General features: G+C 40.2%; 5 protein-coding genes across 7 annotated transcripts; all 5 read right to left on the reverse strand.

Annotated features, from left to right (window-relative positions):
- Nucleotide 1: 1 nt before the first annotated feature.
- c1ql3b (complement component 1, q subcomponent-like 3b) lies at nt 2–1,892 on the reverse strand. The gene is made up of 2 exons (XM_059344995.1): nt 726–1,892; nt 2–414 (listed from the first exon to the last, which is right to left on the reverse strand). The coding sequence occupies exons 1-2, from the start codon at nt 1,335–1,337 to the stop codon at nt 235–237; spliced, it is 792 nt and encodes a 263-aa protein (XP_059200978.1). The 5' UTR covers nt 1,338–1,892; the 3' UTR covers nt 2–234.
- Nucleotides 1,893–15,126: 13,234 nt separating this feature from the next.
- On the reverse strand, nt 15,127–33,851 carry gpt (glutamic--pyruvic transaminase). Of its 2 annotated transcripts, XM_059344240.1 has the most exons (12): nt 33,736–33,851; nt 29,363–29,546; nt 23,823–23,912; nt 23,487–23,595; nt 22,026–22,159; nt 21,033–21,276; nt 20,212–20,291; nt 19,987–20,123; nt 19,734–19,908; nt 18,773–18,928; nt 16,708–16,820; nt 15,127–15,754 (listed from the first exon to the last, which is right to left on the reverse strand). In XM_059344240.1, the coding sequence occupies exons 1-12, from the start codon at nt 33,768–33,770 to the stop codon at nt 15,664–15,666; spliced, it is 1,548 nt and encodes a 515-aa protein (XP_059200223.1). In that variant the 5' UTR covers nt 33,771–33,851; the 3' UTR covers nt 15,127–15,663. The 2 variants fall into 2 exon arrangements, with proteins under 2 accessions (XP_059200223.1, XP_059200222.1); XM_059344239.1 differs by lacking the exon at nt 33,736–33,851 and having other exon boundaries at nt 29,363–29,964.
- On the reverse strand, nt 30,928–33,692 carry fuz (fuzzy planar cell polarity protein). The gene has a single exon (XM_059344241.1). The coding sequence runs from the start codon at nt 33,407–33,409 to the stop codon at nt 32,102–32,104; it is 1,308 nt and encodes a 435-aa protein (XP_059200224.1). The 5' UTR covers nt 33,410–33,692; the 3' UTR covers nt 30,928–32,101.
- Nucleotides 33,852–36,409: 2,558 nt separating the features above from the next.
- Nucleotides 36,410–38,962, reverse strand: LOC131980714 (guanine nucleotide-binding protein G(I)/G(S)/G(O) subunit gamma-5-like). Its single transcript, XM_059345001.1, has 3 exons — nt 38,800–38,962; nt 36,790–36,932; nt 36,410–36,687 (listed from the first exon to the last, which is right to left on the reverse strand). The coding sequence occupies exons 1-2, from the start codon at nt 38,878–38,880 to the stop codon at nt 36,807–36,809; spliced, it is 207 nt and encodes a 68-aa protein (XP_059200984.1). The 5' UTR covers nt 38,881–38,962; the 3' UTR covers nt 36,410–36,687; nt 36,790–36,806.
- An 88-nt stretch (nt 38,963–39,050) lies between these two features.
- ssx2ipa (synovial sarcoma, X breakpoint 2 interacting protein a) lies at nt 39,051–45,905 on the reverse strand. Of its 2 annotated transcripts, none has more exons than XM_059344999.1 (14): nt 45,595–45,905; nt 44,419–44,565; nt 44,051–44,205; nt 43,732–43,941; nt 43,155–43,265; nt 42,909–43,044; nt 42,726–42,828; nt 42,461–42,641; nt 42,221–42,368; nt 41,143–41,279; nt 40,803–40,976; nt 40,592–40,709; nt 40,196–40,349; nt 39,051–39,648 (listed from the first exon to the last, which is right to left on the reverse strand). In XM_059344999.1, exons 2-14 carry the CDS (start codon nt 44,459–44,461, stop codon nt 39,504–39,506), a joined length of 1,815 nt encoding a protein of 604 aa, XP_059200982.1. In that variant the 5' UTR covers nt 44,462–44,565; nt 45,595–45,905; the 3' UTR covers nt 39,051–39,503. The 2 variants fall into 2 exon arrangements, with proteins under 2 accessions (XP_059200982.1, XP_059200983.1); XM_059345000.1 differs by having other exon boundaries at nt 42,726–42,801; nt 45,595–45,903.
- Nucleotides 45,906–71,709: the final 25,804 nt, after the last annotated feature.

Raw genomic sequence — 71,709 nt, forward strand, 5'->3', positions numbered from 1 at the left:
ATTATCATTATTCTGTAATTACACTGTAAGCTCTTCTCCTGTTGCAGTTCTGTTCTCTTTTTTTCGCATGACGTCCTCATCTCTCTGGACTCTTTTTGAAAAATGGAAATGTTGAGCTCTGCCTCTAATAATCCAACTGACATTGAATTGAGCATGAGCAGTGAAGCAAGCTATGTGCAGAGCAGATGTTGTCCACCTTTTAATAAGCGGATCTTTTTTCTTCTTCTCCTTGTTTCAATCAGCGTACAGCATGAAGCCGGTAAAGGTGCTGTACTTGTTATTGTTGCCCCCGTGCGCCTTTCCGCCGTCAAGCTTGATGTAGATCTCGTCCCCGGGCTCGAGGTGCAGGACGACACTGTTGCTGGCGTAGTCGTAGTTCTGATCGGCGTCTTGGGCGATGGCACTGGCTCTCACCTGGAAGGGAAAAGTGACATTTCTGCTGATGAAATGTGCATTTTATTTTGAAATCAGCACCACGGACAGCTCCATCATTGATGGCACATTTGCCCTTTTCACTTCAAAGTTAACAACCTTGTTATTTTGTTTTTAAATGTTGGTGTTGGAGTGTTTCCATGTGCAAGCGTGCAAGTTCAAGCTTGTGCGTAAAATGCAAACATGCATTAAAATATGTCTTTAAATGTGTATTAGAAACAAGAAACTAAAGAGTAAAGCTAAACTTAAAAAAAGGTTAAAGCATTATTACATAATATCATGAAGCGCCCTACCTGGTTGTTTTTACAGAGGTCAGCCCACATGCTGGTTCCATCTCCGCCTCGCATCAGCACATGGTAAACAAAGAAGTAAATCCCCGGTATTGAGCAGGTGAATTTCCCTGAAGCGGGGTCATAGTGATTCCCCAGATTTGTGACCACGTCGTCAAATTTCAGCACTTCATATCCCTCGTGCTGCTTCTTCAGTCCTGCATAAAACGCAATTTTTGGGATTGTGTTGTATGTGGCAGCGCTGATGGCACCGTTAGGCCCATTTGCACCGGGTGGTCCGGGGGGACCCGGTGGCCCTCTCTCTCCGGGCGGACCGGTAGGTCCAGGTGGCCCGGGCTCGCCCACCGGACCCCTCGGACCCATCCTCCCGACGCGTCCCGGCTCTCCCTGAGGACCCTGGATGAACGTGGGAAGCGACTGAACCAGGCGGTTGTCTTTGATCGGGCTGGTTGCCTTGGCTGTGGCCGTGGCTGCAGTCCCGTGGGAGTCGCACACCATCTGACAGGACCCCAGCATCTCGTACCGGGCTGGAGACCCGGCGGTGTTGACCACGACCGGGATCAGGACCACCAACACCAGCACCAGCGCGACACCACAAACACCAGTTGCGATCATCTGCGCTCTGCGGATTCGCGGTGATCTCCGGAGTGGATGGTCTTCCAGCCTGCTTGTGGGTGATATTTTTGCAAAGGGAAGAATTTGACTTGCTCTTCTTTTATGCCGCAACTTTTGGAGACAATATAGTCCTTTAAATGTTTATGCGCAAAAGTAACCATCCACAACTTTTTACGCGCTGCAGTCTCCGTCCAACTGATTCATCTCCCCCTCCTCACTACAAGAAAAACATCAAGAAAATACTTTCTGAGAGGAAAAACTACACAATCACAAGCGTTGTGCTGCAACAAGTTTGTGCCCAGCACGCTGCCACAGGAGAGAATGGGCTCGGAATGAACCGTTCCCCCGCTTCTGTGTTTGTAGAGTGAGGGGAGGGGAGGAGGTGATGGATGAGATTGAATCCATGCATTTCTTCAATCAAAAGAGAGAAAGGGAAAAATATACAAACCCTGATGCAACTTTGAAGCTCTGAAACGTGACTGCTTTATTGTATGTATTTATATGTGGAGTCAGGGAGCTCCTTCATGTCATTTCAACAGGCTTTTACCATATTGCTTTTTCTATTCATGAGTGTAAAGTTACATCCCACAATGCTCATCCACACAGCTCTAAAGGTCTTAAGCATAATTAGGCGCATTAAAGACCAAAAAGCTATACTCCTTTGGCACCTGGTCACACCTCAGTGGCTCCCCGTGTCCAATTTATCACTTGGAGAAAATCTATAGGGCCACTGAGAGGAAGGGGGGAGTCACTAGGAGCTGGCAGTGAAGGATGACTTTACACAAATATGCTGATGAAATGACTGAATGCTGAGGCTTTTAGAGGGAAAATAGGCTGAGATCACTTAATTAATTACCAATCGGAAACTACCAGTAACTTAAAATCGAAATTGCTAGTTCTAATATTGTAATATAAGCCCTAAAAAGTCAAAATTTTAGCCAAATTTACAGCTGAATTTTATATGTATAACATGACACAAACAGTCCATATTGACTTTTTTTAAGATTTAAAACAAAATGTCCTGTCCGAATAAAACTCCAGCACTGTGGCTTTTGTACGGTTTGAGTGATGAAGGGCTAATTCCTGCTGAGGAGGGCAGATGATGATGTGCTCATGAATGCAGGGGCTGTCACTCTGTGTCGATGGCACCTCACAGCCAGCTGCAGAGATAGATGAAGAGGAAGGGAAAACGCAGATAGCCTTGTTTGTTTGTTTGGGGAGGAGTGAGGCTCTGATTGCACCGCTGAATGAGATTCTGTAAGAGTCTGAAATTCAGCAGTGTGTTTGTTGAATTGTGATTTCTAAAAAGTGCCATACAGAACTTTTGACAGTCTGAAAAAAAGATAAAGGCTGGTAAATCAATACATTATGAGCTGAAATATTGAAGATCTTATTCTGTCCAAGAAGTAATACAACAAATAACTTCAAATGTGTTTATGCCATATGTTAATATGTTTTCTTTGCCTCAGTTGAGCTCAAATAAAAAGTTTTTATTTAGAGCCACAAACTTCTTGCTAATACTTTAGTTATTCTTTCAATTGCTTTATGAATGTATCCTTTTTCACAAAGACAGTATTAACCCTGGACGACAACAATGACAGGAAGAATGTTATACAATAATATTTATACATGCCAATGACAAATTATAATACCATATTACAGTGGGCTGAAAATACACGGATGTAGATGTTGCTAAAGATATATTGAAAAAATCAAAGCAAGAACGCTGGTGGAAAAGGAGAAGAAGACGAGAAGAAATCACATTTTAAAGTAAATTGTAGTATTTGAAGCAACATGGTCTCACAGAAATCCGTGGAATAGCCACGGAATCGCTCAAATTTCCGTGAAACTGACACGGATTTCGCTACAATGTAAGTTAATGACAGTCATATCCCGTGGCTATTCCAACATACAAAGTGATTATGTACATTCACTGAGTGAAGATTTAGAAAATAAAACATATATTTCTCGCTAGAAATGTGATCAAAATCCATTTTTATGCAGAAACTAAGTCAAAATATTGATTTTTCACTAAAAATGAGAGAACTGTCCGCCATGTTTTTTGTTCTGACCGCTGGGACCTTGAAAGTCACTTGACTTGGAACAAACCAATAGCCACGGGATATGACTGTTATTAACTTGCATTGTAGCAAAATCCGTGTCAGTTTCACGGAAATTTGAGCGATTCCGTGGCTATTCCACAGATTTTGAGTTAAGCGAAATCCGTGGCTATTTCACGGATTTCTGTGAGACCAGGTTGATTTGAAGACATATGGTGTTCTTGATACATTGTATAAAAGATGGAGGACAGGCAGCCTTCCAAGCTAACATTTTATTAACACCAGTACTGCCATAAAAGTTATTTGCATCTGTTGTTTTGCTTTTATATGACATATCCAATAGTGAAGTGCAGAAAATATTTGAAGAGATGCATGACCAGAACATATGGCCCATTCACTGCTGCTTCTTTCTCACTACAGACACTTTCGAACACAGCAAGCATTTTGTTTTTCTACAAAAATCCTAATTCAACCCACTTACTCTACCTGCCAAGCACCAAACAGCAGACCGACGAAGTTAGCAACGTCATTTAGTGGCTGTGGATCTGGATACTTCCCGCACCAGTCGGTGGAGACCAAAACAGAGCTTAAAGCAGAGTGAATATTGGACATAACATTTGGCAGGTGGCTAGAAACACAATTTCAAAAGGGTACTGATGATGCTCTGTATCTGACTGTTTGCCAACATGTTTGCTATATCAACTCTATCAGGTTATGAATAAATAGTCTACATTAATAATGATATAACGCCTATTTTTGTATACTTTATAGCCCATGTTAGCAAAACTGCGCCTCTATGTCCACAGTGCAAGGACCAGAGTCTAAACCAGGGGTCAGCAACCTTTTCCATGAAAAGAGCCATTTTTGTCCAAAAAACAGAAAGAAAAATCCCTCTGGAGCCACATCTTTGATCCTGATAATGAAAGTGATTTGCCAATTTCTCGCTGCAAATCAAGCAAATCACTCAGCATGAAGCACTGGCAGTGAATGTAAACAATCTGTCTTTTCTGTTGTAGCTAGTTTTGGCAAGAAATTAGACGATAGGGCAAAGAGCCAGATGGTCATAGGCTGTAATGCACATTTAAGTCGACTAAAATATATATATTTTTTCCTGTCTATAGGGTACATATTTCTACAATTGGAGAATGAAAGAATCACTACAACAATGCCCACCCCAGGTCTAAACTGCCCTTGAATTACACAAATATTACTGTAATGCAGTTTGGCTGCTGGTTGTTACAATGGAGCAATATAGAAAAACGTATACAATAGACATTCTTTTGTTTTTTTCATATCGCCCCTCCCCCCAAAAACGACACCATAGTTGTTTGTACAAGCAGCCTATTACATCCCATATTGTGTTTATTTTAGGTGGCGACCTCTTGTGGCTGGAGCAAACGAGCAAAACAGGAAGTGAGGTGATGCAGTATAAAGACGGACAAAGTCCATTTGGGGTGTCTCCTGGGTCAAAACTAACTTACTCGAAAATAACATAGCTACGTTACATGCATAGTTACATCATGTATGTATGTACAGAAGTAAACCAATTCGAAATTACTTTATATATCCCCAAGGGGAAATTCAGTTAGTTTGTTACCTCTGGAAGATTTAGACAGCCTGATGGCTGTAGGGAACAAATCCATTTATTTTAACCCAAACCGGGATCTTTTCCTAAACCTAACCGAGTAGTTTTGATAACTAAACTTAACCAAACAATGACCATTTCATAACCACTTGAAGACGTTTCGATCTCCTGCCGCCAATTTAGGAATCACTCCTGTGGGCCGTATTAAAGGGCAGGAACGTACCATCTATTTGCTCATACGGGTTGGACGACTTGTTGGAAATTTCAGTGTCAAAATCCTCTACTGATTTCCCCTAAAGATAAATATATATGTATATATAAGATACACACTAAAAAATTGTGTGTGTATATATACAGTTGAAACCAGAAGTTTACATACACTATATAAAAAGACACATATGCTTTTTTTCTCACTGTCTGACATGAAATCAGACAATCACTTTTCCTGTTTTAGGTCCGTTAGGATTACCAAAATTATTTATATTTGCTAAATGCCAAAATAATGAGAGAAGGATTTTTTTAGACAATTTTTTATTACTTTCTTCAAAGTCAGAAGTTTACATACACTAACATTATTATGCCTTGAAACAATTTGGGAAAGCACAGATGATGCTGTCATGTCTTTGGAAGCTTCTGATAGGTTTATTGACAACATTAGAGTTAATTCGAGACACACCTGTGGATGTATTTTAAGGCACACCTGAAACACGCTGCTTCTTTGTGTAACATCATGGGAAAGTCAAAAGAAATCAATCAAGATACCAGGAAGAGAATTGTGGACTTGCACAAGTCTGGTTCATCCTTGGGTGCAATTTCCAGATGCCTGAAGATGCCACATTCATCTGTTCAAATAATTATACCCAAGTATGAACACCATGGGAATGTCCAGCCATCATAGCGCTCAGGAAGGAGACGGGCTCTGTGTCCCAGAGATGAACGTGCTTTGGTCCAAAATGTGCATATCAACCCAAGAACAAAAGCAACAGACCTTGTGAAGATGCTGGCTGAAGCTGGTAAGAGTGTGTCATTATCCAGAGTGAAACGAGTACTGTACCAACATGGGCTGAAAGGCCACTCTGCCAGGAAGAAGCCATTACTCCAAAAGAAACATAAAAATGACAGATTACAGTTTGCAAATGCACACAGAGACAAAGACCTTAATTTTTGGTCTGACAAAACTGTAATCTGTCTTTTTTTATGTTTCTTTTGGAGTAATGGCTTCTTATATACTACCTTGTCATTTGCAAGTGCCTTCATCATTTCAAGTGTTAATTGTATATATATATATATATATATATATATATATATATATATATATATTAAGGCCAAAAAATATTGTAAGATACACACTAAATATATATATATATATATATATATATATATATATTTATTATATATATTTACTTTTATTGTTAAATCATTGTTATAGCTGACAGTAGTTTGTGGGGGCGCTGCATGTGATTTAAAATACATGCTAATTTGGAAAAGACCACACATTTTTAGTGGGATGGGTGCAAAGTGGGAAATAGAATAGTATATAATAGAACCGAATAGTATATAAAGACACATGCACACACTGACACACACAAACACAGTGGGACATACTGTGGCGGCTATGAGTCACTGAGCACTTGTTAGTGGTCAGGCTCTTTCCCTCCAGTTGGCACGAGCCTCCAGTGACTCAGGGAGACTTGTCGACCAGGAGCCAAAGTGAACAGCAGTGTCAAAATCCACCAAAATCTGTGGGAAGAAGACACAACTTGTATCAGAAATATTTTCACAGTATCACAGCAAATGAATCATATTGCACATTTTTTTTACTTCTGTTTTAAAATGTGTCCAAAGTTGACTTTTATCACTCTTTCCCGGCAAAAGATATTAGTCACTCAGCTCACCTCGGCTGCCGTACTGAAGGATTCCTCTGGCGGCGGAGTGCTCTGACAGGTTGTTTTGAGTCTCGACTTTGGAGTTCATTTACAACCAGTCAGGCAGGAGTCCTGGGGGAGCCTGATGATTTTTGACATCCGGACAAGCAGATGTTCAGAGGACATGAATAAAACATACAGCCCATCTGACCAGAGACTGAAGACTTTCAGAGTGTCTAATGAAATATGAGGCGTGATTTCAATTCACAAAAAAAAAAAAGAAAAAGAAAAAATCCCTCTGTCAGATAAGTGTGATGCCGCATGAAATATGTATGACGTTTATGTAGCCTGACCTGAGTGGCTAAGCAGGGTTCAATTGTGTTTATGACAATCAAAGTGGAGACAGGTTTGTCAAAGAATGTATGAGTTGAATGGGAACGGAAACTGAATGGACCTCTCATTACAGCCAGGAATATAAACAGAAATATTATGTGACCCAAGTGTTTATCAGCTGATAAAACAGCATGTGTGCCGGGCGGGCAGTGATAAGATGCACGTCCCTCAGTCCTTTCACACCTTCTGCTCTTTCAGAATATTTTTCTTTTTTGCAACAGTGAATAGACCGGGCTCAACAGTTCAGCTCAGCGGGGGGGGTAACAGAATGCGTTACCACACCACCCACTCAAAGCTGGTCCTGTACAGTATTTAAGACGGAGAAGCAATCACAATCATCCAGGGTGGGATTTTAGTTTCATACTGGGGGAGCTGAGTTTTTCCATTCAACTGAAAATCAAAGTGATTGTGTTGTTTGATTTCATTATTTTTACTTTAAAAACTTTTTTTTCATGTCCTTGTGTTAGTGTGCTGCTGTACCTGTCATTCTTCTTTAGCAGTGTGGGAGGAAGTATTCATCATCTGCATACTCTGTTCCAGTTTTGGCATTATGAAAGAATATTCCTGCATTTGAAAATGAATAAAAAGCAGTTCTTAAATGTACATTTATAGTAAATGCTTTCCTCTGTGACTTTCAATAAGACGAATACGGAGTCAGTTGGAGCCCAGACATGATTTAGAGCTTCTTGTACTTCGGCACATTCTCCCTGAAAGAAGAAAAATCACAGAGTTCCCATTTGAGATATTAATAAACCAACCTGAACAGAAATGCAGGCCTTCAGAGTAAAAATGTATTTGGCTGTGAATAATCTAGCGCCTCCTAGAGGTTAATGAATTAACTTCTTTCCAACAGGGAACAAAAAAAATTGCAATATTCTCTTAATTTTACCTGTTTTCATTACATGTTGTCCTTAATTTAACCAGGTCAAAATATAATTAAGATTAAATCTCTTTATCTTAACAAGCATTAACAGGTGTGCTCTTTGCTGTTATCGCTACCAAATTCCCTTTGAAAAAAACATTTTTATTGAGACAATTGTTTAGCAAGTTTACAATATCTTGTGTATACAACTACAAACACGCCAGGTGGACAAAAAGGAGATAAAAAATAATAGAAAGTTAAATAAATATATTTTAAAGCAAACAGTGGTTGTGTGTTCTAGTAGCTTTTTTGTAAGCACATTCAAATGTAGGGGAGATGCTTGTTTGATATGGATGGTCAGCTCTGACAAGTTTGTTTTTGCCTAAAAGTTTTGGTTTGTGAATTAAAATTTAGTCAAACATAAAAAGCAAACTAATCAAACAGAACTGTGAACAGAGTTTCAGATTGAGTGAATCCAAACAATCCATTATTTCAGTTTTGTTTGTGGGGGAGACAAAAATAAACGTAGCTCTCCACAAAAAGTTATCATAATGTCCTCCCATGAGGTCATTTTTGAAGTCTGAAATTTGAGTCACCAAATTTAAAAACCTAAAACAAGGTATGTCATGTATGTTTCAGGGTTTTTTCCTCTCAATTCTTATGCAGCACAAGATATATAACTTGAAGCCTGTATTGCACTTGTCCTTCGAAACACACAAAAAAACAAACATCAAAATTCATCATTTCTATTAGCTGTCCCTTCATTTTTACATACTGATCGGGTTTGAACAATGCTGAACAATTGCTACATGTTTGCACGCTTAACCACATCCTTATTTCATCTTACTAATTCAATTACGTAAATTGTGTTTTCCTCTCTGCGGCATCCTCCTGTCCTCCAGCAGGAGCTCAAAGCCGAACACGTCAACACTCAGATGCAGTCTGTGAATAAGACGTTGAATCATGTCTTGCATTCTGTGAGAGGCGCATTAACAATATGGAAAGAAATGTGAGAAGATGCAAATGATGAGAAGTAGAATACCTGCAGATGTTAATAAGTGATAACCAAATATGTCAACATTTAAAACATTTTTGAAATCCCCTGCTGCATATTAGAAGTGGCAATAACATTCTTCTTAATACCAATTAATAAAAGGGGAAACCAACACTATGAATGATGAATACTTTGGATAACTTTTTGGTACAATGGTGAGCTGTAACTGAGTACATTTACTGAAGTATTTGCCTAAGGTTTGAGGCACTTGTTTACATGACTATTTCCATTATATTCTACTGTATACCTTTTCTCAAGTATATTTAAAAAAACTATTTTAATCTAGTGCATTATTTGACAGCTGTGGTTGCTGAATGTTTTGCAGTTTAGGATTTTATATACAAAATACATAATTGTCTTATGAAATATGATCTTTTTTTTAATTGAACTATCAAACACCATATAAAGTAGTTAAAATGAGCTCCACCTCAACCAACTACTATATTGAAAAGCAGCCTCAGAAAGGGTTAATTCAGTTAAATGAGACCTTTTATATTCATTATTAAAATAAGTTTTGCTGCTGTCCCCATTTGCAGAAACATTGCTCAATTTTGATACCGGTACTAGCATGCCAACCACCAACTACTGTAGTTAATACACAGACTATGGAAAAGTACCTCATACAAGCACATTTCAAACAATCTGTAGTATCCCTTTAATTCTTCTTCGGCTGCCTTTAGGAAGCAATCTGAGGACCGGCTGATAAACCATGAAATACTTATTAAAGGGTCAGTGTCATTGGTTATATTGCAAATTATAGAAATACCTCAAATGGTTTCTTTATGGGGCTTTTTATTTAGAAACATATAAATTAAATAAGAAAATATTGTAGATGTTTGGGAGTGTGTGTAACTGTCTCTGAGGAAATGCTCACCCCCGTTTTGATTGCTCACAGTAAAAATTTTATGTATTGCAACCTGGAATACAGGATTACAACAAAGGATTATAACAAAACCAAATCCCCCGTGTAACAAAAAAAATAAGTAGATTGATTTTCATCGAGATGTCAATCGATGCACCGTTTCGCTCACGGCGTCAGCAGGCCGAGTGTCACATTTTCTGCCGATGAGATTGAGCGGCAGCGAGGGGCTTAGTGGCAAATACAATCGAGGAGTGTAAACATACCGAGGGCCGCAAGAGGCCGATCAATGCCTCCAGTCTGGGATTGATTAATTACCCCAAGAAAGAGACTGAGGTGTGAGGGCACCAGAGAAACCTGATCAGAACAAGATTTATCACCCAATCTCTGTATCATCACTCCCTCCCTCTCAATGTTTTCTCTTTTCTTACCCTTTTTGTTTGTTTTTTTAAAGCTGCCCTTCTCCATTGACTGACTAAGTTGACTGTGTCATGTTAAAGTGTGAATGACTTTTAAAATGTTGAAAAAAACTTAACCTTCACTTACATTTTAGAAGGATAAAGGCTACAAATATGACCCATTGAATTATCCACTTGTGTACGAATGAATTGATATTAACAACACATTATGAGGCCTTCTGATAATATTCAAAGGAATAATAACAGAGGGAAAGCTCAAGGCTGCCGGGAATTTCAACATGTTCCTCAGACGTCTTATAGAATTATGAAGGTCAACTCTATGGCCTTCATAAATGTATTTTTATTAAAGAAAGTTTAATCTAATCTATCTATCTCGATAATTCCCTTGGCATTTGCCATTTGTGAAAGGAATATACATATATGAAATAAATATAAGTGTCATATTTGCGATAATAATCTTGCACAGCGCTATGAATGGCAGTAAATCATAATGTCAAATATGCACACTGTTTACAATAGCGCTGTGAGGGATCATAATCTTTAATGTAAACCTATATATGCTCTGACACATCTGCACAGAGAATCTCCAGACCTGCAGATTTTTTAATTTGTGAAGTTTTGTATAATCATACTGATGGGTATAATTCATCATTTTAAAAAAAAACCAGCAAAAATAACAATTATGGCTATTCATGGTAAAAAAAAAAAACACTGTCGTGGCAGAAATTGTATATTCTTTCGTTAACAAAACAACTGAAGGTGAGTAAAAAGATTCAAAGGTTTTATTTGCAAAGTATTTTCAGTTAAAAAGGACAGTGGTAGTAGACAGAGCATCTGTAAAGAAGAAGTGAAGACAAATGTATTAATAGCATAAGTGTATGTGGTAAACATGACCAGACAGAGAAAGTTATCAGATTTTAAAAAATGAACTGCGGCACAGCCTAGTGAGAGGTGTGTGAGGGGTCATGAGCAGAACTGGAAAATGGTCAGCTCTGTGGTTAGGTGTCAGGGTGCGGCTGTCACTCAAGTAGCAGAGTCTTCAGTTCAGCCATAATACATAGATACACAGAATACAAAGTTTGCCATCACAAACATTACCTAAGATTGCATGTCACTTAGCTCTTTAATGTCAAATGAATAGCATTTAATTAAGTGACATCCAAATTCACGGTAAAAAACTGCCTTATTACTGCAAGTCTCTACAAAATCTAGTATTGCAAATTACCCAATTATATTTTCAAAAACACGTTGAACCTTGTGTGTTTAAAGTTTTAGGGTAATGACCTTGAGTAACGCAGTTTAAGCGTAGCATGTAGCCTAGTTAGCCCTGTTAGCCTCCACTAGCTTGGTAGCTTTGAGCTAGGTGGCGGTGTTTGGGTGAGCAGGCTTCATTTGGCCCTCAACCTCAGCCTGAATTTGTGGCCTCAAATAACGTACATGAGCATATTTAGAAAATAGTTGACTCTGGTGCTAACATTACACAGCTGCAAAACGTATATTGTCACACTGTTAAAATAATCGCCTAAGTCATTTATTTTGTCAAAATAGTTTTTTTTTGCCTAAATCATCTCCTCATGACGCCGGCCACCTATGGTAAAATCCCCTACATCCTCAGTTGATCAGATCATGTGATTTTACCCCTTTAAGATAATGGCCTATGTCAAGTGTGTGACTTAAGCGGATTTATTATGCCTAAGTCAAAATAAAATGTGAATTTTTTTAACATGCCTTTGTGACTTAAGCAAGATATGGTAACACTTTATTTTGAAAGGTGTCTACATAATGATATGACTACATGTCATGAACATTAATGACACTTTGAAGTAACATTAATGCTCATGATTCTGTTTCTGACAGGCAATGTAAAGCTGTGAAAATATTCTAAATATAGGTACACTTAATCTGATGTCTGATAATCATATTGATTTCATTAGCTGTTCATTTTTTAGGTGTCTGAAAAACGTTTAGCTGCTCCCGCTGTCCAAAGTAGTACATTGCTGAGCTTCTGTGTTGATAACTATTTTGTACAGTCTATGGTTAATAACAGGTTACTCCTGCCTGCTTCTCCAGTAGCTAATACACTGACCATGGATAATAGATACTTCACACAATCACACTTCAAAAAACCCTTGACAACAAAGCAGTATTTGCTCAACTGAAGGCGAATTACTTTCTCTGTTAGCAGTTAGCCACCATGGCTTGCCACTGAGTCTAACTACCTTATAATCATTTGTACAGTAAAGCCCCTAAAATAGGGTGGATACAGTCTACGGTAAAAAATGTTTTTATAACTTTATTTTAGTGATTTTTAGTTACACAGAAATGAGCATACACACACACACACACACACACACACACACACACACAGACACACACACATACATGCATGCTCAAAATATAGTCCCATATTAGTGCCCTCCCTTTCTCCCTCCCCATATACCCTCCCATGGGACCAACAGTACAAGTTTCAACTTCTTCAAATCCACTTCTGAGGTTGTGAATATTCCAGGAAGTGAATGTTCATATGCACTCTTCATGCTTAGTTTTTGTACACATTAAACTTACAAGATGAAATGTTAATCAGTGAGGTTTTTCAGTTTTGATAGGTGGATTTTGTTTGCTTTTTGGCAGAGCCAGGTTAACTGATTCTTCCTGTGTACAGTCTTTATGCCAAGCTAAGCTAGCTTCTGGCAGGTTTTGACCTATATTTAATGGACTGACAGGAGAGTGGTATCAATCTTTTATCTAAGGAAAGCTAGGAAAAGCCAAAAATATTCACCAGGCAGGTGTTTCTCGGCAGCAATTACCAACTAGTAACTGGTTTAGATTGTATGTCCAACTGAAACTAAAAGTGATGTGATAAAAAGAACAGCTCTTACATGAACACAAATCAGGCTTATATTCATAAAAATTAAAAAAAGAGAGCTGCAATTACATGACAACTAACTGCAAATCATTGTGTTCAACATAGTGATTGCAACAACAGGTAAGCTCAACATTCGGTAGTAACCGCACTTCACACCTTCAAGAAAACAATGCAGCTGCTGATTGGAGATGCTGATGTGTCCCCGTACTCCTTTAAACTTTGCACAAGGCCTCCTTTTTTTGCAGCATATTTATAACATGCAAGACAAATATAGAAAGACCTGGATTAGTATTTATGGGTACTTGCCTTGTTGCCAAATATATTAACACATTTTAGATATCACAGACATATCTTACCTGACATTGCTCTGTATAAATCCTCCTGATGTGATAAACTCTCAGATTCATTCAAGCAAAAAAAATAAACATAACAAAAAATGCAATCATGGCAGAAAAATGAATCCTGTAGCTTCCAGATTCAAAACTCTACCTTTAACATTTTAACCAGATATGTGCTTTAAAGTAATAAAACAAATCTACCTGTCAGCTATTTTTCCTTGTGAATTTGAGAGTTTTAGCTGCTCCATTATTTGTAGACTTTTCTTTATGAGGGACAAATGTGTTGAGTTTTAGTTCATCCATTTAATGATAAATTCCTGTTGAGCAGTTTGAGAGAAAGGAATTAATTAAAAGTTAAGATAATGAATACCTTTGGTGTGAGTCTTTTGTGACATTTTCTGTGGAATCACCTTTCATTTTCAAATGTCAGCCAAAATTTAAGGTTGAATCCGCGAAAACAGATGGTCATCGCTGTCCACACGTACACAATAATGAACATTATATAATTGTCAACTCATAGATGTAACTGAGTCTCAATAAGCAGTGCAGGTCTGTCATATAAGAGAGTACACAGTGAATAAAGACCAGGACAGCCACATGACAGCGCTGCTGCCTGATGCATGACTGTCTCTCTGTCACCCTACATCCTCACCCGAAATAATGGCGACCTTTGATTCCCAAAAGATGTCAGGAAATGAGAGGGGGAAAAAAACGAAATGCACCCAATTAATTTAGGGTGAAGAGGACTGGAACGTGTGAGCGTGTCATGCTGCTGGAGTCAATGGTGAGGAGCTCCAGGAAAAGACAAGGCTCTGTATAATTAGGATTCAGGAGGCCCATTGTCAGAGATAATTAAAGCTGACAGCCACTGTGGAGGAGAGAGGAAGAGAGCGGAAAACACCTTCAGACTACATGCTTCACTTTAACACACTTTCTACATAGTCTTTCAGTCTCTAAAGCTCTCTCTCACACACACACTTGCGTTACCATCCATCATCCCAGCTTGCTGCAGAAACTGCATGCTAGGCAATAAAGTAGATGACGGATTAATAGAGACAATAAAGGCAGGGTTGTATCTACACGAACAGCATTTTGAGCCTGAAATCGAGCTGAATAACATTATTAGAGGTGACAGTTTCAGCAGACGGTTGGCCATTTTACAGATGTGTTTTGACATCTGAGGAGCAACCTCTCGTTATTGCTGCAGTGGAAATTATTCACATTACTTGGCTAATTATGAGTTCAGCTCTTTTCAAATATCAGACAAACTCTTTTTGCCTCCTTTGATTAAAGTCTGAAGATCTGTAGAAATGTTAAATAATGCATTTGTAACATCTCTACATATCTACACCTTCAATAAAAGCGTGTTATTAAGTACAGCACTGCTATAATAGTTTTCCATTAACGGTCAAAGGAAAATGACCTATTGGTCTTAGTATAAACTCTTAACACATCTGACAGCTCTTTCCAAAATAACGAGACATAGTGTCGACTGTTACATTTATTTTGATTCTACAAAATCATCTGAATCATCATGCAAATGAGTACTTTTCTGCATATTCTCCCTGTCAAGTTCTGCCTGCAGGAATGTAATATTTTAACCAGTTGTACATGTTCTCAAGGTTTTACCCAGCATCAATTTTTCCTTGAATTGTACCTTTTTATTATAGCCTGGTATCCACATAGACAATCTATCTCTTATATTCACAAACACACAGACCTACAAGTACATATATCCTTCAAAGGTGAAACCATATTTTTTCATATCAAGCTTGACACACGTCTCTGAATTAATTTCTTCATTTCCGGGTTTTTGTTTTGTCTTCTAACACAAAACAGTGCCTCGTACGCCGTCTGTGAATGTCCAAATAAGATAGTTGTAGAGGCCGCAGTGTGTCATCACAGAGACCACCAGAGCCGTAGAAAAGGCACTTAGTAGTGACAGAAAAGTTGTGATTGGCTGAGTTCTTTTTCTTATGGTGGTTGGGTTCCTCCGTTTGTACACAGAGGAGAAGATATGGCAATTTAAGAATACTGCTGTGTGAATTTCTGGTGGAACTCTTTGACGTTGTTGAGCAGGATCGTCAGCTTGTCTGACGGTGGCAAGATGGTCATTCTGGGAGGGAGGGGGGTAGAAAAGAGAGAGAAACATTAACTGAGTGAATCAATGACAGCAGATGCCTGGGTTAAGAGTTAGAAATTAGTTAGGATTTTGAAGAATCATTTCAGAAAGCAGCAAGAGTGCAATAGGTACATTTAAGAGGAGACATTACAGGTGAATAGGGCACATTTAGAGAGATATCACCATGAAACTTCACCAGTTTGTTACATTAAGACAATATTTTTTTGCAGTTTTCTGAAAAGTTATTTTTAGAAATGCAAATGAGGTGTGAAATACGCACACTTTTCCAGCACCTAAATCTGAACATTGGATTAAGCAAATTTTAAAGTTGTTTTTTTGTATTGATATATTGGATTCAAAGTTTTTCACAAATGTAAATTGGGGTATCTGCTTTTATCATTTCAAAAATCAGAAAATGCTCTCAAAAGCCATTGGTGTCTGTAAGTGTAGCTGAAGTTGAGATTTATGACTCAGAGCATGAGAAAAAACTCATTTCAAGAAAACAGCCTTTCAAGATTTCATACATTCTTAATGGAAATGACAATTTGAAGACAAAATATTGAATCTTATGCATATCAACAACAATATAGAACATGTACAACACATAACATTTAGCAGGAAAGTGGGAGCTTTCTAAAGACGCCGGTGATGACATGGTTTACATTACGTTTGCAGAACTACACACTGCAATAGAACACAGACTTTTAGTGAATTTAGGAGAAATCTACAGACACAAATGGATCAAATATAGTAAAATATACACCTAAATGTTTGATTTGGATGTTTTCTTTCCACTATTCTGTAAGAAGGCATTTTATGGGGAAAAATTGCCCAAAACCTCAAAATTGACCAGTGCATGAAAAAAAACACTCTTTTCAGACCTGGAATATGTAACACTGATGGCTCAAGAAGTGACATTTATATTATACATCAGAAATGTTCTGTACCTGAAGTGGTAGGTTCCATCCTTCTGACCGAAGCCGCTTCCAGGTACGAGGCAGATCCCCGTCTCCTCCAGCATCTTCATGCAGTAAAACATATCCGGCTGCTGACCATTTTCCTAAAAGTGAAGAAAAGGCATTACAGCACCATGTGAGGCTTCATATTCTGGTAGCAATAGTTTATTTCAAGTGGGAAGTACAACCCTAATTCCAAAACAGTTTGGTCGCTGTGTAGATTAAAACAGAAAATATCAAATTGAAAATCAGTGTGTAATTTATTTAAATAGAAAGCTTAGCAGTTTTGACCAATACATTTTTGTCTTGCTGCTGTATCCAACTGATATATATTATATTTGCAAATCAGTTTTTTTAACGTACATTTTACAACAACTTGGAATTAGGGTGGTATTTGATCAGGAATTTAGCTTCTTTTTTCTTTAAGTCTAGTTTTCCCTGTGACTAGCTATCTATCTATAAAGCAAGAAGTGTGTGCGTGTGTGTGTGTGTGTGTGTGTGTGTGTGTGTGTCTAGGGCATATCTCGCTGACCGTTAGTCAGACTGACCTAAGTTTTCGTATGTGGCTTGCACATGGCACGAAGGTTTTTGGGGCATCCTTGATTTTGAAGATTTTTGAATTCATGTTTTAAAATATCATCATTATTTACGTAGGACGTGTTGCGGCATTGCACTGTTTCCGATCGGATGCCTTTTAATGGAGGTCCGCCCCATTGTGTGATAGGGCTACACCTGCTCGGTAACACAATTCACTCTGGATTTCCACCATGACTCATCTCATCTGTAAGTCTATTTAGCCTACCCATCTTTCGGAGTTTTAAAGTGCGCTTCAAGGTTTGATTTTCCAATAATATTCAAATAATTTCCAGCGAATAGCAATGTTCAATGTGTATGTGCTGGATGGTGTGGTACCTTATGAAAAGTAAGGTATTTATGGAGTTGCAGACGTTGTAGTGGTCTGCATGTAATGTACGAATACATACTTCCTACGGGCACTGCACTAGTATTTATAAGAGAACACTGTGACCCAAAGTTTAACCTTCATGATAAAATGAATCATACGCAAAGCATTTAGCTGCTTTCTCTATTGGTTTCTTCCATTAAGTTGTGTAGTGTACTAAAGTCTTTTTTTATTTGTACAGAACTGAATTACTAGCAAAATCGGACCAAATGAAAGCAGAAAAAGCTCACTTGAGCATCTATTTGAAACCATTAATTATTTTTACTGTGTTGATAATTGTAATCTATAGATTCATGGCAACATTTTCCTTTTCTTTCAGTTACTTAGCACAGGTGTCCTTCAAAGTTCAAGACTTGCTTTTGCAGTACAAAGATAACTGAAGGTTAATATGAAGAATAACAAAAAGAAACAAATTTGAGACACAATAAATCTGAAGTATCTAATGCCCTTTTCTTTGTATTAAAAGCTTTTTAAAGTGCTTCAACCTCAGAAGTAGCAGTATTGAGCTGAAGAACGAGTTCATTGGAGCGCACAGCAGCTCCATTTAAACTGCCAATGGTAATGTCGAGTGTTGCTAAAGAAGCTCTGTCTTTAGGCGTTGTTTTTTGGGGGGGAAAGCAACGTGAGAAACAAAGCTGCAAATGCTACAACGGTGTGATGAAGATGGTGAATCACTGGGATTGATCAGGCGTCAGTAGGTCAGCTGTACTCTGACCTTATCCTCTGTAAGGCTAATCAGATTCTCAGTGGCTCAGCTCGTCGGCCGTCCCCTGAAATTCCTACGGAGCAGTCAACCAGGGGACAGAATTGAAACCACCAGCTATTGGAAATCATTTGTTCCCTTCAGCAAACAGGATGGTGGATGCACAGTGCACTGAAGCTGGCTAAAGAATTATTTAATCAAGCAGTGGAGATAGTAGCCTTGTGGATAAGTGGATCAAGGGCTGCTGAAATAATAATATGTATAAAAGCAAGCATGATGAGTAATTCTTGTATAACTGTCTATTTGTACCTCATCAATGTAATGCCCTCAATGTAAAAACAGAGTGACACTTGAATCTCTGAAACATTAATAAGTGCAGGAGAGGGACAGACCATGGCCTCTTTGACAGCTTTTTCAGGGATGGTTATGCGAGGGAAGGAGTACATCGCTCCCTGCACAGGATTGCAGCTGATGCCTTGAACAGTATTGAGGACCTGCTCTGTAAGCTTGGCCTTCTCTGCTAAGGCACTTAATGTGGCGTTGCGCTCCTGGAGAGGAAGGAGAAAAGAAAGGGAGAAGAAAGTAGAGTTGTAACTATAAAATATCTGCACCAACATTTCTAATACATGGGATTTACTATGCCATTATTTTTTCTCTTTCTTTTTAAAGTTTGTCTTTTAAAACTTAAAAAAACACATAATACTGACAGAAAATAATTGTATTAAAAGTTCCGAAAAAAATAACAGGAGAAGCCATTTCCGATGGAATATTCACAGGAAATAATTGGCGGAAAATTCATCCTAATTGCTAATTTTATACAAACTAACTAGATTAAGTACATTATTTATTTATGTTAATTGTACAGTATATCAATTGCTCTATACTGTTTTGTTATGCATCAAATACCATATCAAATATTCATTAAAAAAGCTACTTAGTAAGAGGCTGTCCGTGTATTAGAAAATGCGTAAATAAAAAGGGTCCCTTATGGGTATATAGTAATATATAAATTTTTTCCAAAGTAGCTCTGTGCAGGTGTAACTCACAATACAACAGTGCTACGTTAATGGAAAAAAATATTTTAAAAAAACAAACACATAAATTACTCATTTTTCAAAAAACAAACAAACAAACCCCAAAACATTAATAATAATAATGATAGGGGGAAAAACTCAAAATATCCCATTAAAGTAACCAAAAACAAATCACAAAGTAAAATCCATAATCAACAGTAGTGTACTGATAGCATATTGTCAGTGTATAATTCATGTAAAACAAGAGACCATGTTGATAAATATTTGTGTATTGATTAAATGTCCCACCCGTTGTAATTATGGGATGTAGGCTGTGTACCTTAATAAAGTTGTCATATGAGGGTTCCCCTGGCTGTGGCGGGTTGACCACCAGGTCCATCAGAGCCTGTCCAGGAACAGGAGGACACAGACGCACGGACACCAGCTTTGTCAGCTGGGCCTTCACCTCATCGTCCATATTGATGATCTCCATGTAGCCTCCACGGAAGCCGCACCTGAGATGGAGAGAAACATTATGTTAGACAGAAAACAAAAGAGACAAAGAAACAGTAAACACAAGCAAAATAACTTACTCTCCCATATAACATTTTGACGTTGAGTGGAAAGACACCAGCTCCACTGTATTTGAGTACTCTGGCCCCATTTCAAACAGAACCTTCTTAAAAGAGTGGAAGTGGCACCCATCAGCGTACACATTATCCTGGTACACCTGGTAGATGAGGACAGAGGGACAGATGTCACCGGGTGCAGAAAGCAATAAAAACACACAAATGTTAAAAGAAATGCAGAGACAGTACCTCATCAGCCAAGAGGAAGAGACCTTCCTTTGCTGCAAATCGGATTACGTCTTCAATGCACTCTCTGCTCTGAACCTGACCTGTGAATGACAGCGAGGCTCATTAAGGGAAAGCGTTGAAGTGGTGGTTAGTCAGATGGTTATGTGCATCTGCTGCCATCTAGTGGCTCCTCTTTCAGTAGGGCATGAAATGTGTGGTTATAAAGATACTTACATAGAGGTGCATTTCAATACATTAGAATATCATAGAAAAGTCCATTTCCAGTAGTTCAAGTCAAAAACCCCTAACCAAGTATTGAGTGCATATAGATGGACAGATTTTAGGTCTTCATTAAATGTAAGCCATAATCATTATAATTAGAAGAAATTAAATAAATTAAGACATGTTTCATTAAAATGTTTCATTCTGTGTTTAATGGTTCTATATAATGTGTTATTTCAACTTTTTGAATTGAATTACTGACATTAATAAACTTTTCTAATATATTCATTGAGATGCACCTGTACTTAATATGTGTAAACCTCCTGCAGAAAGGATCTCATTTTAAGTAAATTATGTGTCTTTGGTTCAGTTTCAGTACACAACATTTGTTTGACTTTTGACTGCAGTACTGAACAAGATTATACAATGTGAAAATACTTAAAGTTCACTAGCACTTATTGATGCTCACTAGCACTTATTGATGCACTAATTATTATTGCACTATACCTTGATTGTTTGTTTTTACTCTTCCTGTAAGTCGCTTTGGATAAAAGCGTCTGCTAAATGACTAAATGTAAATGTAAATGTAAAGTCACACTGAAATTAAAAGGAAATTTTACCCGTGGGGTTTCCGGGGTTGATGATGCACAGGGCTCGGGGGTTGCAGTAGCGCCGGGCCTCGTCCAGAGAGCGCTGCAGCTCGCTGATGTCCATACTCCAGCACTTGTCCTCATTAAGGTAATAGTTGATCTGCTCTGCGCCCAGTTCGGCCAGCGCAGCAGAGTAGAGGGGATACTGAGGTATGGAGATCATGACGCCTGCACGGGCCATACCCTCGCCACACACAAGCAGCTTCAGCATGGTCTGAAAGTGCAGGACAGCGACGGTAGGTCAAGAAAGACATGTCAACCAAACAGTGTTACCTACATTGTAGTGATCACATTAGAATTATACAGAGTAACTGTCTGCAAAATATCAAGGCATACTGTACATTTTGAGTTTGGTGCTCTGCATCTAGAATTGGCCTGAAACCACTTAGTTCTCCTTTTAAAGAACACATCATGATGGTTGGGAGTTCCCTGCAGGGTTATGTCAAGTCTTATAGCACCAAATACCAACAGAAGTAATCTCATGACACTATTAATACAGAGCTGGTCTAGACTTTGCTGCTTTAATTTTTTTTGGCTGTTCTCAAATCTTTGCTCTTTTCTTTGACCAACTGGTCAGGACCAATAAAATTAAACATTATTAACAGGAAACATCATTCTTAAACTTGTAGGCAGATAACTCATAGAAAATATATGAAATGAGATTGTGAGAATGTTATACCTGGCTTTTAAAGGATCACAAGCCAAAGTATCAGTGAAGTCATTTTATCACCTTTCCTTATCTTGTTGAATACGTGTTCCTGCTAATTTCAGTCTGTATGTGTCCTTTATCAAATTAACTACACCAAAATATATCTATTTTTGTTTTTTCAGTTTAATGTTTGAAATAAAATCCCTGAAAATTGATCGTGACATCAGGTGATATCCCGAACTTTTACGCACCTACTTGATTAAAAGTACAATAGAGGCACAAATTCAGTGAAAAAGATGAGAGGTGATTTTTACCACAATCCCGTCGCTGGCCCCTGTAGTGAGGTAAATGTCGTCTGGGTCGCAGGGCACGCCGCCATCTCTTCGCTCAATGTAGCGGGCCACATCCTGGCGCACAGAGTCTATGCCCTGACTGGCACTGTAGGAACCTGAGGGTGATTTATGCAGGGCTTGAAGCAGAAAAAATTCCTGTGCCTGAATTTTTTTTTATGCATGGGGGGGGAGCTCTGATGCCTCATGTATGATCAAATATTAGCATTCACTTAAAAGGAGATCCAGATCAAAGTCATTAATGATATGGTACTGACAATTAAAAGTATCGAACCAAACCATCTAGGGGGGTCCGGGGGCATGCCCCCCCGGGAGAAAATGTGTACATTTTTAAGTAAAATAAATCTATTTTGTGCACTTTGAGAGCTAAATGAGAGCAAACATCTAGAGGGCACCACATAATTTTTTGCAGTTTATCACGGGATCTCGCGGTCTTCCGTATGGTCAGGATTATCGCGTGTTCTCATTATCTCGCGTGTATTAGGGCTGGCTCGCTACGCTGCCGTTACGCGCCCGGTGGGAACTGACGCCGGGCAGAGGACGGAGCAAACCCGCGGCGGAGCCGCTCCGCGCCCGGTGGAAATGTGGGAGAGCGCACGCACGGACCGTATAGCCGTGTTTCTACTACCACCGGGAAAGTCTCATGCCACATCCTCTCTAATGTCCGCTCACTCTGCGTGTCTCCATAACAAGTTAGCCCCCAGAGCGATTTAGAGACTCTGGAGGTGACGTTTGGTTTTCGCCGTCGTTAACTGTGCACAGCAAATGATCATAAACAAAGCAGCATGGCTAATTATTATGCACAGTGTCTCCGCTGATCATAAACATAGTGATCGTGAATTAACGGTACGCGCTAACTGCGCACAGAGTGTCCGGTGCTTGTTGTAAACAAACAGATCGCTGTTTCTCCTGCAGCAGCAGCAGCACATACACACTGTACTGCTACAGAGCTAACTGCCGCTAACGGCGGCTCTTCTTAACGAGCCGGCCTCCGGCTCGTTAGTGGGTCGTTAAAAAGAGAGTAAGAAGGAGTCGCTGGATTTGTCTCCAGTCACTTTCTTGAGAAATAGTCATGACGTGGGTCTAAAGCACGCTCGGCGATGAGCCGCGTTCTTCTTCTCTGGCAGGCTGTACGCTATCCACCGTAATGCCGCCCTCCCCGGTCATACCCAGATCTAACTAACTAAGGGTTTGTTTTTTGTTTTTTTAAACATGATTAAAAAAAAAAAAAAAAAACACCAAAAAAAATCCCGAGCCGGATTTCCGGCACCGTGCCGGAGGTCTTCAAGCCCTGATTTATGTGGAGAAAACACAACTTGAAGCTTTACCAAAGGAAAGCATCATTTAACACAAAAAGACAGGTGGCAATTACCAGCCGGGGTTATATAAAGCTTATTGTGCTTGCAAAAAGAAAAACCAACGCACCCATACTGTTCCCGCCACAGGACTGCAGAATGCGTCTTGCTCTACTTTTAGCATCCTCTGGGAATGTGCTGTCATTCAGCAGTTCAGGGTAGGAGCACAGCGCCAAGACCTTGAAACAAAAGGGAGGTGTGAGGATAAAAAGCAGAGGGGACATTATGCAAAACCCTGCACAGATTACAGCATAAGATAGGAAGAAATGATAGACACCATCTTAGTTAGGGAGGATTTGATCATATACACACTCCTATGCAAACATATACAATCATAGATGTTGACAAGTCAGAAGGGAGATGCTAAATTTAGATGAGAGGTAGGGGGAAAGGATTAGGAGCAGACCTGTCGGAAGAAAGTGATTGGCTGCTGGCCCATAGCATGTGCGTCACCGATGTTGGCCTTGATGACCTCAACGAAGGGCTTCTTCATTCCCTGCAGGGCATAAACACAACACACACAAATTATTATACTGTTCATCTGAAGAATGGAGAGAGTATTTATTCACTTTTTACAAAAGAAACAAATGTATAGTGTATACCCATTAACAAACATGACTGTCAAAGAGAATGGGGTCGGCTGACACCCCCTCACTGCACCTACATAACCTCTTGACACTGTGCCCACACACACATGCTTAAACACATGCATAACTCTTCCATAAACAATCATGCCACTAAGGGCTTAGAGCTGCTGAGCAGCTGCAGAGTTCATAGCAGGTTTGGTGGTTTACTCGTAACCACTTAGATCAGCTTTTGGTTAGACTGAACAAGTTCTTTTCCTGCACTTTAGTGCATAAAGTGATGGTAGAAATAAAATAAAAATCTACCAAGCAGAAATGCTCAATTAACTGTTAGGCATACCAAAGTATAGCGCCTCCAAATAAGCATGTTTATTATTAGTTTATAAACTACATTATTGCATTATTGCATTTTTTTGCATTTTAAATGTTTGAGTTTTAGGTAAATGCTTATTTGACTTAGTTACTCTGTCTGTGATACTTTATTTTTTTCCAGTTCCTGGAGGAGAGCGCAATTTAAATGTACCTTGTTGAGTTTTTGACCTCTATTAGTCCTGTGATTGTTATAGCAATTGTTAAAACTGCCTTTCACTTTTACGCTTGAAGCCACTAAAGCATCCTACTCATTCATGTTACAAAACACTATGGTCTTTTTTTTTTGGGGGCATTTTGTAGCTTTATTGACAGGAGAGATATTGAGAATGAAAGGGGGAGACAGAGGGGAAGACATGCGGGAAAGGGCTCCGAGCCGGATTCGAACCCGGGCCGCCTGCTTCAGAGGACTGGGCCTCTGTTGTATGCGCTCTACCAGGTGTGCCACCGGGAACGCCCCACTATGGTCTTTTAATAGTAAACTGAAAACCAATCTTTTTAATTGCATCGTTCAAAATGAAATGGGACATCATACAAAAAGTGACAAATTGGACAGACACAGGTGTAACAAAACTTATAGACAAAAAATAAGATATAAAAGAACAGAGATTGTCTTTGTTGAACATGGTGCAGATTTTTAGTTGTTTGGTCAATGGGAGCATTGTATGCATGTGTGTTGTATAAGTGTGCCCCAGAAATAACTCACTTTCATAATCATTCAGGAAAGTCGATTTAAGGTGTTAACAGTTCATTCTATAACAACATAAAATGCAACCTTTTATGCAAAAGTACATCTATTCTGCACAGAAAACTTGACTAATAAGGGAGGTTACAGTGCAGCACTGTAGCAAAGACAGAAATAATTTGGTGCAACCAATCTTCAGCAGCCTTGATGCAGATACTGTGAGCAAACATGGGCACAAAGTTTCGACCTGTGCAAACTTTGTTATCATACTGACACCATTAACCTTCTGACACGGAGACATATATTACACAAGTGTCTGACCTCCTTAGTGTAGACTGCGAAAAAACAAGATGTCTGACAGCAAAGCAGCTGTAAACAACGTCAAAAATAATTAGGATAATATATTACCAAAATAAAGCTATCAATTCACAGTCTTCCAGGCCAATAATATCATGTTTCTGAAAGGTAATCTGTCGCCCAGCTGAGACCACTGACAGAGGATAGCCAGTAAAGCAGGCTGCCACGTGCACAAACAAGCACGCACACACACGCTGTTAACACCAGATGTTTGGAACAGCGTGACACTGCAAAAACAGCCACAAGTCGAACCTCAAACTGACACCCTGCGGAAATCTCCACAGCACGTTTGTTTCATTTGTCCATCCAGTTCAGATTTTATGAAACTCGAGTCTGCAGCTCTCTCACTGGTCACAATTTAGAGGCGTCGCTCGGTCTGGGCCAATAACATCACACTGGCAGAATAACACCCCTAGGTCAACAGAACCTCCCATTCATGATGGGGATCTTTTAGAAACACACTGACCTCTGCTCCTGAGAACTGACTCGAAAAGGCCAGTGCTTTTTGTCCTCCATTGCTGATAAAAACAGTCCAGCAAACAAAAGAGAAGGTGAAACTACACCCTTGATATAAAGCTCTGGCAGTGATTCCTTTTAGTCCCAAGGTTTTGCAAAGTAAATTTTCATTAATGAAGTATAACAGTGAAAGCACTTGTAAATAACATTTTGCATTAAGCTGTTAAATGTATAATGCAAGAATAAACTAAGATAAGGAAATTCACTTTGCATTAGAGCTGCAACAATTAGTTGACTAAACGGTTAGTCTAATGACAGAAAAATAATCTCAATTAATCGTTAAAGCATTTTTTAAATGCAAAAATCGCAGAAAATGCTGTTTTTTTCTTTCCCGCATTTCTCGGTTTTATGTCATTTTAAACTGAATATCTTTGGGTTTAGGACTGACAAAAAACATTTAGAGAAACTGGGATGGACTTTTGTTTACTTTTTTCTGATATTTTATAAAATTATTTGTAGACAACTAACAAGACTGCTAAGAACAATGTGACATATGTTCTATGTTCAGATCAATGCATTTAAAATGCTCTTCATGGATTTTTTTTGGGCAGTTTGCATATTGCTTTTTATTCTGTCTGAATGTGTGCAAAGACTTAGACAAAAACTAGCCTTGTGTGTGTACAGTGTGGTCTGTCGCCATAGTGACCGTCTCAAAAAGGTCCCCATTCACTATCAGCTGGCTGCTCATTAGGACAAACAAAGACCACAATGTAATAACTGCTTGTGAAGCGTTTATTTGCGTCCGTGTTAGCTGGTACAGCATATTGGCTCAGAATCTGTCTTTATTCTATTCTCTGTTAGGAAAATCTGACAACAAGCAAAGCTTTAATATTTGGGAAATGAACAAGAACAAGGCTACACTTGTAAGGCAGATAGAGAACAAAGATTTCAGCTCTAAATAAAAAAGTGTGTAGGAAACTGGAGTAGGGTATCACAGTGAGTGGGGCTTAATTCTTTACTGAAAGCAAGAATACCACGGTGACCTGTTTCCCAACGAAATGCAACACCATCAAACCCCCGGGGGAGGAGTTTGTAAAATAAAGAGGAATGTTTTTTTGGATGAAAGAACAAACAGTTAAAGTCTTAAAGATGGCAGGCCTGTAGTTAATTATTTGGGGTACATTTTTGGCTTCTGGCTGAGTGCTGTACTATTGTAGAGACTGGCAGCGGGACAGGCTGCAGTTAGTGAACAAAGAACTTGCAGTGCTTCGCCTGTCCCCGATGGAAATGTGATAAATAAAAGCAGTTGTAAGCGGTAAGTGCATGGGTTTTACCAGACTGCAATTACTTCTGCTTTTTGAACATCTAAATATCAGTTTGATGACGCCTGATCAAACTGCAGTCAGGAAGAAAATATATATCCGATAAAGAGACAGGGGGGATCAGCTGTGGGTGAGCATTGGTCAAAGCAAACAGAACATAAAATCTTTGGGGCCGGTGAACCATCTGGTTAGAAAGGTCGCCACTGTCATTACAGTCCCTGCTGGCCCATTCACCTGTGCAAGAACCTGTTGGCAATACTCTGAGCAAAGCACTCAAGAGAGGACAGTTTTCACACCAGACTGAGCTCAGTACACTAACAGCTGGTTGCCACATCACCATAAGCTGTCTGAGAGGAAGGGATCGGCAGTGACTTTAAAAAAAAAACAAGAGAGAGGGAAAAAATGCACAAATTGTCTGTTTTTATAATGCCAATAAGCTGGAATGCTTCACTACAAACATTACAATCTATTCTTATTTCCCAAAGGTTAAAATTGAAAGGCACAATAGCGGTCAGATCCACCGAGTTGCTCTTGACATTTTGGACACAGAGGCAACAGATATGTGCATCACTCGTAGGTCACAGAGATATAAACAGGACACAAAAAACATCTCTGGTTTGGACTTTCACCTCTCACTGAAGATCTCAACTGTGATTTAAGGACAGGAATTAAAAACAAGTTAGACATTAACATCATACCAGTGTGATCAGCCTCCTCAGGATTTACTGGCTAACTGATGGACTTTGATAAGAGGGTGTGTAAGCGATGCATCAAGTGATAACACGCAAAGTTTCTTTGTGTTCTTTTTGTTTAGGTGGTAATAGTGAGAACATAACCAGGAAGTCCAAACCTGCTGATCTACATTCTGCAACCATGTCTAATGAGGGACACTGACCGACTGGTTCAGAGTACAACCATTCATCAGCAGCAAATAGGCATACAGAGCCCTCTTTCAACTCATAAAGCTCAATCTACCAAGTATCACTGTGATTTTCTTTAAAGAAGACCTATTATGATCCATTTGTAGCTCTATATTATAATTCTGGGATTTGACTAGATCACCTTTACATAATTTACAGCAAAAAAGTTCTTATTTAATTATCAATTAATGTTTAAAGTTCAAAGAGATTCAAATGTCATGTGCCTAGTTAAACTTGTGTTTTCTTGCAATTTATGTTTTATATTATACATTCTTTTAAGCAGAAAACTCTAATAAGGGAAAAGAGTTGCAAATTAGCCTTGGATATATGTGCTTTATGCAATACATCTGCAGCATGTTATTGTAACCATGTGTTTTTGCATTATCCCTGACAAACAAACAAACAAACAAATATATTCTTTTTTTTTAAATTAGGGCAACAACTCACAATTGTTTTCCTTATTGATTCGTCTGACCGACTCACTGATTCATTTTGTGTTCGATAAAATGTTGAAATAGCAAAATAATATCCACCCCTGATTCTCAAAGTCCAAGGTTATGTCTTTAAATTTCTTGTTTTGTCAGTCCACATATAACACAGAGAAAAGAAGGAAATATTTGAGAGAATTTTTATAAACATAATTAAGTACTTTAACAACTATCAAAATACTTGGTGTTTACTTTTTTGTGCATCAAGTAATGACAAATCATTTGGGTGGAGTACTAAACTTTTCTGCAATAAAATATTGTTAAAATACTGTTAGACCGAATGCAATAATTTCAGTCATTTTCTACGTACTTACAATTGAATACAGTTCAAAGCCAAGATATTTAAATACATAATCAAATAATCAAACTGGGGAACTCATTCTGAATTCTATGCATTCTGTTATTCACACTTCTAACAGCGTCCCAACTATTTGGGGAATCGGGATTGGAGATTCACCAATGGGAACATCTTGTGTCACAGTTAGGACATCATTGAATCTGCAATTTATTTGTGTATTTTCATTTTTAAAAAGTGGTTCTATTAAATAAATCTTACGTAGAAACAGCCTGAGTAAAGATTACAAACACTTTGTGTGGAAAAACTTGCATAGCTTTTTTTAAGTAAATGTCACTCCAATTTGTTTCAGTGTGTGATGGGGGACAGACAACAAAAAAATCATGTGTTCAATGAAAGACCAAATACAAACTTTGATCCAAAGATACCACAGGTGGCTTGGACACTGAGATCAGACGGCCTGTACAAACCTCAGAGAGCTCCCTCTCCAGCTCCACAGCGCGCTGCACGATGGGCCCCCGCACGGCGTACTCCACCTTCTTCACTGTGGGGTTCATGGTGTCGATGGTCAGCACCTTGGCCCGGGACACTCCATTCTCGGACATTTTCTCTTTGGGGAGCCCACGTCGCGTCGCACTCAGACTCGATAAAGCTCTGCCGGGAGAAGAGGACGACAGAGTGGGAGAGGTGAGTGAGCGGACCCTGGGACCACCACTGTGCCGCTGCGCTCCACTGCTACCGCCTAGCAACTCGCTTTGCCCCCGGCTTAAAAACCGGGCGTTTCTGGGTGACAGCAACCGTGTGGCTGACATGCTACACCGACTTCTTTTCAACAAGTTAGGAAACTTCTAAAGCCTCAGCGGTGCCCAGCGACTTGCACCACGGCGGTTGCTTCACTCCTGATGATTCACGCACACTTTGCAAAGTTGTGCGTGTAGCGCCGCCGCACTGCTAAAAATGACTAAGCGCTCAGACCTTGGACCTGTCAGAGATTAAAGTACAAGTGGGGCTACGGCCAAATCGTGATAAAAATCCCAGGATGTTACTCAAGACCCTGGCTGACTCCACACACAGACTCCGCTTTTCACTCTGGGACATGCACCCCCTGCACACATGGCAACACTACAGCCAGCGAGCCTCTCCCTCCCCTTTGTGTGGCTTCATGACAACCGTTATCCCACCCCCTCTCCTCCGTTATCTTACGCACCGTGAGGCTGTCAGTCAGGGCCGGTTCTCCGGTTACCGAAACTGCAGACGTGGCTCACAACAGTGGACCGGCTGCAGCTTCCCAAAAACTTAAAACAAAAAGTGAGGTGCAGAGTTGTGAGTGCTCCATGCGGTTTGGGTGGAGACTTTAAGGCTCCTTTGTGAAAAAATAATTATGAAAGCTCCTCCTATTTCGACTGCAGCCCACTTCAAGGTTCATACACTTTTTCAGTGGTCAAATTCAAGCACTTTTCAAGGACTTTCAAGGTCCTTTTTCAAGCTTTTCCAAGACCTTACAACGGTTGTAAATTGCATGTTTTAGATGCTAAAAGGGGTAATTTCACTCAACTATACTAACAGCGATGGTATTACGCTTTTAACAACCAAAAGAACAGTTTGCTAATCTCAATATTCAATTTAGTATTGTGATTATGTATAGTCAGATTGCACGAGAAATACAGTAAGAATTTCAAGCATTTTCAAGCACTTTATCCAAAATCCAAGCACTTTTAAAACCTTGAAAATACAACATTAAAATTTAAGCATTTTCAAGGATTTCAAGCATCCGTATGAACCCTGTCACTTGAGTTTTCTCTATCTGCTGAGAGATGGGTTTAATGCAAATTCTGACTCTGTCAAAATCTGGTTTAATTGTGCAATCAGAATAATTAGAAAGATACTATAACCACGGGGACTTGTATGCACAAAATGAGCATGGTGAGCAGAGCATATGTGATTAAAAATTAGGTATTGGGATATATATATATACTGAAAACGCTACATGCCTTTACACTGAAAAGTTGGATTGCGGTTATAAACAACAAAACACTGTAATTATCATGGCATGAAGTGCTGATTCAATAATGGTGTGTTTGGCAATAGTCACCAGCACCATAATTATGAAATGATGTGGTGCAGACTACAGATAGTTTGGGTAATTCACAGGATGCAATGATTTTTGTGTAGCTCGGAATACATCCATGGTAAGTATGAGTTATTGAGCCAAATTCCTAATAGATGCTTTTCCTTCTTAAAAGCCCCCCAAAAAATCCAATTTTTAATCTTATAGTTCTTAATATATTAAAAAGAAGGCAGATATCGAAATGGCTCGAGGAAAAATTGGTTAAACTGTTCCTTTAAAGTTGAATTCCCTTACAAACTCTCTGTACCTCATAGCTGTTAAGAAAATGTCTCATATTTGAAAAATTAAAAAATATAAAATGTAACTAGTTGTCTTTGCAGAGCAGTTCAATTCAAATTCATATTTAAACCACTGAAAAGACTATAGGTCTGTTTGCAGCCGCACAGCATTCAAGTTTTACTGTGAAACATTTAACCAGCAGAGGCCAAACATTAACATAAACGTAAGGGGAAGATATGAATAAATCACTCAAAGATTCAAAGACCCACAGAAAGTAACCAACTATATTTAGCATTAAAACCACAAAAGATCTGAGGCCAAATGCCTAAGTGTCAAAACAAGAATCAGCAGGCACTTAGGTATCCCAGTGTAACATTTTTACATGATTCTCTAATACATTTTGAAATACAGTGCAGTCCTAGTGATAATGTTCATATTCAGTAGGTCTAACTCCAGCTCCCATTACTTTGACAGGGACAGCCTTGAACCCACTGAAGTTAGACACAACTGTACAACAGTGGCCTACCTCTTGAATGCAAAACAAAGCTAAAACAGTTCACGTTGGCATGCCATTTTCAACTGTTTTCATATTCTTGTCAGTCTTGAGCAGTAGTTTAGTAACAAATACCATGTGAGACCATTAACAGTAATACCCTTTTCTATTGTGCATCTATCTGTAGAAAAACAAACTGATGGAAGCTGATTTTTATGCCTCAAGATCAGTTAGTCGACATGTAAATTAATCTGTTTGAAATAACCAATAAACATTTAAGTAAAGTTTAAAAAGCAGCAGCCAATTCACTTCTTAGTCTAGAGATGGTTAACTCAAAATTCAGATGGTGCAACATAATGAATTGTTAAATTAAAACCCAGTGGCTGCAACTATATCAGAGAGAGTCTGTATGGCCACCGTGCGCAGTGCAAAGGTGGGCACTGACAGTGGGACAAGCAGGAAGAGCTGGTGCTGTGGTGTCTGAAGACCATAACTTTTGCACTCTTCTGTAACAAGATAGCACTGTAATGGCTGGTGGGATAATCCAAGGACAAAGTCCTCAGTGTTGCCTCTCTGAGCTCTCTCCTCTGGGGAGACACACAGAGTCTCTTCCTGTGTGAAGTAGCGTGTCGTGCTGAAGATGTAGAAGAGCTTCAGTAGCTTCCAGCAACGGGACTTGGAGGGTAAAGAAGGGTCCCCAGGTGGATGATTAGCGAGAGTCCGCACACAGGAGACTGAGCGACGTGTTTCACGGTTGATAAGAAGAAGTGCCAGCACATCAGGGCGCAGGGGGACGGATCCTGGTAAGCAGCGTTCCCCAACAGCCAGGCAGTCTCTCAGGGTCTCCACCAGGGGTGTCCAGAAAGACCCCACCACCCCACTCTCGGCTCTGTGCAGGGAAGGGGTTGGGCCACACAGCACGCACACATCTGCACCAGGGAGCAGCTGGAAACGGAGCAGGCGGTGTGCCACGGTGGGGCTACCCTGAGGAAGGAAAACTGGGTAATCACAAGAAGCTGATCCAGAGGCTGAGAGGGACCGGATCAAAGCAGAGAGCAGCACAACTTCCTGCGGTGCTAGGCGCCACCACTTCTCAGTTGCTGCAGCAATGCGCCCATGGACTGTGAGGCAACTAAACTCACTGTCTGCAGCCTGTGCAAAGCCATCCACGGCCTCTTGAAGGAGGGTAGGATTTGGAGGCAGCAGTGAATCAGCACAATGTGTCAGGTTACCCAGGATGCCCTCTTGGTTCTCCTCCAGCAGCTGATCAATAAGGCTGAAGCAGGACCGCAAGTCCCTCTTCAGCCTCTCAACATTCCTGACATTGGTCAGCTCATCCTGCCCCAGCACCAGCACCATGCAGCTCCACACATTCTCCAGGAGGCGTTGTAAACGGACCTCCTCCTCTTTGCCGCCGCCTACATCACATTGTCCACCTCCACCCACAGCGATGAGCATCACGCTGTCCTGGAAAACCCTCCACACCACTTTGCCCCCGCCTTCAGTTTCACAGCAGGACAATACTACACCCTGACCACCTCCAAACATGTGGACACCATTCAGGGAGCCGATGACAGAGAATGGCAGCTGTTTGGAGGCTCCTCTTGTGAAAAGAGGAACCCCGCTGCTGGCTGTGAGGCAGAGGAGCTGTGTGGAGCCATGCTGGAGCATCATCATGCTAGCCGTGCTTCACTCCTGTATTGTTTACTGTTACAGCCGTTAATTGAGCCAGTAAACTAACGGTCTTCAGTTAGCTGAGCGTACAATAACAAGAGCTGACCAGCTTACAATATGGTTCTCGCGTTACGATGAGGATGAGCACCTTGTTGAGCCGTTAGCATCACGTAACGTTAAACCATTTTCATGCAGTTGGCTGAAACCGGTTACAAACAACGGCAAGGCGAGCTAGCATGCAACAAACCTATCCATAAGTTCGGTTCACTACCTACTTTCTTTTGTTAGCTTACCGTATTTTAACATGCTACGTTAACAAAAGGAGTTACCGTCGTTTCCACAGTAACGCTGTCCCATGATTCATTCTTCACACTGAGGAGGACGGTTTCATTCGGCTGGTCGAGCAGCAGTTGTGATTTACGAGCGCTGATGTAACCGCTGAGAGAGCGGGACTAGCGGACTGACCTGGGTTCAGTTCCCGGTGTTCATGGAAGCGTTCATGGATCCGACATCCGTTAGTTTGACATCTCGCGAGAACACCACCAGCCGCTCTCGTGTGATCACAAGTGATTTACATTGGTTGACGCAATATGATAACTTGATTGCTGTAATCTTATCAATTAATGATTGTTCATTAGGTTTGATAACCCTATAACATGTGACATACGCATTATTAAAAAAATATAATTATTTCAATTAATGCATTTTGTGTACTGTGTACTTTAGAATTTTAAGGTACCTGTATATCCATTTTATGCTATTGTATACTTCTACTCTATCGAGCCCCAAGTGTTTAATATAAAATAAATGTGATAGAATGAAATAATCATATGAATCAATAGAATGTACACTGTAACAGAATAAATAAATTCTGAGAGAATTACTCTTGTTCAATCATTTTGAATTTCCATAGTTTTACTGCAGTTAATTAACTAGATATGTTCAGCTATATATGAGCTGGGCTTGTTGCATCTTGGCTTGTTGCATCTGAAGCTATTATAGTGGTATTATAGTAGTTGGACAGATATTTGGGGACCTCATAATGAATATATATATATATATATATATATATATATATATATATATATATATATATATACACACACACACACACATACACTGCTAAACAACACAATGTAACTCCAATTCAATCACAGATCCACTTAAGAAGCAACACGGACTGACAATCAATCAAAGCAAGACACCCCCAATAAAGGAGTGGTTCTGCAGGTGGTGACCACAGTCTCAGTTCCTATGCTTTCTGGCTGATGTTTTGGCCACTTTTTTTTTTTTTTTTAAATGTATTTTTTGGGGCTTTTTCATGTGGACAGGATAGTTGAAGAGAGACAGGAAACAGGGGGCAGAGAGAGGGGAATGACACGCAGTAAAGGGCTGTCCGATGCGGGACTTGAACCGGGGCCAGCTGCAGCGAGGACTGTAGCCTCTACACATGGGGCGCCTGCGTAACCCACTACGCTACCGACCACCCGTTTTGGCCACTTTTGAATGCTGGTGGTGCTTTCACTCTAGTGGTAGCATGATGAGCCTACAACCCACACAAGTGGCTCAGGTAGTGCAGCTCATCCAGGATGGCACATCAATGCGAGCTGTGGCAAGAAGGTTTGCTGTGTCAGTCAGTGTAGTGTCCAGAGCATGGAGGCGCTACCAGGAGACAGGCCAGTACATCAGGAGGCCGTAGGAGGGCAACAACCCAGCAGCAGGACCGCTACCTCTGCCTTTGTGGGTCAGTAGAAATAGTAGAAAGTGGGTCAGTAATGGTGTGGGGTGGCATTTCTTTGGGGGGCCCCTACAGCCCGCCATGTGCTCGCCAGAGGTAGCCTGACTACCATTATGTACCGAGATGAGATCCTCAGACCCATTGTGAGACCATATGCTGGTGAGGTTGGCCCTGGGTTCCTCCTAATGCAAGACAACTCTAGACCTCATGTGGCTGGAGTGTGTCAGCAGTTCCTGCAAGACGAAGCCACGTTGCACCACAGACTGTCCAGGAGTTGGCGGATGCTTTAGTCCAGGTCTAGGAGGACATCCCTCAGGAGACCATCTGCCACCCCATCAGGAGCATGCCCAGGCGTTGTAGGGAGGTCATACAGGCACGTGGAGGCCACACACACTACTGAGCCTCATTTTGACTTGTTTTAAGGACATTACATCAAAGTTGAATCAGCCTGTAGTGTTTTTCCACTTTAATTTTGAGTGACTCCAAATCCAGACCTCCATGGGTTAATAAATTTGATTTCCATTGATAATTTATTTTGTTGTCAGCACATTCAACTATGTAAAGGACAAAGTATTTAATAAGAATGTTTCATTCATTCAGATCTAGGATGTTATTTTTAGTGTTCCGTTTATTTATTTTTTGAGTAGTGTGTGTATATAACTTTCACCATCCTTTCACTATTAACACATTACTTTTAAGTACTTTTAAGTAGAAATGTAGAATGCAAGACTTACTTGTAAAAGGCCTTTTTCACAGCAGACCTTTTGACTCGTCAAAATAGGAAAAAAACAAGTATAGCTACATTAGCAATGGCTCTTTATTCAAGTGTACCAGTAGGCAATAGCAGGACTCTGAATCCAAAGCAGCTAAACTGAATTCAGCCATCTTTGATTCTAGTACTTACTATTCTGCTATTCCTACTGTGACATGTCAAAATGTCATCTGCGAAAAAGGTCAGTGGAGAATATTTTACAAAGTAAAAATTAACTTTTTTCCACCATTGGTCATGTTGCCCTACAGGCCCATTCTTTCCGCTGACTACACTGGCTGTATAGCAGTGGATCATAAATCATTTAGAAAGCTGGGCCCAAACGGTAGTTTTTGCTTTAAAAAAAAAAAAAAAATCTTGCTTTTTGATGATCATCTATTTCTGTTATTATCTGAAGAATACAATAAAATACTTCTGACAGTGATATCTGATTAAATATTGTATTTTTTCCCCCGCAAAAAAACCCAGAAAATTCTGCATCAATAAAACATTGGAGTAGTAAAGAACGTTTTTTTAATTCATTAAATACAAAAAAGTCCAGAACAGTGATGACTAAAATAGAATAGAAAAGGCACAATTATTTACTTGAAAATCACACTGTGCCATGAAAAATAAAACTGTCTCCTTTCTTCTACTGTGGCTGAAAAATAGATGGTCATCTTCCTGACATGATTCCAATGTGTTCTACACTCGAGAGATCCCGTGGCAGTATAATGGCTTGGCATGAGGAGCAGTGTTGAGGTCAACTTTTCCCTGTAGCATCAAAATGAAGGCCTGCAGAACAAGAAAGTCAAAGACAAATAAAAACAGATTAGGCTGATGATTGGATATGAATGAACTGGAGTGGGTTTGGTTTTATTGGGTTTGCAGACTCACCAATGAATGCAGTGGTTTCACAAGAAGGAGCAGACCTTCTGCGGCCTGAAAGGGTTGGTGCTGGAGGACACGCCGGTGAGCAGAGGGTCCTGCAAGGCGTTCTGCATGCAAAACTGCTGAAGGTCAGCAGCTGCCTGGGAGACCTGGTGACAAAAGCAGAGCCAAAATGTATTTAAAGTCTTATATCTTTAATGATGTTTTTCATGTTGAATCTCGACCTGAAAAGTAATTTAAGCAGTCAGCTAAATGAAGTGGCATTAAAAATACAATGTTTGCTTCAAAATGTAGTGTAATAAAAGGAATGAAGTTACATAAAATGGAAATACTAAAGTAAAGTGCACATACCTCAAAATTGTACTTGAGTAAATGTACTTAGTTACATATCACCACTGTCTACAGAGATACTGTTTTGCTAACATTGATTATTTTAAAAAAATGGCTTTCCCTTGTGGTTATTCAACATAAACTATTTGTCTCTTGAATTATCACAAAACATGCTATATCCTAATATGTATCGTTATCAAGCTATGACCAGTATCAGATAGAAAAATGTTGGCCATAAGCCATCCTTGAACCAAGAGGAAATATAAATTATTGCAGGTTTTACTTAGTACTTTCTGAATTGCAGAAAGTCCTGCTGGACTCATGTAACGTTCAAACTAAGGCTGGGCGATTGAGAAAATAAATATTAATAAGGTATTTGATAAAATATCGTAAGTGGTAGAGTAGACATTTGGTGCTTTCACTTTTTTTTTTTTTTTTAACACAATGAGGTTCTTGATAATTATCACTAATGTGAATAATATTACTAAGTGGGTTAAGGCAAATAACAGAATGGTCTAATAAGTTCAGAAAATTACATCACTTTTCTGTAATGCAACCTATTAAACCAGGAAAGACAACACTTATGTCGAATTACGAATCACTTGGTTCATTTTGTTTCGTCCATGGGTTCTCATGTTAGTTTGCTTTATAACTTAATTGTGTAAAATAAGTATCTACAATACATGTACCATCAGGTGAAAATGATGAGAAAAAAATTTACCTTTGAAAGAGAATAAAGGGTTATTCATCAGGTTAATGTTCAAGTCGGTTAAGTTACAATTTTACTTATTAAGTTAGGTTATAACTCAGGTTTGGTAATATTAAGTTATTACACAATGCTGACTGTCACAAGTTAGAGGTGTCGACGGTATCTTAACAGTACATCATTAACCCTCCTGGGTATGAGCCTATTTTTGGCCGTTTTTGAATATTTCAGATTTCGCCCTTCACGTACCACATAAAAAAATGTTTACTTTACCCATATTTGGTATCCATTTTTTCTTCACCTATATAATCTGACAATTATTTTCTCACTTTAACCTACTTCATCAACATATTGAGCCCAAAAATCATGAAATCCGAGTTGAAAAATTATACTATTTACGACAATAAAAACCACAAACATGCGCAATGAACTGTTTTGGAACATGAAAATGTAAATATAGGATGCAAATATTAGCATAAAAAGCTAAAAATTAAATATAATAAAACTATATACAAAAAAGTACCATAAAAACATGTATATTTGTATGCTTTTTTTCCTTGCTAGCCGCAACTCTTCAAAAACAAACGATGTGCAAAACTACACAGAGAGCGACAACAAGGCTCAAATATTTCTGTACCATCAAATTAAAACCATCATATCTTTGGTTTTACATGACCTAGGGACGTCAAATAAAAACTGGGAGAAAATTTCAATTCTGTTCTTTGGGGTGAAGTTGGTAGCAGCACTCCATGTGATCTACTTTTTATGTTAAACGCCACATGATCTGATCAGGACGGCGCGATCATAGACCCCAGAGAGTTAACAACACTTCCCCCCCAGTCCAAGCTACGCCCTGTGACGCCTGTTGACTAGCGGCTAACTTAGCGGCTAACAGCAGCTAGCATTGTTAGCGGATCGGGGTAACGGTTGATATTTCCCCCTCCGGTATTTGGCGGAAAAACAAAAAGCACACAATTTACCTTCACTCTGCTTAAGCTCGCTTCGAAACGGAGCTGCTGTACGACTTTTTTCATGGCTACAAGGTTGGAGGAACTCGACATTCTCGATGTGTATTTTCTGTGGAAGAATAAACGCTGGGCGGAAGGTGGGATTCTGGGCTGGATGCTGAGACAAAAGCAAAGATGATCACATCCGGATTCCGGTTGTACAAACTTGTGACTGTAGCTGCCATTTAAACACACCAGAGGGCGCTAAAGCACAGACTAAAACCTTTCATTAAAAATATCTTTATTGTGCTGTTAGAGCAGATCATTATTAATCTTATGTCAATAAAATCACAATTTACACATCTACAATATGTAAACATTAAATTTACTTACTAAATAAAGTAAAACTTAAACATTTAATTTAATCCACAAGTAAAAAAGAAAACAAAAGATTTCTTACTCAATAAATCACTACTAGACACCCTCCTTTGAATATAGCTTGAAAATCTGATTTGTCAGTGAGGATTTGCTTGTAAAGGAAAGGAATGAGCAATGGCAGACTCATTAAAGTGCTTTCTTGTTTGATCAGCTTTGGTGCATGTCCATAACAAAGATGTTTTTAAAAACCCTAATAAAAGCAGTGTTCATCCGTGGTGATGGCATTCAGCCATAAATTTATGATATAGTCCCCCCAAAAAAAAAAAATCACACACAAAAAAAAGGCACTTGGAGGTTCTTCAGGTGAGGCTATTCTCATCTTCACCCAAAGAGAAGATACTCAAGTCTCCACATCGAACTCTGTTTTTGGATTTGGCCCGAATATCGCCATCTTCAATGGTGCTGGACTCTTGCCAGCGTCCCCGATTTGAGTGTCTGGAGAAACTAAAATAAAGAATAAATAAACAATAGGTAGGACATGGCAACAATAATACCAGCAACATGGTCTTATACTCAAAGGATACATTTGTTTCTGTTTTCTGTTTCTGTGATCTTGACAAGTTATTCAATACTGGATGATATATTTTGACAAATTATGTATACAGAAAAAGACAATAACAGAATGAAACATAGTAATACATTTTTTTTAAATAACAGAAAAAAAAAAACCTCATCGCAAATAAAAGAAAGGTAAAAAGTAAAAGTGTAGGCTGTCGATTATAGATTTGTAAAAAAACAAAACAAAAAATAAACAAACGTATTAATAGAGCGTGGCTAATTCAGATTATTTTATCCAGTCTTTTGTCTTTGATCCAGCTAGTTGAGTGTGCAGCTTTCTATCAAAGTAAAATAAGTCATTTGGTGAGTAAGGTAAATGGGATAAAGTTTGAAGGTTAAATTTTCCCATCCTAACACGGCACCTAATTAAATTCCAGCACTGAAAACATGCATAGGAAACACAAATAATGGTAAATAAGTGACTGAATAGTACCTGCTATCTGGAATGAGGCGGAGTGTGCGGTAAAGTTCGGTTGTGGATGGCACAGCAGCACTTTGTGTAGGTTTAGGAGTGGAGAAGGTGGCGTAGGTTGAAGATTTGACCAGCTGAGCATTTGTGGAAGACATCCTCATCTCTGGCTCACTTCCTGAAATGATACAGATATTCAAAGAAAAGAAGCTTATTGAAAACTTTTTTTTCAAACTAGCTTTATTTCTTTATTAGCAATTGATGAAAACCATCTCTACCCTTAAAAGTCAAATCACTGTTATGTCATATTTCGACTGCACGATACAACAAAGCTCTACCTAACTCGATCCATTTGTTTTTTTCCATAATATATTGCATCTTCCTCTCTTATCTGCAATTTTAAATATAAGGCCTACTTACGGATTGATAAGGCACTCTGCCCGTCAGACGAGGAACATCTCCGACGGTCTGTGAAGGGAGTCATGTTCAAAAACTGATTTTTGAGCCAAGAAGCACGGTCCTCTTCAAAGGCCTTTTTCTGTAGAGTACAATAAGATTAAAAAGGGAATGCCATGCATATACAATACCCACAGTGTGTTGAATAAAATCGTGGTACAGAGAACTTGGGTACCTCTCGCCCCAGGCGAATAGCAGCTTCTGTGAAGTTCTTTCTCTCCCTCTCAAAGTTTCTCTTCTGCTCCTCGAAGAGTCTCCACTCCTCTTTGAGGCGCTCCTTCTCCTCCAGTGTGTAGCAGTCATTCAGAAGAGCTGCTGTCTCATCATCAAACGATGTGTTGAGTTGTTGCTAGACAGACAGAAACAGACTGATGTTTTAGTCATTTTTGACCAAATTATTCTTTATAACTTCCAAATAATATACAACATGCATTATATATCTTTTTTTTTTATATATATAACTCTGCTTGGCAAACTGACCATCTCTGCTCTTATATAAACAAGCAGAAGCTGACCTGGAGGAGCTGTTGCTGTGCATGAATGAACTCTTTGCACTGCTGTACTTCACGCCTCATCCTCTCCATCTCATCCTCGTGGGTCTCCCTCGGTATCACCTCTTTATTGGACTCCAGCTGGTTCTGCACTTGAGAGGCTTGACAAACAAACACATACAGCAGCAGATGATCATCTTAATGTCCGTTTAGTTATTGGATGTCTGTAACAATTATAGTTAACGAAAACTAACGAAATAACGAAAACTAGAATTGAAAAAACATATTCGTTAACTGAAATAAAAATAAAAACTAGAGTTTTAAAAAAAACGATAACTAACTGAAACTGTATTGCGTGGTTACAAAACTAACTAAAATTATAGTGAAAATGTCCTTAGTTTCGTTTTTGTCAACTTTTTTCATACATAATTCAGTGTTTCTATTTGAACATGCAACACATGGTAAATATGTTTACTGAGACTGGGATGACTACACTCGAACCAAAATTCAAAACACCCAGAACTGTAAGAGTTAATAACCTTACTGGGGCTGAGATGGATAAATCCAAGGAAATAAAGGCAAAATTTATTATGACCACTTTAATCTCGCACCCAACACATAGCCCATTACAAAAAAACTAAAACTAACACTAAAACTAATAAAAACTAAACTAAAACTAAGCATTTTCAAAAACTAAAAACTAAACTAAAACAAGAAAACTCACTCTAAAAACTAACTAAAACTAACTGAATTTGAAAACAAAAATTCACAACGAAATTAAAACTAAAGCTAATGAAAAATCCAAAACTATTATAACCTTGGTCTGTAACAGCTACACATTTCTTCCAAAATTCAAATTTTAATATCAGATCGTCCAGAAACCTGGGGTTTTTGCTGGAAGGGATTACTTTTACCCATGTTTCCTACATTATTTAAATTTTTGGCCACATTTTATATGAACATCGGACGCTGTAACATTACTTATATGACAACAAATATAGAAAAGCATAATAAGGTCTCTGTTGGACAAATTTATAAAACTACAAGAACTTCAGTTACTTTTTCAGTATTTCAGGGTATGTGACAGGGCTTTTTTATGTACCTTGGCTGTCTAACTTCTCCATGTGGTTCCTCAGTTTCCTCCACTGCTGGCGGATGCTGTTGGTGAGCTGCTCCCTGGCATGCTCACAGGATTGGTCCAGAGTTTCCCTGCTCGAGTCTCCCACCTTCTCCTCGCCGTCTGAATCAGCCTGAGCAAAACAGCAAAAACAAATGTTTTATAACAGTAAACATATACTCAAGTTTCTTTCCTTTGCATAGGTACCATGAGAGGAAAAAATACCTGCTCTTGACTGTCATCAGCAGCGGCTCCTCTGGTAGAGGGCCGCCGTGGACTCAGGATGTGTATCATCTCCTTCTTCATCTGCTGAAGGACTTTCTTGAGCTCAGCGTTTTCCAGCATCAAGGACCTCTGACTCGCCTCATAGTCATTGAGCAAGGACTTGTACATCTCACCCTCATGGCTGCGGAGAGCAATTTACAATGCAGTTATCCCATTAACGATTACACATTCTGCAAATACAGTGACGAGAGGGCTTTCATGATACCTGGCTGTTGCTTTTGCAGTTTTCCAGTGGCTCCTTTTTCCATCCGACCGTCCCAAGCAATTCAGTACATCGATAGCTAGTTGGAACCATAGGAAGCAAAAATCTAATTACCCTGTCATGAAATACCAAGACTCAAGAGTAATTTAGAGCCTATAAACTCTTGCTGAAGACTTGCATATTTACCTAGTTTCTTATCCTTTCTGTCAACCAGCAGCTGGCTGAGGCGTTCCTTAAGCTTTGCAGCCTCTCTCTCTTTTCTCTTGGCATCATGACTGTACTGAGAGGCACGGCTGGCAATGATACTCTGGAGCTTCTGAACCTGTCCAGGATGATTGAGTCAGGAGTTTGGCAGGCTTGAGCATGCTGTTTGTACTTGCACATTTTGTAAAATGGATAGCATGTTCCTTATAAGATACAGCAAAAGCATACCTCATCTTTCTCTGTTTTCAAGCAGCTCTGCAAAGTCTTAATTTTGAGTTGCAGCTGCCTCTCGGTCTCATGTAGACCTGATTTCTCCCTTATGGACAGTTCCAATTGATCCTAGAAAGAAATGCATATAACTCTTATTATGAGCACAGTGAGGTGGCAATAATTTTCACAAGCAATTAGGGCAGGGTTGAAGCTACAAGAATGGATTACCCATCCTAAAATGATGTGCTGTCTGAGGACATAGGAGTGCTGTTATCTGCAGCAGTCCTTTGTCTACACATATTATTGTGATAATTATTGTGACAAATAACCTTCAATTCCTTACTGGTATGTTTGAATGAGGTATTTTTAGCCGAACAAGCAGAGACAACATTACAATATTCTTCCTGTATACAGACTCGTAGGTTTCTTTTCTGCCCTCAAGTGGCCAGAAATCTGTATCTGTGCTTTATAGACTCAGATTGTAGTCTGTGGGTACACAGAGCCAGATCCAAAGAGGAATAAAAGAAAGCCCAGTCTTAAATTGAAACTGGACTGAGGCAGACACAACCCTGAGAGATGGCGCTGTCATACATGCCTTGAGTCTGGAATTGTTCATCTGTATGTGGTCCAAGGTGCTGGACTTCTTCAGCTGGTCTTTCTCAAGCTCATCTAAACTGCACATATCACGTCGGTGAATCTGCAGTAGCTCATACATGGCATTTAGAGCTGGCACTGGGTTCAGGCCGGCTCCCCCTGGTGAGCTGGCCTCGATACATGTGGAGGAGAGGCCCAGCGTGTCCAGCTCCTGTGAAAGAAAATGGAATTGTGTCACAGTTGTGGTGAATGATCTTTACAGAAATTAAAGTGCAAATTATAAACGACAATAACAAGCATTTATCAGGGTATTTGTTTACCTGATTGATGTATGAAATGCACTGAGGAATATTATCCTCTGTGCAAAAGGCACTTATCATATTGTAGGAGCTTTTGGACAGGGGCATTGACACAAGGTTGTTCTGTCTTGAGGGGGACATTGTCACAAGTGATATGCTGGAGATCTCATAGTTTCCTGATAACAGAACAGAGACAAGGAAAATAAGGCAAGTCCCATTACATCCACTGTACGTTCTCATACTGAGGCTTGAAATAGATTGCTGCTCAAAATGAGAACAAAAATATGGGTCACCTCTAGCAGAAACCAAAAATAAAGCAAAGCTCATGAGCCTTTCTATTCTTGATTTAGTCTACCAAATACGTCCCAACCATTAGCAGAGAAACTTACCCATAGACGTCCCTATTGGCACACTTGTCCACCACTCTCCCATATCACCGACACATCAGGACACAGGGATGTGAGGTCATGAGTTGCCAACCGGGAGGTGGATTAGCAGTCAGGCTGTGGATCACAGGCTCCCACTGGAAGTGAACCCTGCAATGGAGCATCAAGCCATGAGATAGACCAGCAGTAGATAATCTGGGCTGCAGCTTCACCCACACAGGATTAACTGTGTCTAATGTGTGCCAGTTGGGTTTAGATTGGGGTTTAAGAGAGCCCTCCTATTGGCCACTGGCAACTAAGTTGCAGGGTGGTAAGATGATCTCTGCATAAAGCCAAAAGATTTACAAGGATAAAAATGACAGACTCCATTGCAAGAGGGCCCAAATCTGAAAATGCACGTGTATTATTTTACTTTTGTGCCTCTGGGACCATAGTATGATCGTGACATGCTCTGGTGAAACAAGCTGAACCAGATATCTACCACTCCCACAACTTGACAGTGTACTGTAATGTTCTAGTGTGAGTCTTCAGGGGTTGTCAAGCACATTGTGTTGTACAAAAGGGAGTCGTGTTTAGTAATGCAACAGTAAACACTTGATGGCACCAGGTTTGTGAAAACACACGTTAACTACCAGCCATTAGAAGTGCCTAGTTTTCTGTGTAAATGTGCTGGGTTAGGTTACTGGCAATGTAGTTATCGAACAAACCAGAACACAGGCACAAACTCTTATCTAAAGTTACACTGAGGCGCAGAGTGGCATGCATGCGTCGGCTTTTTTTTAGTGGTTTTACCTCAATGTTATAATTATATTTAAAAATGTCGTCATACGTCAACACTAAACGTGACGGTTAAGTCAGTGAACGCTAGACGTTACAAAGTAATGTTTGGAACGTTCGCTAACAGTAACCTTAGCAGGTCTGCTAACGTTAAACCCTTGTGTTTTCGTTACACGTTTATAATTTACCAACTTTACAGTCAAATAGTTGACGAGTTTACTTCAGCGCATGTCACGTCACGTAGCGTAGCCCAAAGGTCCTGCCTTGATACGTTAATTTAATGTTAATTGAACCGTTTAATCAAAACTTACAAACACGCAGTTTACTAGCGTTAATTGCTAACGTTACCGACGCCGTTTGCTAACCTGGATAAAAGCTGTATGCTAAGTTAAACATACTCACGGGTGCGGTGTGAAATGTGGCAACTCAATCCAAGTTCGGTGGAATGAAGAAAAATCGCCTTCATGGAAAACACCAGCAGCTCCTGTGCAGAGTTTAGTCGTCACCTTGTCGGCAGCAAAAACAAACAAGTGTCACCTATTCGAATGTGAACGCAGTGATGCCAGGCAGAGAGTAAGCAGACAGGCTCAGGCTGCTGCTGCTGCTGAGTCTGTTTTTTGAAGTCTATTCCTGCTCTGCCTGCAAACCAAACGTCATTGTTATTGGAGGCAGGGTTGTTAAGCAACCAGTATGTGAGCCGTGCATTGGATATGAACATGTGCAGGGGGCGATTATGCAAATGAGAAATGCTGTCAGGTGTCATGAAGCACTCTGCATAGTCACCCCTGTGGCTGCAAGAGGTAAGTGTCATCTATGATGCCACAGAATCATAACAATACATCTAATGGCATGATAAATAAATAAAAATCGTATTAACAGACCAGGATGTGGTTAAACTTAACATAATATGGAGCCTTTTCATACACTGGGATACTTAAGCTTTCTCCATTGTTGTCAATGAAAATATTGTCAGGTAAGACTCATGCAGTATAATTCAAGATTTATTAATTTAGTTATATCTTCGTTTCTCCCCAAACACATGCATTTTCACTCAAACTATATCTTGCTTGGACTTGTTATTAAACTCTTTCCACATTTACTTAAATCCATCAAGAATGTACTCAGCAAGTGAAGTATTTATTTTAATTGGCAAAAAAGATCGATTTGGTCAAGCCTTCAATAATACAGTGTAGAAATCTAAATCCACACAAAGCACAACCACCAAACAACCCATACAGTTAATTTAACAATACAGTTTACATACAGAAAATATGCAGGGGAAAAGTACACAGTACAACAATATAATACAAAAGAGGAAAAGCAACTACACACAATGATGTGGTCTTTCTGGCATACAATGAATTTTATAGTACATTCAGGGCAAGTTAGATTTTAAAATGAGTTTATTTACTTTCACTTCTTAATTTTAATTTAAGTAGGATAAGTAGCATAATATAGTAGCTTGCTGTTGTGCATTCAGGAGTAAATTCCTCTTCAGGTGATTTCTCTTGTTTTAATGCATCACTGAACTTAAGAGGAATTGCTTGGAAGTGTATAGTCATATTTATAGAGTGATGGCCACAAAACTAACTGGTCCTGGCATATTAGGTGATATTTCTGCATTCTCATCATGTAGCAGTGTAACTCAGTGCACTATGCAGCTCTTGATATGCCAACTCTTTCATCACACCTGGCAAAGGTAAAAAAGTTCAATCTTATCAGTTTATTTAGGGCTAGAGGTGCCTGCTAGGGACTGAGAAGCATTCTGTAGCTCCATCCTGTACTAAAAGTAGGTGGACCAGGGAGCAAAGTGATTTCCACTGAACATTGAGTGAAGGGTTGCTGATTTGCCTAAAAAAAGAATCTAGAGAAAAGAAAAATGAACATTTAAAACAGCCCAACAATCACAAAAATCACCCCACTGAACCAACTGATTTGAATGCATGTCTGGGGGCTCTAGACCCCGCTCACAGCATCAGTTTGTGACTCAACACAGTGTCTAATGCTACCTATACATCAGAAGACCGGAAAACTATAGGCTCACACCTGCTGAAATCTAAAGACAAGTGTTTGGAGTTTTTAGTCACAGCCTAGTGGGAAAAAAATTTAAAGGAAAATTTTGAAATGAATTCATGATATTAATTTATGTCCTATTTAATTATAATTTGTTTAATTGAATAATCATCAGCTCTATCAACTTTCATTTAGTTAATCATACATTAATCATTGAATATTTATTACTTATTTATGTATACATTTCTTGATAAATTTTAACTGGGTCTCCTTACTGTTCTCTTTACTAAGAAACAGCGCCCCCCCAAAATCTAGCTTGTGGCTGTAAATATATGACATCACTATATTTTTATTTAGGACTGAGCTTACTAGCATTATTGTGATGTTACTTTTTCCTGTCGGAGTCGTTTTTACTGCCCGGTCTGGAACCGGGGACCTTTCCCCAGCTCATCTATTGGTCGTTGAATGTGTTACATCACTGCGACTTGCGATAATATGAAACACGTTTCATATGATCGCAAACCAAAGACTAGGAAAATACTGATATGAAACAGTGCAGATCACTACCTTAAACTTAACGATCAAGATGACGGGAGCACGCCGTGACTCCAGTAAAACTCCCAGATTTACTAAAGACTTTCAGTTTTTAGTCCCGGACTGTGAAAATCTACACATTCATATTGCAACTGTTGGCAAGGTACTTACCACGGGGAGATCTATCGCAGACCCCAATAGCAACCACCGCGTGTACACACTGATCACCAAGCACTACAACTTGCACAGTAAAGTAATAAACCTGCACATGAAAGTGACCACCACCCTTCAAATCTGCATGCAAGGAGGGCTATATATCCCCTGAGTACGCCCCGCTGGTTTTCCCACTGCCTGAGGAGAGCAAAACAAAAATGGTAGTGAAAATGTATTTTTTAGATTTTACTTGTGTCGCTAGTCTTAGAGCTCCAGAAGTACTGCTGGGAGTTCCCTTTGATGAGGCCATCGATATCTGGTCTCTGGGCTGCATCGCTGCCGAAATGTTCATTGGCATGGTTCTGTTCTCCGGTGCACATACATACAATATGGTAAGTATTACACTTCAAATACAACAAAATATAATAATGAGAGATAAGCCATATCCCAGTGCATTTTAGCATTGTTTTAAGCAATTATCTTGTAAAACATTGAAAATAAATACACTTTGAAGTCTGAGGGCATTTTCACACCTGAAAGTCCGAACCAAGGTCCGTGTTCTGTTACATTGTATACATTTGGTCCTGTTGGTTTTTCGTTTCACACTGCAAAAGGAATAACAGACTTTACAAGACAATTCTACTGGACATGTCATCTCCCTGTGTACTTCCGCTGCTCATTTTGTTTTGGTTACGCTGCGTTGTTAGGCCGGTGTTATAGCTATACTGGTTTCCACACCAACTGGTTTCCGTACGTGTGCGTGCGTCAACATCCGCAGGTGTCCCCCCCCTCTGTCAGCAGATTCGTCACATATTTATAAACATAATACCTGGCGTTTTATGAGTCGCATCTCCTATCTACTGTGGGGTTACATCATTGAATAAGTGAACACTGCATCACAGCTGCCTATAAAAAAGAAACGTTTGAAAATAAAATGTTTGCGAGATCGGTAAGAGCTGGATTCGAACTCACCTTAGCAAAATTAATTAGCACATTATCCATCAACTATACACATTAAGCCATTCATCTTCATTTACTCTCCGTGCCATCAATTGCATATCCTTCAAATTGCTTACGTCAGTGTCCAGGTAATATTTTGTTTGGGTCGATCTAAAAAAACTGGTTACCTTGAGCTGAACATAAAAAAATACCGAACATATTCATTAAGTTTCTCCCTCTCTCTCTCACTGCCTGTGTCTCGACCGAGGCTACTGTCATATTAACCACTTTATGAGCCCCATATTAAACATATTGTAACAAATAAATGCTTTTAAAAAGTGACGATCTAGAGGAGTCACGTAAGGGGAAACCTGGGAAATGGCCGCATCTTAGATAAGCTCCCGTCCTCCGCCGACAACTAATAACAATTAACTTACATACGCTCTCCATGGAAGTTTAATTAATGTCGTAAGTAGTTGATACTCCTACACAGTCAAAGCTACACAAAGTTACGTAGGTCCGAATCGCACAATTAACCAGGGAAAACGAAGTGTACAAACTTGCTTGACTTCAGCTGCTATACAAGCTAACCCTGTCAGCCACACCTGCAGCGAAGCTAGCCAAAAGAACAACATGGGGGATATCCTCACAGAAATTTCAAAGATGAGCTCGACTTTGAATAAAGTGGCGAGCGATGTGTCGATGATTAAGTCGGACACAACAGAACTCAAGAAAGCAGTGAATGCTTTACAAACACGGCTTGAAGAAGCGGAAAATCGTATTGCTGATGTGGAAAATAGCAACGCTAGCATGATCAATGATAACAAAGTCCATAGACAGAGAGTGGAGCAACTTTGGAGCCGTGTTGATGACCAAGAAAACCGAGGGAGGCATAAAAACATTAAACTGATTGGACTGAAAGAAGGAAAAGAAATGGGGAATGCAATGAATGACTACATAAGGAAAATACTGAACGAAGGATTGGAGGTACTGGGAGACGAATATGAGATTGAGAGGAGCCACAGAAGTGGGAGACCCAGGCCAGGTGACAACCAACCACCGCGGGTGATACTGGTGAGCTACATGGCTTGGCAGAAAGTTTTGACAGCAGCGAAAAAAGAGAGAGGGATACAATGGGAGGACTGCACTCTCTCAATCTACGAAGATATGACCAAGGAGCGATCCGACATACGAAGGCGGTTCTCCCTGATAATGAAAGCTCTGTGGGATCATCAGGTGAAACACACGCTGGCACACCCGGCAATTCTGAGGTTCACCTGGAAGGAGAAGAGACTGAGCTTTACCGACCCAAAAAAAGCTGAGGTCTTTGTTCGGGAAAACATTCAGAGCACGGAGAACGACTGACTGAATGACATGAATATGAGGGAGAATGGAACTTTATTTTGAATGCACAGCGGAGACGGAGACTCTGGGGCCCTGCTGTGACCGGACGGTTGGTGAGAGGAGGAGAAGGTACCATCTATAGGACCTACACGGACCGGAATCATATTGAGCCCTATTCTTAATACACTGTCATGTTCACTTTAAAGGCAGTGTTTTTTGAGTTACTATTATGTGGTATTATACATGTCCCTGTTCTGGGACACTGGTTTTGGAGGCATTTTCATTTTCATATTCATTTTCATATTTATTTTCATTTTCATGATGGCAGGAGTAAGGCATTAATATGTGTGGAAGTTGCGAGGTACAGTGTTATGGAAGAGGGTAAATTGAGACGAAGGTTTATACTCTTTGGAAGTAATGAGTAGGGGACATATCAATATATGTGGCGCAGTTTTAGGTGGCACTGCTCTCCCGACCACTCGAAACCTCGCTCTCTCATCCTCTCAGAAAACAAGTTGAAAGTCTCATTATTTTTATGTTTTTTCTCCAGTTGACTCTTTATGAAGTTGTCAGACCAGATTTCAATCAGGCATCTAATCTCCTCATCTCCTCATGTACTGCTGCGGCTCATTTTGTCATATATTTTGTTTTATCTGCTAGGGTAATTGTGTTTTGCTGTTACGGCTGATTAGCGTGACGTAACTTCCTGTACCGTAATTCGAGAGCAGAAGAAGAAAAAAACTTCCTGTCATTGATACGAAGGTCCGAACTATAAAAAAAGTTTTCACACTGAAAAAGGTTCGGACCTTGGTTCGTTTGGTCCGGACCGAGACCACCACTTTTGGTCGGACCAAACTTTGGTCCTTTGGTGTGGAACTCAAACATCTATTCATCACAATGAGGCACAATTAGGCCACCATCAGAGAGATAAGATCCCTTCAAACTCTGTGATTCATGTCTCCTAACCCCTAAAAAACCCCCAACAATATTTAGCTAATGTTAATCGTAACCCTAACAACCTCCAAACATTTAGCTACTTAGCTAATCTTTAAAAAAAGAAGAAATTTAGCTATTTAACTCATCTTAAGACTAACCCTAACCCCAACCCTAAACATTGAGCTATTTAAAAAAAAAATCAGCAATTTAGCTAAACTTAAAACTAACCTTAACACTAAAAACCAAAAAAAAAACATTTAGCTATTAGGCTAATCTTAAAACTAACCTTAACACTAAAAAACGACAACATTTAGCTATTTAGCTAATCTTAAAATTAACCCTGACCCTAAAAAAACATTTAGCTTTTTAGCTACATACAAAAAAGCATTTAGCTACTTAGCTAATCTTAAAACTAACCTTAACACTAAAACAACAACAAAAAACATTTAGCTATTAGGCTAATCTAAAAACTAACCTTAACTAAAAACATTTTTTTAGATATTTAGCTCATCTTAAAACTAACCCTAAAACTAACCTCTAGTGAATCCTAAATTTGACCTTTGACCTGATCCCAAAATAAAGGACAACCATAATACTTACCAAGAATATACTTAGGCTACCTGAAAACCAAATACAACCATAATACTTACCCAGAATATTAAATACCTGAAAAAAATATTTAAACCTAATCAAATGGACTCATTTACATAATCAGTAGTCATAATAATCACCTCTGTAAACCCCCCAAAAGCCCATATTGGATTACACCACTAGGTTCACCTTAAGACAGGAGAGACAAAACCTTTATTAAAAACAGAACAAGCTCAACCTGGAGAAGGTCCTTAACGGACCGAAAAGTTAAAAATCTTGTTCTCTCTTCATCTGGATTTGTATTCTTATTTGTTCATTAAAGGCTTTTTCTCCTCTTTTGAATTTATTTTTATTTCTTCACTTTTTTCCACTCATGGCCCAAAATGCGGGGAGAGAACCGGGAAGATGGCTAGATGGTGGTCTCCTACCGGTGTGATCACCACAGATGGCCCCGGGAGGAGAGGCCTAGAACCTGTTCTCCAGAGTACCACTCTCGCCACCGATACGGGTCCACAGGGCAATGCCCCAGCTACGCGTGGTCAAAAGCCACAGGCACCGGGACCAACGCTACCATCACATGTAGCATGGCTACAGGCCGCAATTTTTTGAATCGGGGCGCCACACGGCCCCCAAACCACCTGTAAATAGACACACGCAACTGACCAACATTGGTGAATCTGAGGGATCCCTACTTTGATCAGATGGAAAAGGAATTTGATACCTTGGTTGGGCTGTCACAAGCAGAGTGGCGAGACCCCTTCCAAATCCTCACCAACTGTGCAACCTGGGGAGGAAGCTCCAGTCTGAGACCCTGGAGCAGGTTGAGGCCCTGATGGTGGATCAGTTCAACACCGGCCTCATCACCCCCATCACCCCCTCAGCCCTCTCCGTAACTCGTATGCCTGGCAGCTCACCCCATATATACATAGACGCCGTATTGACTGCTGCCGCCCATTGGAGTGGCGTGCCTCTAGGGCGGCCATCTTGGAACACGGTCGGAAGAAGCGCCATCTTTGGAGGAATGGTGTTTCTAACAATATAAGTGATAATAAATTGCTCCGTTGTCAAGCTATTTTCACGTTTGTTTGTCAAACGTCAGACATGACAGACAGACAGGGATAGAATGGAAAGATTTATATATATATATATATATATATATATATATATAATATTGTAATTGTTATTACTATTCTTATCATAATTATGTTATTTTATGATTATTGTTGCTATTGCAATTATTATTATTATTATCATTATAATTATATTATTTTATTATTAGTTGTTATTATAATTACATCAATAATAATGAATGGACAGTTCATACATTTAATACCTACCTGGTCTGAGAAAGGAACAATACAGATCTCGGCAGGTAATAAAATATAGTCCCACCTATGCATATTGCATCCACATTGTAATTTTATTTCAGCACATATATTGAGCCATTTTCGATTGATAGTGTGAGTTACATTAATTTAATAACAAGGTAAGAGGATTCAGGGATGATGCATATAAAACAAATAAAACTGCGATAGGAATCAAAAGGTATTATCATCACTTATTTGACCGACTTTGATAAAAAACAAACCTGTAACAACCTGGTTATATATCGTCATTGATGAAGCACACAAAGACAAGCAGCAGATCTCCGTGGACAGGCTTAACTAGGCACAACACACCGGCATCTATTAATTCACAGATCTTCCGTCAGAAGCTCGTCTGCTGATAACATTGAGTAGAATTTGTATTTGGGGTGTAAAATCAGCATTTTTAAAATATCCAAGCACCCTGTATCATAGCTTCATGTGTGATGTTTTTAACAAATCAATATGTTTCGAAATCGGTCAAAAATTCTGCAAATAATTCTTCTTTGAGATTGAGGATTACCTCTTTCCTTTGTACATTGATGCACCGCTGCCTCTGCTAGTCAAGATGGCGGCGCTTTAGGCACGTCCCTCCACAGTCGATGTGCTGCCTATGTATATATGTCTGTGGCTCACCTCCTCCACCTCCACCTCCTAAGGAAAACAAACTAAAAGCACAAAACACACACTCTTTTCTCTCACTTTTAAAGCTTAACTCTAACCTTAGCCTTCAAGAGCTAGTATTATTTACAAAATACTCAATAATTCACCCATTTGGAATGAAAATGTAGAAGGAGAGCAAAGAAAAAGGGATAAAATAACCCAAAAAAGCTTCCTGTTAAGAGTGAAATGCAGGCTGGGAAGTGAATTTTGACCGACACCGTGAGACCAGCAACAAGGTATATACAGGGACCCTACTTATGTCGGCTTTCCAAGCCAAATCTGAGGTTGTGCTGTGTATGGAACACAGAGACTGGTCCACAGAGAGACGGACAAAGACACACTGGGTCCATCCTTCCTTCAGGTTTATTAGGGCCGATCGGAGTAACCTAACGGTGTCAATGACTGATTTAACCTGAATAAACAGTAAGTATACATTTAATTCAATCATACAATGTAAAATAATGTGTTTGTAAAAGGTAAATATAAATATAAAAATTAAACAAATAATTTGATTAATTTATGAAATGTACAAAACTCTCTGTAAAAGTTAAGTACACAATGTAAAATAATGTGTCTATAAATGTTAAATATAAGTATATAAATCTAAAAAATACATTAAATTAAGGAATAAAATGTTAAAAATTGTGGTGTAATACAAACATTGACCAGCAGGGGCAGAATTCACTCTGCAATCTCTGTGAAGTGTTTCTGTTGAAAACTCCATTCAAACTCTGCCTGTGGAATAATGCAGGTGCAATACAGACTTTAACCAACAGATGGCACAATTCACCTATGAAAAAATCCCTATTAGGGGCATTGCAATCGCTAAACTCAATACAAGAAATAAGAAAACAATATAAAGCATATATAAAATCAAATACAATATCAAATATAATGAGTAATACAATTATATAAAGGAAATAAAATATAATAAATTATCAAATGAAGGAAAATAAATACAATACAACAAAGTAACGAATCAATTGGCTTGAGACACACACCAGGGCTTGATCAACCTTGGCTGGGCCTCCCTCAGATGCGGGTGTTGGGGGATAAATGGCCAAAACACCCTTTGATCCTGGGGTCCACTACTGAGGATGTATCTCAAAATCAGGACTTAGTCCACATAGAAGCTTTATTGAGAAAACAGATGAGATCTCATCCCAATACAGGAATAATAATGTAAGAAACAAACCAGAATACACATCCACATGTGACTTCATAGAACAAAGATACCACATCTCAAAACAGCTGACATGATGTGATGAACAAACCAGATTATACCTCAACCAAAACACATCTACAAAGGATTATTGAAATCATAGGTACTGCGATTTCATAGGATTTGTACTCACAGGAGCGACTTCATGGAGGCCACAAAGAGACTCTTCAGAGCCTTGAAACAAGGCCTGCTGACACATCTGAGATCCTCCCATTTGTCAACATGTACTCCAGGCCAGCAATCACACTGATTAAAAAAATCAAAGACAATTCCAATAACCAAATTCATAATAGGACTCGTCTTTCAAATATTATTCATTATATTATTTCATTAATTGTCTGCATAAACTATATATATATATATATACACACAGCAGATTGTGGAGTGACAAAAGTGTGTATTTATATTACCCCCCCCCCCCCCCACACACACACACACACACATCTTTAGTTATAATATATATAAAAAGTTATAATAATAATAATAATAATACCAGTAATAATTATAATAATAATTGTCTTCAAATATAGAGTGATACACTTTATACAAAATTCCCTGCATATTCATATAACAGTCAAGTTTCAGTTGTGTGATGTCATGGCCGTTCTCTCTGCAGACGACTTTTTTCATCAGTTCAGTGAGACACTGAGAAGCTGCTCACAGCCAATAACAACAGCATATGATGTAAACATATGTATGTACAGAATATACTCTTTAAAATGCCCTGAGCATCTTTGGGTGTTTGTTCCTGAAGTTTTTCGGTTCACAAACAGTTGAGGGAATATTTGACTAAAAGTCTGAACGACAAACCTGCAAACTGACTGACACACGAGAACTCACAGTGGTTCTGCATACAGATGGTTCAAAGAAGAAGAAGGTGATGAAGAAGATGCCGAGCTTCCAATTATGGGACATTTTAACAAATGATAAAAATCTTTTTGGGAATTCTTGGTGTTTGAGTCGAACAGTTTGCAGGTCATAACACAGACGTGTTTTTTTTTACAAACAGTCTTAAATATGAGTGCAAATGCTGCTTACATAAATGCATCAATACAAATAATCTAATAATATATTTGGAATATATAAAACAATCTTTTACTTTTAATACTTTTCTGATGTCACTTTATCTCTTTTAATAACAATGGCACACATTTGTTTTGGCATTTTAAAATTAAAATTACTTCTGGAAAGATTTAAGTAATTATTTTAAATACTCCCAAATCAAGCTCGGAAAATGTTCTCCGCTTTCAACTTGTTCCTCTATACGCCATCCCCTCCTCCCTCCACTCTGCTTACTCCTGACATGTTTGCCTCCTTTTTCATGGAAAAAGTTGCTGCCATCAGTAACCAGTTCTCTAAGCCTGACCAGCGACAGCTGCTGCCGCCACCTAACCGGGCTTCTCTCACCTCTCTACACACTCTGACCGAGGAGGAGGTCTTGAAACTTCTGCTGGATTCTCGACCAACCACCGGCCCACTGGATCCCATACCATCCAATCTCCTTCAAACCATTTCCTCGGCAGTAAACCCCTCAATCACACACATCATCAACTCCTCACTTACAGCTGGCGTGTTTCCCACCACCTTCAAATGAGCGCAGGTGACTCCACTGCTCAAAAAACGATCGCTGGACCCGACACAGGTGGGAAACTACAGACCTGTCTCACTCCTACCATTCCTTTCAAAAATTCTGGAGCGCACAGTCTTGAACCAAGTCTCCGTGTTCCTTTCTGAGAACAACCTGTAAGATCCAAATCAGTCTGGCTTCAAGCAGGGTCACTCTACTGAGACTGCACTCTTGTCTGTAACAGAATGACTGCGTCTGGCTCAAGCAGCTGGCCCTGTACAACATCAGGAAATCAGGCCCTACCTGACTGAGCAATCGACAAAACTCCTAGTTCAGACCCTTGTGTTATCCTGTTTAGACTACTGCAACTCTCTACTGGCAGGTCTTCCTGCTGCACCACGAAGCCTCTGCAGATGATCCAGAACGCGGCTGCACATCTGGTCTTCAACCAGCCCAGCAGAGCACATGTCACTCCACTCCGGTGACAGCCCACATCAAATTCAAAGCCTTGTCTCTTGCCTACAAAATAGCAATGGGCACTCTTTACTGAACACCTTCACATTTAATCTACACAGATGAGAACTATAAATAAATAAACTGTTCGCACAACCTAAAGGCACTTGCGTCCTAATGGACTCAAACTTAATTCATGGCACTTAATATTGTATTGTTTCTTGACTTATTATTTGCTTGTGTTGAACTCTCAAGTGTACCTGGCTTTGGATAAAAGCGTCTGCTAAATTACATTGTACAATAAAGCGTGCACTGTGTGTGTATGGGGAAGAACACAAGATTCCTGCTCCTTTCAGCGATAACCAGTGCAGCCTCATTGAAAACATGACCACACTTATTTCTCTCATTAGCTGTTCAAATGGAGCAAGAAGTTCACATTTAGCTGCCTATATATTCCTATAGGTGCATGGCTATCTGAGTGAACCCACCATTCCCAGTAATGAGAGTCCACTGCTGTATTGGAAAAGCAACATATCTCTGTTCCCTGACCCTAGTCAATGCAGCACACAAGTACCTCTCGGCTCCATGTACATCTGTGGACAGTGAACGTCTTTTCAATGCTGCAGCACATGTTGTCCATGAGAATAGAAATAGAATCTTATGTGAGACAGCAGAAATGCTTCTCTTTGTCAATAAAAAACCTGCCACTAATGAAGTAGGCCGTCAGATAGAAACATAATTTCAATGTTAAATAATGTAACATATACACATGTAACATATAAGAGTGTTATAAATATTGTCAAGTTATAGTCAGAACATGTTCCTTATATTCTTGTTTCAGCCATTTCAGATGAAACGTGAAATGGACTTGATTTTTTGCACTTTGCATCAATTGTTGTTTCTGGTTGCCTGGTGGAAACATAACAACAAAACAACATAATGTGTATGTTCAGACAATACTATGTGTTATACATATTCTTAAGTTTGATAAACGAGGAAATAGCCATGAGTCAAGACATGTGTTGATATTTTCTTTTGACCATAGAGTTGAAATTTACTTGAACTAAAAACATGTTTTACACTTTAATAAACATTACTGTCTGTTTGCCATTAATATTAGCAAACTTAATTTGTCATAAAACTATGCCAGGATATTCAGATTTATGATCCTAAATTATGGATTTATAATCCAAAGTTTTTCACAGATGTGAGTTAAACTACAGCAGCCATTCTTTTAGCATCACTTGGTCTTAAAAATTACATTTGATGAATACACGTCCTGTGAATATCACTTTTAGCAGCCCTCCTAAACGTTGTGTGTTAATTTACAGGCCACCCAAACGATGCTCTTCTTTTCTTTCAGATTTTTCAGAATTACTTTCAATTATACATACCAACTATGACAGAATCATTATTTTAGATGATTTTAACCTGCATGTGGACAATCAATCAGACTCTCTTGTTTTGAGATTTTTACATTTTACATTTGTATGGATTTCAACGGTTAATGGTAATGAATGAATGAATGAATGAATGAATGTTACTCAGCCCACTCATAACAGAGGGCTTGTGTTAGATCTAGTAATAACCTACAGCCTATCAGCTAATATCACCTCAGTTATGGATGTAGGCATGTCTGATCACAGCTGTTTTTTTCTTCCAGAACGAACAGTTAGGAAAGGCTGTCTTACTACTGAAGTGGCTGCAAATTTTAATCATCTTTTAACAGTAAATTGAAACCAAGCCTTGATTCAGTCGCCCCACTAGAGTTAAAAAAGATCTCTTCTTATCTGGAAAAATTAGGAAACTAAACAACTAAACAGCAGAAAGAAGATGGAGAAAGTCTAAATCAATTATCACATTTTCTGTGAAAAACAAAGCAATTAAACACGCAGGACAAGTACACTTCTCAAATTGAATAACAACCGGAATAACCCCAAAATCATCTTCTCAACAACTGGCCCTTGAATTATTTTTTTTAATAAATTCTATGGGTATGTCTACCAACTCGAGATGTGAAGAAAGTGCTGTCCACATCAGAGACAAAATAGATACCATTCGATCAAATTTATGTCAAAGTAAGCTTACGAATATGTATAACCCAGAAACTGTGTTTTTATGTGAGGAAACATGTCCTGGTCGATGCTGAAATGCCCGGTAAAGTTATTTCCCCAATTAAGACCAGCAACTTGCTTTTTAGATCCCACACCTACATTATTTTTGAAAACAGCTTATAACTTTTGAGATGAAGATTTACTAAACATCATAAATGATTCTCTTCAGATGGGTGTCTTTCCTACTTCTTTGAAGACTGCCATGGTTAAACGCCTTATGAAGCGAAATTTAATTTCGTTTAGATACATCCCTTTTCAATGAGTACAGTACAATCTTCCATTTTTAAGCAAACTTTTAGAGAAACATGTTTTTAAATCAACTTAATGATTTTATAAACTCCCACAACATTTAAAAAAAAATACCAATCTGGTTTTAGAGCCAGCACTGATAATATGTCCAATATGGACATGAAAAGACTCTAAGTAATGGTATTACTTGACCTCAGAGCAGCCTTTGACACTGTAGACCACTCTCTTTTTTTTTTAGGTTGATTTCACTGTCTGATTGGTCTCACTGGAAATGTTTTAAATTGGTTTTCATCTTCTCTTACCGATAGAGAATTTTTTTGTAAGCATAAATGAAAGTGAATCAAAAAGCTATAAAATACATTGTGGTGTTCCCCAAGGTTCAATTTTAGGTCCTACGCTTTTTAACTTGTAAATGTGACCACTTGGAAATGTCATCAGGAGACATGGCATCAGTTTCCATAGCTATGCTGATGACACACAGCTTTACATTGCTGTGTCTCCTGATGACTCAGGGCCATTAGATGCCCTTTTTAACTGTATTTTAGACATCAAGTCATGGATGGCAGATCATTTCCTACAACTCAACCAGGACAAAACTGAAGTCTCTGAGGTTCAGAGAGGCTCAGAGAGACAAGCTGAATGGCAATTTTGCATTAAACCCACTCTGGCATTAAACCTAAGTCATCAGGTAAAAAACCTTGGAGTAATTTTTGATTCAGAGCTTAGTTTTGAGTCCCACATTAGAAACATAACTAAGAATGCATTTATCATATCATCTGAAGAACATTGCCAGAGTGCGACCGTTTCTCTCTCAAGCCAGAGACATTAATGCACACTTTTATTACCTGCAGGATTGATTACTGTAATGCTCTACTTTCTGGTCTCCCAAAAAATGATATAGCTCATCTACAGTTACTTCAAAAATCAGCTGCACATTTGCTGACCAGGACCAGAAAGAGTACACCAATTTAAAAGTGTCTGCATTGGCTGCCCGTTTCCTTCAGAAGTTTATAAAGCTCTTAATGGTATGCCCTATTTATTTATAAGAATTGCTTTTAGCGTACAAATCCTCTACAACACTCAGGTCTTCTGGTATTGGCCTTTTTAATAATCCCTAAAGTCAGAAAAAAACCCACGGGGAGGCTTCCTTTTATTAGTATGGTCCACACCTCTGGACCAGCCTTCCTGAAGACCTGAGGGCAGCAAAGAATATTTTTAAAAGCAAACTCAAGACCCACTTGTTTAGTTTTTTAACTGAGTGTTATACATGCTATTTGTATCAAATCTGCTATAAAAATGAAATATGATTGATTGATTGATTGATTGGTTGATTGATTAAACTGGACTGTCATTAAGTTGCACACTTGCCACAAAATTGTAAAAGTAGCAGAAAACTAATGCTGTTACTTTTTTTTTTTTTTACTTCTCTTTATTTGGGGCTTCTTGAGAGGAACTATGATTCATGTCCTAGTCTTTTCCAAATGTTCTGGACATAAAAAAACAGTTTATTTATTTGTTAAATTCACAGTTTTATACATGATTTTCAGTATGTAGAAAATATGATTATCATAGAAAATATTTTATACAGCTTATATCGTAAATATCTGTTATTGTTAATTGACAGCAATGTAATTAAAATGTGACTCCAAACTCATAAAACAAATTCATAGCAGAGGAGTAAAAACACATACATATTTTTTTGATTCTCAACATTTTCATTACGTTATCCTATCACAGTTTCTCTACAGTATGTTGGTCTCACAGGAGCCAGGCTGCAGGATCTGTAGAGTAACAATGTGTTTAACTGTTTTTCTGAACCAAGGGTAAAACAAGGCATAAATCACAGGGTTTAGACTAGAGTTAAAATAGAACAGATACTGAATAAAGATCTGTTGTATAGGACTAGGTGTTGATATCCCTCAATAAATTACTACCTAAGGCACCGATGAGACGCTGTGGAGTTCAAGTGAATGATGGCATCCTTTGGGTCATCAAGTGGGCGCCCTCTTTCACCGGTGTTTCGCTGATTGACCCACGACACCTCCAGAGGGTTCAGCAGTGAGACCCAGCGTCCCAGGTTCACCCCCTAGATGCCTTCAACTCACTTGAAGGCCCAGGTCGGATCCTTTCTTTTTATCCACAGCCACTGACTTCCCTTCTCAGCAGCCCTAGAGAGGTCCTTGACTGCTTACCTGTGGGCCTTACCTCGCACTCCCATCTCCCCAAGTAACCTGGATGTTGAGGTTGCTATGAATCCTCTGCAGCCTACTTCAACTGGGCGTACCCTTGCTTTCCAGCCTTGTTGTTGAGCATCTGCAGCGAGGTCAGCATACCTCAGCTTCTTCCGCTCGTAGGCCTCCTCTAATGCACCCTCCCAGGGCACCGTGAGCTCTATGATGTACACAAGCTTTAGCGAGGGTGACCACAGAACAAGGTCTGGTCGCAGATTGGTGGATACAATCTCAGATGGAAAGCAGAGTTTCTTGTCGAGGTCTGCCAGCAGCTTCCAGTCCCGTGCTCTGCCCAATTGCCCCGTGTCAGCTCTTATGGTGGCGAGGCTGGCTTGTCCCTCTCGGACAAATGGTGCTGGCTGCCAACGGGATGACGGGGGAGGAAGGGCATTCACACTTGTCCGTTGACTTTCCAGCACCGCTGCAAGACACTTTAGCACCTGATTGTGCCGCCAGGTGTAACAGCCTTGGGTGAGGCTGGTCTTGCATCCCACTAAGATGTGCTTCAGCGTTGCTGGACTTGGACATAGGGGGCATGTGGGGTCTTCGCCATACCACTGGCTCAGGTTTGCAGGAGAGGGCAACACATCATAGGCAGCCCTGATGGTAAAGCTCGCCCTAAATGCCTCCATCTCCCACAGATCTTTCCAGGAGAACTTCCTCTTCTCCACTCCTTCCCATGCCATCCACTGCCCTTGCTTTGCCTGTGCCACAGCTTGTGCGTGCCTGCCTTCTTCCTCTTCCCGCCGTACCTCCTGGACCACTAGCTTGCGTCTCTCAGATGGATTGGCCTTGCTCCAGGCCGGAGTACTGGCCCCAAGGCCAAGACCACTCCTCCCCTCCTGAACACGGCCCACGATGTCCCTGTGTCTGAGTGCTGCCTTTGCCTGCTTAGTTGCAGCCAAAGGTGTCCACTTCCTTCCGGTGGCCAGGATGGGTGCTGCTTGGGCTACGAAGGGATCGCTCGAATCCAGTAGCATCATCTCCAGTCGGACCTTGGCGCACTTGTACTCCTCTGCCAGACTGGAAATGGGAAGGTGTAACATCCCTTTGCCGTAGAGCCCAATGCTACTGAGGCACCTCGGAAGGCCAAGCCATTTCTTTGTGTATGAGTTCACCAGTCTCTCCAGTTTTTCCACCTTTGAGACCGGAACTTCATAGAGGGTTAATGGCCACAGAAGACGTGGGAGTAGTCCATACTGCATGCACCAGAGCTTCAGTTTGCCCGGAAGCAGGGTTCTGTCGATGTTCTCCAGGCCACTGGCTACCTCCTTCCTGAGCTGCTCCACTTGCTCTTTGTCTTTGAGGGAGGCATCATACCAACGACCTAGGCTCTTCACCGGCTTCTCGGAGACCGTTGGAATGGGTTCCTCGCCAATGTGGAAGCGGTGGTCTGACAACTTTCCCTTGACAATGGAGATGCTTCTGGACTTGCTCGGCTTGATCTTCATGCGAGCCAATTTGATGTTTTCTTGGAGCTTTCCTAGGAGCCGTACTGTGCAAGCCTTGGTCGTGGTCAATGTTGTGAGGTCATCCATATAGGCTCTGACTGGCGGTAGCCTCAGACCAGGTCTTATTCGCTGTCCGCCAACCACCCATCGAGAGGCCCGTATGATGACCTCCATGGCCAGGGTGAAGGCCAACGGGGAGAAGGTGCAGCCTGCCATGATTCCCAATTCCATATGCTGCCACGCCGTGGTGTACTCTGATGTTGTCACGCAGAGCTGGATGTCCTGGAAGTAGGTCTTGACAAGGGTTGTAATAACTGGTGGGACTCTGAAGTAATCAAAGGCTGTCCACAGGAGGTTGTGAGGGACTGAGCCAAAGGCATTCGCGAGATCCAGGAACACCACATGGAGATCTTTTCCCTCCTTTTTGGCGACCTGGATCTGATGCCAGATGACACTAGCATGTTCCACACATCCAGAGAAGCCCGAGATGCCTGCTTTCTGGATTGACGTATCAATCATGTTGTTCCTTTGCAGGTATCCTGACAGCCTATGAGCAACCACACTGAAGAAGATTTTTCCCTCGACATTTAGCAGGCTGATCTGGCGGAACTGGGCGATTTCTGATGAGTCCTTTTCCTTGGGGATAAGGATCCCTCCGGCTCTCCGCCAGGATGTTGGTATCTCCTTCTTTTGCCACGCAATTTTCATCAGCTTCCAGAGGAATCGCAGGACATCTGGTGCATTTTTGTAGAGCCTGTCTGGGACTCCGTTGGGGCCTGGAGCTGACGCAGCCCTTGCTCTATGCACGGTTTTGTCCACTTCACTCCACCTGGGTGAACAGATGTCTAATTCGTACTCTGGTGGACTGAGTGGTGGCATGTCAGGTGGAAGTGTGACCTCTTCCTGGTGTTGGTCATCAGTGCAGGTCTTTTTCAGATGTTCTTCCAGGTTTGGCTTTGACACTGAGAGACTTCCGCTCTTCTCCTTTGTGAAGAGACTCTTGACAAATTTGAAGGGGTCTTTGTAGAAGCGGAATAAAGTATAGAGTTGAAGTACTCATGAATTCATATCCTCCCGTACTTACAAAGTAAGTTGGTGTAAAACACATTAGAAACACAACTACCAAAACACCAAGAGTCCTGGCTGCTTTCAGCTCAGATTTCTTTGCTGTTTTAGTCACTGAAATCTGCTTTGTGACAGCTTTAATGTGAGAGCGCATGGCACGAGCTTGAGACACAGCCACAACAAAGACTCTTGTATATAAAACTATGATGGCAGTAATAGGAAATATAAAATTCAAAAGAAGATCAAGGTCAGCAGCGGTATTATACACTACAGTCACACAATGTCCATCACAGAAAACAGTGTTTTCTTGTTGATAAAGTTGTATATTAAAGAAACAACTATTGTAGGCAACAGAACAGAACCATAGAAGACAAACACAGACTTTAACTCGATTCACAGTGATTCTGGTGGTGTAATGCAGAGGGTCACAAATAGCCAAATAGCGGTCAACTGATATGAGGACCATGTTTATGACTGAGGCAGAAAGAATGATGTCTGACAAAAACCTAAAGAGAGAACACAAAAGGTCACCAAACAACCAGCACTGTGGCACATCTGCTGGCATCAGCAGGAGGCCCACAAGAAAATCTGAGACAGCCAGAGAGAGGAGGAGGACGTTGGTGGGTGTGTGGAGCTGCCTGGAGGAAAAGAGAAAAGCATCATTCTACAAAACTGACCTCATAACAAAATGTCCATAAAAAACATACAACTAATCATAAAAGTGATTTATGAATTTGGATGTTTTCTGATCAGCAACATATATAGTGAACATATCTAAGGGATTTAAATTACAATATAGAGGTCACAGTGGATTTTTGCCTTAACATTCAGTCAGGAGGACAGAAGATAATAGTAGTGTTAGAGAAGCAACATTATTCAGTATCAGTTCAAAGACCATTCTTCTACAGCAGTTCTCACATGTTTAAAGGACAAAACCTGTAAAGAGAAACTAAAAAGTCAATCTCTGCCTGAAGTGGGAGACTGAGATGATGATGAACAGGTTGAGGACCGCAGTGAGGGCAGATATGGAGTACAGTGTAATGTCAATAAACAATGTTTCAGGCCGAGGAGGTGGTGGGATCCAGCAGGAAATATTGGGGAATTCTGGGAAACAGGGCTCCCAATCATCCCCTACCTCCATCTTCAGAGAGCTGCAGCTCTGGAAGCGTTCTGAACAAAACTGATGTTCAGAACATGTCATGTAACTGATTTACTTCTCTCACTTCCCATAATCCCACCCCATTTCCCCTCTTTGTATTTTGGACACTGGAGTGGTGTCCCTTCCCTCCTCACTTTGCACATCACACCATCATCTTCATCACTTTCCCTGCTGAATCTCTCTCTCTCTCTCTCTCTCTCTCTCTCTCTCTCTCTCTCTCTCTCTCTCTCTCTCTCCTCTCCTGTTTGTTATTCTCTACTTTTTCATCTCCTTTTTCATATTATTTGCCTACATATTACTTTTTAAGTTACTCAACCAGTTTTTCAAAAGACCATCGAAGAGTTTTGCAATTTAGGTCAAGTTTGGTGGCAACATAACAAATGGCCACACTTTGTTTCCAAAACAAATATATATGATACAATAAAAAATTATTGATAAAGCGCATTTAAAAACAACAGCGTTGACCAAAGCAGGGAGAACAGATGGGTTTTTAAAACAGGCAGTGTAGGGGCCATCTTACTAGACAGGTAAGAGGGGGCCAACCCATTAAGAGCCTTAAAAGTGAACAATAAAATCTTAAAATGAATCCTAAAAGATACAAGTCTGGACATTGTCAGGACAGTAGATATCAATGTTTAGATCTCCCATGGTTTAAACCTGGTCATATTTAGGCATGATTTAAGACAAAAAAAAATGGAAAAGTAATTGATAATGTACGGTATATCACCACAGACATAATTGGGTGCGAGCTGCCCAGCTCAAATGAGGTAAGTTTTCAACTACAAGCAGGGAGCAGTATTGGGGACGACATGCTATAAAAGGATTCCTTGTAAACGATTGCTATACCTTCACCCTGACCAGTTGTCCTTGGAGAGTTAAGATATGAGCAATTGGCCGGTAGCAGTTCAGAAATGGCGCTGGAGTCACCAGCAGTCTGCCAGGTTTCTGTCACACAGAGAACGTCTCATCCATGGTTGGTAAAAAAGTAATTTTGGATAAAAGTCTTAGGGATCTAGCATTAACCAGGGCCATCTGAGTGGGAGCTGGAGTTTGAACCGACAGGGAATCCTGGCCCAGCGGTCTTAGGCTCTGGGGATTTATCCCCCGTCTATTGAAAGAAAAACAGCAGGTGTTGGGATTGTACCACAGGTGAATCTTGGGTTCATTTGTGGACTTTAACATTTGTGGACTAAATGAAACTTTTTTCTGAGTCAACTCACAAAATGGCACGTCACCTCCATTTTGTCCCCTCTCAAGAACTTAATTTCCCAGAATGCTTGGCATTTTACGACACCTGCCAGGTCACGTCATTGCTCAAGGCACCTTTGGGCACCGCAGGAGGTCAGCTGGTCTGCTATAAAGGAGACAGTCCTCCCTTCTTTTTACCTCTCTTTCTCCACTGCCCCTGCTTGGTGAGGCAGCTCCATCCGGGAGGGAACCCTGGAGCCACCAGCCCTTCCCCCTCACCCCCTGCAGAGCCCTGCCGAGGTGAGGCCTCTTCCCTTCTGAGACTTCAAGCAGAATCTCCTTTCCACAAGGAATTCTGAACCGACTGCAACTCTGACCTTCTCTGCGCACCGAAGTCGCCTTAATGAACACAAAGTTCATTGCAACAGCCAGAGAGAGCTCCACTTCAACAACAAGGACAACCAGCAACTTAATTTGCAAGACAGCAAATTATTGAACTCAACTTCCCTCTTCCACGCCTGCCACTGAAAAAGGATTCCCCCCCTTTTCAACTGGATTCGTGAGTAATGTAACTGGGCTTAAATATGCAATCAGCAAGGACTTTAGCAGAAAGGATTTGACCTGTAATTAATGATCTGGTTTATATGTGTTTTAAGTATATGTATGTGATATTCGTGTTACAATCAAAGTTGTATGTTAATCTTGCTTGATACAGACAGTCAGTCTTATATGCAACTAGCTTACTAACCTTTTACCTGCTCATACACTGATTTTCACATAATATACTTTAAATTAACTGTAACCAAACACAGTTTGTAACAGCTCACATGACCAGGGCAAAGCCTAGTCACCCAGCTTCACAGCTGGAATTTTTATGACTCATTGTGTGAGGAGCATCAACCCCCACCCTTCCACACACACACACACACACACACACACACACACACACACACGTTCCCTCTCTTTTGCAATGTAGTTCTCTATACTTGATAGATGTGTGCTTTATTTGCTTTACTTGTTTTTAGAATAAACACCTTTTGATTACAAATGCTGTCTATTTGATGTTGTATATTATGAACGATATGCTGGCCTCTGCTGTGACAAGAATTCACGATTCCTTCAACCACTATTAAATATTAATATGATAATTTGATTATAATTATATTCATAATTATCAATCAGTGTTCCAAATTGATAGTTTAATAACTTTATGAGACTGATTAAGGTGAATTGGCTATATTTTTCTCTGTTTTACAGAGTGGTGCCCCTAACGAGCTATGACTTAGAGCAAATCAAGTCATATCATTTCTTATAATTAATATTTTTTTATGATAATTATTAATAATTCTTATAGCCATCTAACCACACTTTTGAACCATGAGATCCACACAAGTGTTGCACAGGTTCATCCCTACATATTTGGTATCCTTACGGGAGGGATAGCATTCATGATAACGCCCTTTATAAATATATTTGATGCCCCGTGCAAGGTCATCATTTATTCATAAAAGAGCCATCCTTGTACCCAACATTTATGATGATACATGATGGAGGCGGTTGGTATCTGTTACCAGATACCCCAAAATATTGGACGCCCCGTTGCGTATTCCCAACACAGGGATGGTGGTTCCCTTGATCCCGCCCTGTGTGTGCCCGCTTGGTATTTGGTTGTCTATGACCTATTACTACAGAGATAGGGAATTGTAGTTGAGCACAAAGACCCTTGACTGTAGCTTAGACAGAGTAGTGACGGAGTCGACTGATAGGGGGGACTTGAGGTAGGTGCAGCGGGCATTCAAGTTTTACAGATGAATGGGGAAGCGGTAGTGCGAACTCCAAGCCCCAAAGTACTTGACAATGGTGTAGATCACCAAGTTTTATTCAGAGCTGCTGAGTTGGTATTCGCATATACTCATAGATTGTAGGAGGGAGGCTGGTAAGTAGGTTATAGAAGGGACATTGTTTAGCAGGACCCAGGGAAGGATGCTCTTCATGGTGAGTGGGAGAGGTCACTAAAATAATGTCAAGCTGATGTGAGCATCAGTCAGAGTTAAAAGCATTGTGCCTTATGAAGTTTAGTATACGTTCTCTGGTGTCCTTAATGTTGGGATGTAGGTCATAAGATTTAAAAAGGGCATGGTTGGTCAAAAAACAGTCAAAGTTGGAGATGAAACCATGCCCATTAGCAGAGCAGAGACATTTTAGCCATTCATGGAGAGCAGAAGGCGACTAAAAAGGCTCATCACTTTTGGAAGGAGCAGGGATGGGGCCAGAGAATATACAGGTTTTTTCCAGGTTGTGGATTCTAACTGCCAGTGATTAAAGTTGGTCATGAAGTACGGTAGATTGTTTATACATGTGTGAACAAATTACGTTTTGCAGAGGCAGATTGTGGGCTACGGGGTGGAGATCAATGAGAACAGGAGACAGTTCAATAATGTCTTCAACTTTGGCACCAGGAAGACAGTCAGTTATAGCACCTGGGAGCTCAACAGACTTGATGATTGAATCACCAAACAACAGGATTTCAGGCTGTCTGCCCTTACAGACGCCACTGTAAACAGAGATTTTGGACAAGAGAGAACACTGACCACTTGGGGGCGTTGGAGCGGTATCACCTGGCGAATCATTTCCAGCTATGACGTCATCACTGGCCATCTTAGTGACTGGAGCCCTGCCGGGCAGATGAGATGATGGCACTGAAGAGACTGGGCCTTCGCTTTGCCGATGGACTGAGGGGTACGGGGCAGAGTAAACAGGTCGGGATCCAATACTGGAGAATGATGGAGGAGACAAGCGTCTGGGTCATTTATCCTGAGACATCAGTGGACTGGTCGGAGGAGTACGACGCTTCCTGTTGTGGGAGCGGAGCGGGGCTGTTTGATACGGAGGGGGCCGCTCAGGTAACAACTCAATCAGAGTGAAGAGGTTGGAGAGCAGGATGGGATCAGTATCATCCTCCTCAGGAACGAAGAGGGGGAGAGAGACCCATTTTCCTTTCCTAATGTAGTGAACCTCCAAAGGAAATGAACGCAACCTAGGTAGCCACCTCCCTTAGCTCCTCCCCCTGGTGTTGTATATTAGGTCTCAATGGCTCCTTTCAGCCTCTTGATGGTCTGGTGTGGTTGCATAAACAAGGGCGTTTCCTCGTGTGAGAGATTAAGTCTTGTTTGTCCTCACTAACATATGTTGTTCTTTTTTTGTCTTTTCGGCTCGCTTGCTGCTGTGCTATTTTGTGTAGTTCTTTTGTACAGTTTAATTTTTTCTGCTTTGCTTTGTTATGTTTTGTGTTGCTCTTTGTTTATTCAGTTTGGTTGCGAAGACTCACTAATTAGTGATCATAAATGTATCTATTTCGACCTCTCCCTAAATGCTGACCCACTCTTTCAAAAAAGAACAATGTATTCCTGTGTCATCACTCAAAATAGGGCTGATCACTTTTTAGAGCACTTCCGCTGTGACTTTATTTAAAATTTTAATGATGTTGAGCTTTTAACACAGTCTTTTAATGAGCACTGCTCCTTGTTGCTGGACATGGTGGCACCCCTAAACATAGACGGATTACCACATGGGCAAAGTGGGCGTGTGCCCAGGGCCCCAGAGCCAATAGGGGCCCTTGGCCTTCAGAGTTTTTTTTTTTTGGTATACAATAAAAATTAAAAAAATAAATAAACAAATCAACGCACTGCGTCACATATTGACGTACCTACGTTCGCCGGGGGTCAAGCGTACAGTGCGTTTTCAAAATGGAGAATCGCGCCCTAAGTGGATCAGCTAAAAGAAAGCAAAGAAAAGAAAAACAAGCTAAAGATGTCGCTTTGTTGCAGCAAATTCCATCCATCTCAACATTTTTCATCAGAAACGTGGGGCAAGGTGATGGTACCCACAGCAGCGGTGCCACTGCTACAACTCACGGCGGGGAAGACCTGCAGGATGCTAACACCACTAGCTCAAGTTTACCGGAGACATTTGGTGGTGGTAGAGCCGCGGCGCAGCCTCCTACAGACACTGCGCCGGACAATGCTAGCAGAACTACGCCGGGCAGCAGCCGGGCGGTGGCGGCAGCCGAGCTAGGCCAGCCTGAGCTAAGTCCTCTCACATCGCCAGTGGAGGATGAGATGTTGGCGGCCGGGATCGAACAAGAGAGTGCCGTACAGCAGAGGGATGAAGATGAAGACTCCTGGTGTGAAACTGTTACTGATCCAGCGTTGTGGGGAAATATATCCAGTGACAAAGTAAAGAGTGTTCTCATTGAAAGAGGGCCTTCTTCATTTCACAACAGAAGAGGAAAATACCCAGCATCGGCAAGAGACTGCGGACTAGGTGGTCGGGTTCATTCTTTAACCAATGACATGATGAGCAGTCGCCTGCCTAATGGACAACTAGCACCACGAGAATGGTTGATGTATTCACCATCAACTGGCCATGTGTTTTGCTTTGCCTGCAAACTTTTTGCGGGAACCAAAAATGCATTTGTGGACGGCTTTTACGACCGGAAATATCCACATCGCATTTCAGAACACGAGAGGAGCCCAGTCCATATGTCCAACATGCTGACACTGATGAATGAATATTGGAAGGATGTTCTCCGACGTGTAGTGGCAGTGATCAAGTTTTTAGGAGAAAGAAGACTGGCATTCAGAGGGAATGACAAGCTCATTGGATCGCCACATAACGGTAACTATTTGGGGATATTAGAGTTAATATCCCAATTTGACCCATTTCTGGCAGAGCATATTAAAACATGTGGCCAGAAGGGCAGAGGGAGCGTCTCATATTTGTCGTCAACAATATGTGAAGAGTTTATTGACATGATGGGAGAAAAAACCAGGCAAGTAATTGCAGAAGAGCTCCGTGATGCAAAATGTTTCTCTGTCATTGTAGATTCCACTCCCGACCTCTCTCATGTTAATCAGTTAACATTTATCGTCAGATTTGTTAGCAAGCAAGGTAACGTAGTGGAGCGGTTCCTGGCATTTGAGCCAATTCAGAACCATACAGGCCAAAGTCTGGCAGTTTGTGTGACTGCCATGGTGGAGAATCTTGGGCTGGATTTATCTAATTGGAGAGGCCAATCATTCGAAAATGCCAGCAACATGTCGGCCCGGTACAATGGGCTGAAGGCACATTTGAAGCAAAGAAACCCATTAACCCACTATGTGCCTTGTGCTGCGCATTCTCTAAATTTGGTGGGTGTAAACAGCATAGAGGGAAGCAGTCTAGAAGTAGGACAGTATTTTGATTTATTACAATCCTTGTACACATTCTGCGCTGCCTCCAC

This window comes from Centropristis striata, chromosome 11 (genome assembly GCF_030273125.1).
Source record: "Centropristis striata isolate RG_2023a ecotype Rhode Island chromosome 11, C.striata_1.0, whole genome shotgun sequence".
Taxonomy (NCBI): Eukaryota; Metazoa; Chordata; class Actinopteri; order Perciformes; family Serranidae; genus Centropristis; species Centropristis striata.

Bases quoted from the DNA above. Each gene is read 5' to 3' on its own strand.
- c1ql3b (XM_059344995.1), bottom strand. From the start codon at position 1,337: ATGATCGCAACTGGTGTTTGTGGTGTCGCGCTGGTGCTGGTGTTGGTG. The intron at 415-725 runs GTAGGGCGCTTC...TTTCCCTTCCAG, and splicing joins ACCTCTGTAAAAACAACCAG to GTGAGAGCCAGTGCCATCGC.
- gpt (XM_059344239.1), bottom strand. From the start codon at position 29,704: ATGTCAGCCACACGGTTGCTGTCACCCAGAAACGCCCGGTTTTTAAGC. The intron at 23,596-23,822 runs GTCTGCTCCTAA...TTTTGTTTCAAG, and splicing joins CAATCACTTTCTTCCGACAG to GTCTTGGCGCTGTGCTCCTA. The intron at 19,909-19,986 runs GTAAGTTATTTT...TCTCCATCTCAG, and splicing joins TCAAAATGTTATATGGGAGA to GTGCGGCTTCCGTGGAGGCT.
- fuz (XM_059344241.1), bottom strand. From the start codon at position 33,409: ATGATGATGCTCCAGCATGGCTCCACACAGCTCCTCTGCCTCACAGCC.
- LOC131980714 (XM_059345001.1), bottom strand. From the start codon at position 38,880: ATGTCGAGTTCCTCCAACCTTGTAGCCATGAAAAAAGTCGTACAGCAG. The intron at 36,933-38,799 runs GTAAATTGTGTG...TTTTGTCACCAG, and splicing joins CGAGCTTAAGCAGAGTGAAG to GTCTCCCAGGCAGCTGCTGA.
- ssx2ipa (XM_059344999.1), bottom strand. From the start codon at position 44,461: ATGGGAGAGTGGTGGACAAGTGTGCCAATAGGGACGTCTATGG. The intron at 41,280-42,220 runs GTACATAAAAAA...TTGTTTGTCAAG, and splicing joins GGAGAAGTTAGACAGCCAAG to CCTCTCAAGTGCAGAACCAG. The intron at 40,710-40,802 runs GTACCCAAGTTC...TGTACTCTACAG, and splicing joins CTATTCGCCTGGGGCGAGAG to AAAAAGGCCTTTGAAGAGGA.